The following is a 72,089-nucleotide window of genomic DNA, read 5'->3' on the forward strand; positions in this document are numbered from 1 at the left end:
TACTTTTGTTTTTAATTAGGCAACTGATTTCAACTTTTAAAACAACCTGTGTCTTATTGTTTTATGTACTTTCTTGTCTGTCACCATGTAGGTCTAATTTTAATTACTCTGGTGTTTTTTTTTAAACTGGTTTTGGCACTTTACTTTTGGCAAGGACATAGCTCGACTGGCCATCGGGCATACCGAGCATTTGCCCGGTGGGCCGCTGGCGATTTTTTGTTTTTATGGGCCGATGATTTTAAGCAATCACGTGATTTTCGCGCATTGCATGCCGGGAACTAGTGGCAAAACAATCCAAGTACCGCATCAAATGCAAGCGTTTGCAGCACCGCAAAACGTTCATTCTCCGGTTCCAATACCTTCTTGTTTTTCTTTGCCGCACAAAAAAGGAATGTACAAAACAAAAGGAGAACAATGCCGGTCCGTACAAAGACAGACTCGACGAAAAGACAAAGAAAAGATACGAGGAAAAATCAAAGGAGTGAAAGGGTCAGACCCTTACGAGCACACAGAGTGGACAAAAGACGTTAGCGTGCTGCCCAACTTTCACCACGCTCAGATTTATAATTATATGGTTCTTGGAGTGAGTGCACACACTCATGAAGTTTAGTAACTTCAGGTCACTGCAACAAGCCCAGGTACAGTTTACCGACGGATGGGTACAGGACCTTGAAATGCACCGTGTAGAAAGTAAAGACCATCGTACGAACAAAGGTAAGTTTACCAGTCTAGTTCACCAGTCTACCAATTAGTGATACAAAACAACTGTTTTATCCTGTGAATAAAAGTATATGGTTTCTTTTTATCGCTGTGTAACTGAATTCAATTGAAAGCCTGCGTGCGCTAGCTAGTACCTCTTGCCACAAGTTCCCAGAATCCTTTGCGGTTTTACCCCTGAATGACGTCACATTTTCAATCTTTATCCCGGTGGGCCGGGCTCTAGTCAAAATGCCCGGGCCGATTTTTTTGTCCCAGTCCAGCCTTGGGCAAGGAGTAAGTAGACATCCAAGACAGTTTGCGCTGAAGCCACCGTGAAAAAAGCCTTATTTTGCTTATTGTTAGATGAGGACAGAAAAGCATGAAAAATCCAAGATTCATGAAGCTTTTTGTCAGTCTGTCAAAACAACTGAAAAAATAACAGTTTGAAATAAACTAAAATGAAAATTAATGGTCGGCTTTAAGAAGACAGTCCTAATACAGGACAAGAATGCTCTTTTGAAATAGGACAGCACACAGTTATTGTTTGTATGTTTACTGCTAGGAAGTCATGGATAAAAATATCACTGCACTAAAACCATCCTGAATGACCACCAGGAAAAAACCCTCAAATAATCACAGAGGACACCAACAGGAAATAGCATTAAATGTCAATGGGTCATTCTAAAATCACACTTAAAACAATGTAAGTAACTTTGCAAAAGATCCCACCCTTGCTAATTACACAACCAATTGTACACATAAGTTTCTTATCAGACAAATCTATGTAACAAAAGCTAGACTTTCAGTTTGACTCACTGATAAATCTCTACACAGCCATTTGGCTATTGACATTTTGATAGGCATGGCAGATAAAGAAACATACTCTAACAAAGCTTTGCTTTAAAGTACCAGCAGTAACTATTTAGAATTCCATCCTCAGTGTCATAAACATGTCATACTAAAACCAAGTGAAAGCTGCAATGCCCTAATTGCTCACTCTGTTGATTGCTTGAGAAAATACTTTTTTTTGGCACAGTCCAGTGACAATATTCCAGAGAACCCATGACAAACACTTTGACTCATTCTTGAACTGAGTCACTCCACTCATCACAGAAGGGAGAAGACTGAATTAATATGTCAAAGAGATTTTTTTTTTGTTACAACGCCCATGCTTTCACTTTACAGTCTAACAGTCTGATTGATTAAACGTGTGTCTGCTACATATAACGATGCGACGTCTGCATAGCATATGACATAGTCGAGAGCAGGAGGTAGGCTTAAGTAATAAAACCGCATAGAAAAAAACGTATTAAAGCTTTCCAATAATAATTACTATTGCCATTATATTATCAACACTGAACAGGCCAAGCACGGCTTCAAGCGTAAAAATAATTGCCATTTAGTACTCAAGAAACGCACTATTAGGAAAACACCTTACAGAAGCGCCGAGACTGTTTTCATAGCAGATATGTTTAAAGTGGCAGTAGTGGTTTGGAGAGCACCTCTTCACACTGTAACTCGTCAGAGGGCGGCTCTTGGACTGTTTTTTTTACGTATCATTATAAAGGCTTAACTCCCTCCCTCTGCGCGTTGTCCCGCTCCTGTGCTGCAAGCGCTCAGTGTCTGGATCTATGTTGTAGATAGCTGGGCTATATGCCACACATTATTAGCCTAGAGGCTGCACATTTTAAAAGTTAAATATCACGGTTTTTTGCCGATCTTCTCCTTTTGGGCTTTTCCTTTTCTCCTCCACTTGGATACTGCTGACTTGGGCATTGGATATGTGCACACAGGATGATGACAACCCCTTTCCTCCCCGTAGAAGTAAAATAAAATAGGCTTTCGGACACACTGGATTTGCTCCTGTCATTCCATATGAAGAAGTCAAAAGTAAGTAGATGTTTTTGTTTGTCTGTTCGTTGGTTTTGCGGAATAAATAGTTTAATCTGCGGCTTACGCAGCGGGACTTGTTTCTCCTGCTCTCGAGTAACCGGAAAACCGTATAGATCGGGCACGATTTTTATTTTTAACAAGTTTGCGTTGTATTTGAATAAACCGACGGGACATGTTTCCGACTAATTACAGGATATAAATGACAGCGGGATCAAGTCGTCTGGGTCCCGCTTCCTTCCTTCCTTTGACGCTGTGATGTGGCTTGATTTGGTTGCCAAATGGCAAACCTGATTTCCTCCTTAAAGTTATGTTTGCTAAAAATGTTCCACCTGTGCACACTGTATGATGACTGTGGCACATTTGCGTCTTCCTTATTTCCCTGGAGGAGCAGCGTCCTCACTGCACCCCGATTAGTAAGTTTAACCACGCCGCCCTGTCACTTCAGCCTTCACTTCTGAGAACGGTTTGCGCCGTGCGTAACTATTCAGCGCTAATTGTTAAAATGATTGCACTTATGCGTGAAGCGCATGGTGGTTAAGTAATTTTCAACCTGTAGGTTAGAGTTTATGATTGCTGCATGCACACCTTCGTAAATGGACGGTGTTTCCGTTTGAGTTGTAGTTTAAAGAGTAAAACTACTTTACTCAGTGAGAATGGTGATGCTTGCAGAATTACACGGCTTGATGTTGAGGCCATATTTTATCCACCTCGCCAGGCTGACACAAATCACTAGTAGGTAAATTAAGCCCAGGTTATTAAGGTGCAGTGTAGGACAGCGTGTCACTGTATTTCTTTATGTGTGCATATGTCAGTGGCTCTTTGTTTGTTTTCTGGTAATTGATATGCTCTTTTATCTGCCGTTTTTCCATGTACTGCAGGTTATTCATCAGCCTGCTTTATGTGCGCTGCAGGTCCACTTCGAGCTCCGTCTGTGAGCCTTGACACTGTAATCTCTGACCTATGACCTGGCTGATTGAAAACTGTAGGCTACAAGCAGAAGACTAAATGCACAGTTTAACATCACCATTACTTTTGGCAAATCAGTGAATTTCTATTTAATTTTGGCATTTTACCAATCTGTCATTTTTATTCCCGCCATGAAAGATTTGAGCCTCCAAATCTATACCGGCAGGTCCTCATCTGAGCACAAGCAACTGCTTTATACAAAATTTTAACATTTCATCTAAATTGAAGCCCGTTTACATTGTTAGAAACCATGACTATATCTTGATGTTAGGAAGTCTGCTGCATGAAATGGAAAGCATTTAGTTTGGGTATCTGCGTGCTGCGCCTGTTGGCTAAACTAAACATAGGAAGGTTTAAACTAAATCTCATCTCCAGGCTGTGTAACTGAACCCTGTGCATTTCAGGTTTTTGACTAATCTCAGCCTCACTCTGCTTGGCAGTTTAAGCCCATATTAATGACTAAATCAGATTAAAAAATAAATAAATCAAAGGACATGAAACATGTCAATATGGATATACCAGGGTGTGTACGTGTATGTCCATGCATAAGGGACGTCTTTGAAGTTTCGCAGACTAAGGCTGGGCATGTCTGCCACAGTTAATCTCATTCTGAGCAGTTTCCTTTATTCTTTTTTTTTAATGAAGTTATACAGTAAGTTGTGCTGTGTGGTTGGACACCTTCCATCTTTTCTTCATGCACTGATATTGCAGCAGTGTGCTCCTCTGTTATCAGAAGTAGAAAATAAAATAAACATTTTATTTATTTTATTTATATGTATCAAATCTGTTGAAAAAACTGAAATATTTCTGGTATTCCTTGGCGATGGAGAGCTCCTTGTTTATTCCTCTCATAATTTTTACGAATGTTAGGGCATGTAGCAGTAGATTAGTATATGTTTCAAATGCACTTTAATAAAGGTGTCATTTGTCAGAGAGTTTTGAATAAACTCGAGCATTCATAAAAACAAGCTATGGCACACAAATGTGGGGAAACAAGCATGAGTACTGGCTTGTTGCATCACACCACAGAACATTTGGCACCAGTAGGGAGCGCTAGTTTTCTGATGCTAGCCACGCGGGGCTTTGAGCTGTGTGAGGTTTAGAGAGACATTGTGTATCTGGTCTCCTGTGCCCTTCCTGACACACTAAGGAATTTAGCTTTTTATTGTTAATTCAGCAGAAAGATTGAAAGATTCAAGCCAAATATTCAGACAGCTAACATTTCGACAAGTCATCTTGTCAGCTCCAGATAAGATAAGATAAGATAAGATAAGATAGAACTTTATTAATCCCTCGGGTGGGTTCCTCTGGGAAATTCGATTTCCAAAAAAGCACAGCACCGACAGAAGTTACAGAGTTATACACACACACATATATATAAATACAGAGACAATATAAATAAAATATACGAAGGGGATAAATAGAATAAATAGGAATAAAAATAAAAATACAAGTGAATTGCACATTTCAAGTATTGAGTCTATTGCACCGTTGACTATTTACAAAAGTATTGCACAAAAGGTATTGCACAGTAGCTCCCTGCTCCTCCAAAGATCCCTGCGATGTTTTACAGTCTCCTCCTGTATACTGACTGTGTTGTTTGCCCAGATTAAACATTTCAATCCAAATAAAGTGACACAAGGCAGGTGAAGAGGCACTGGAGTATTTCAGCACCAGGATAATTTAGACGCACACATGGTTTGGCTTTTGGAGCCAAGTCCAGCACAGGCTGTAAATCCAAAGGCCCACAGCTCACATAATCCAGGCTCAGTTTCCTTCTACTTTATTGTTGTGGCCTCTGGCCTGCTGAGGACCAGCATGCAATCGAATCCCTCAAGTAAACTAAATTTCTCTATCTTTGTTTTTTTTGTTTTTTTTGATGTGCAGGAAATATAAACTTGAAGGTTCTGACTTGAAGACAAATCACAAAATCGAATGACAGGCCTCTGAATAATTAGATTTACTGTGTCATGTTCCAGAAGGCATGCTGCAGGTAGGCGTTGTAGCAAAGTGGGTGTTAATGTGTCAGAATTACACTCTCCAGTAATCACAGCTGAATGAATTAGTTAACAATGAGATTATATTAGCAGCAGGAAAGGAAACACAAAGCATTAAATTAGAGCCCGCATGCTGGGCTGTGTGAAATCCATTCAATGCATAACGAGGTGTTGCTGCTGTTGCATGACATATTTAGTGCTTTGAGATGCTTATGGCTTTTTAGAAACCGCACCAGACTATATTAAAGTCAACACTAGTTTCCACTGGCTCTTTCACATTCATTAACATCAGCAGCCCAAGGGAATTTATGCCACCTATGAAGATAAAGCATTAAATCACTGAAATTCCCAGGTAGGCTGCCAGTTATGTTAGCTAATGTCTTGTTTAACACATGAGCAGCTCACGCTACTGATGAGTGTCTGTTTGTCAGTGCTGCATATCAAGTCGACCCTATGACTCACATTTTAATCACAGCCCATGCATCACTGCATATCTATCCACATATTATTTGCTTTGTTGTGAATGACACTCATCACTGCTGAACTTTTGTTTGGCATTTTAACTGAACGTATCTAAATGCTTGCATAGTTTTTCAGATAGTCGTCCTGTCAGGTTTATTTTTTAACTGTTGCGCCATTACATTGATTAGATTTATCGTCAATCATTTCCCACCTGCTCTTCTGTAACACAATCTGAATGCCTTTAAGTTTAGAATAAAGTTCTGTGTGCTGTGGTTTATTTGACAGCAAGAATTAACTAGTTTATGAGCACGCTGGTCTCTGCAGTAACTTGTGATGATTGAGCCACCTAACTCGAGGTTGCATGGGATTGGAGAGGTTTATTTATCTTAAGGATCACATGTTATTGGTGAAAATGAAAATGAATCCGCTTTGGTTGTTATTTTGTTTTTAGGCCCTGTGGGAAATGCTTGAATAATTGACTCTGAGTATAACTGAAATTGCTTCATATCAGAGTATTAGTGGTTAAAGACTGATATTGCAAACATGTTTAATCTCATCATAGCCCAATGAAGTGAAACCTCAATCAGGGGACATTCATAGAACTGAAGGACCAATTTGAAGGTCTTTTGTGAAGAAGATGAAATAGCCAAAAGCAATGTTTTAGCAGACAAAGCTTGCACAGTTCAGCAACTGTGAAAATTAAAGAAGACAGAGCTGATGTTCAGTTGCAAAATGCTCACCCCATATGCACCATCCAGGTCCAAACAGGAGGAATTCAGTACTTCCTAGAATTTAAGCCTTTTTTCAAGAACCAAAAACTGCTGGAGCCAAAAAAGAAATGCTTGTTCTCTCAAAATGATTTTTTCCACCTATAAAAACCATTCAGAACATCAGCAATATTGAAGGGAATGTACAGGAGCTAAACCTACAGCTATTAGATGACTACCAAACCTATGTTTTATTAGCGTGTGAGTGTGTGTGATTTTTCTTTGTTTGCAAAGTGCTATATTTTGCTCTACAGCTCTGTGTAATTATGGTCTTAAATGGTGACTTTGCCCTTGTTGAAAAAGATTTGTAAAGCAACACCATAAAAGCAACGCTGCAAACCTGGATTGATTTACAGGATTTTCTTCTGTCACAGAGCCCAGGCCTCGTGTCTGAGCGTTTGATGTCTTATTTCTGCAGGAACAAGACATTCAGTGTCCTGTCCCAGATTCACCAAAGGCCTTGTTTTTATCCCCTGTCTAACCTAACGCTCCCATGAAGGGCACATGTCTTTGAGTGCAATATTTTGCTAGAAAGGTGCCTGTGTCTATACCTGCTTGAAAATCATTCTTGACTTCAGTGAGGTTTGGGATACAGAACCGCTGAGCTCCTCTCTTCCAGTCATCTTTTATGTGTCAGATGACCTTAAGTATGTTTGTCTTTATGCAAGAGTGTAGAAGACCTTTCACAAGGTGCTCATACAGCCAGCAAGGAGAAAGAAAACATGATTGAAGCAATTCCTGAGAGTTTAAAATCAATGTTTATAGAACTCTGATCCATTAACCACTTCATGCTGAGGTCTGTCAGTTAGGAATTCCTGCAGGCTTTTTCTAACTGATGTGCAAGCCTGAAATGACTGGTTGGATCAGTTCAACGATTTATCAAACCTGGGTTTGGTCTCTATACAAAAGGCGCCGTGACTTGATGTCATGTGAATGCAAACATTATTGGGGAAATTACCGTCACAAGGAAGAGGGTACATGACCAGAGCCAAGCAGATGGGTCTGTTCTGTAGATTGGCAAAATATTTTGAGCAGAAACCATAGGGATCTATTTGTCAGAAGCAATTAGTAGCAGCAATTAGTAGCAGCCCTTTTTCATTTTCCCTTTTTAAAAGTCCAAAAATCTGTCTCAAATGATCCCTTATTTGCTGTTTAGTATAATGTACTGGACTGGTAAGTGTAGACTTGATGCACTGTGTGTGGCCTTGCAGGATTTATTAGTCTTAGAACTTTATTTCTCAACGAGAAGTTGAGTTTAAACAACTGCTTGGAGAGACATTTCTGCATCTCATTTTCTTATTTTAATGACTGCATGACTAATTTATAAAGAGCAAGACAAAAGGTAAACAGTTGCAGCTTCCCAAAGTGGATTTTATGGTTTTTGCTGTGCTTTATGTCATTAAATATGTCAAAGATTTGGTTTTGGAGTGTTTGGAGCAGAGAAATTGCAATTGAAATTTGAAAGTATTCCACAAAGTTTTAAAACAGCAATCGATTTCTTTTGAAATATTAATAAATGATGGAAGCTTCTGCTCTCACCACCACAGACTCTGTAATTCTGTTGAAATGTATGCCTGTTCCCACAGGGCAAAGTGTTTCAGAGTGGTTTCTTCTTTAGCCAAGAGACATATGTGCACAGTGTGAATCAGCTATGGACCCACAGTGCTTCTTAATAAAGGAACCTCTCCTTTCTTCACCTTCTTTAATCTGCTTGTTACAGTCTACAGTCAGGCAAAGTCAAAATCTGGTTGAGCTGGCGCTTTAAAGGTTTACATTTAGGGATTAAGGTTTCTCAAAGAGTATCTATAACATCATTTTAAGTACCTCCATGAGCTTTGGATTTAACTCTTGTGCAATTTCTTTTGAAAGTAGTGAACTCCTGCTGTCAGGTCACAACACCTCACAATTGTGAAGCTTATAATCTGTTGCCTTTAAACTAGAGTTTGTGTGTGGATTTAGTTGTTGCTGCGTCAAAGCAGGATTTTTAGTTAATATGGTTTCTGGGTTGTTTTTTTCTGTTTTGTTTGTTTTTTGTTGTTGTTTTTTTGGAAAAAGCTTTCGCAGAATAAGTGAAAACACATCATCTGTTTTGTGGATTAGTTCATCTTTTCTCTGAAGAAATATCTCATATAATTAACACACTATTCATACTGTGGTTGCACATGTGTGTCCATTCTCTTTTAAGGACCTTCTTTCTTCATTTGAGAATGGCATCTTGCCTTGAACTCTTATAATTCAGTGTCCCTTATCAATACAGGCCCTTCAGATATTTTTACGAGCGCAAATTATCCCATCACTGAGCATCTGTGGTATACATCTGATTTAGAACAGTTGCTAGAGGGTATTAAGATGATGCTGCTTTTTTCCTCCCTCGTGTTTCCAATCCATTAGCTTGCAAGTTGAAGTTTCCACATGATCAGTTAGGACAACTGTCATAGAATTTAAAGTCAGTGTTAGTCATCTGGGCTGTTTAAGAAACATGAATGAAATGTGTGTGGGTTTTGTCATATCCATTTTACTTTAAGGCTGACATGTTCTGTGGTGAACTTAAATTGTGGTTCAGGGAATGTCACTTTCAATTGCTGTCAGCTTTAATGTGACTAGTTTTATGAATTTAATATTACATCCAGAACCCTTTTAAACCCCAAACTATTTGTAAAATTCCCACTTACCAAAGCTCAGTTTCTTTATTCTAAGGACTAAAATTAACAACCTTGAAAATATACAGTGACACCTAACATTTATACTTCTCCCATAAAATACTGTAAGTTGGAGAATAAAGAAATCTTTTGAAGTCAAAAACCAACTGTTACTGATCCTGCCCTAAAGATCTGCAACTTCAACTCTGTTGAATGTAATCTAACATAAATAAAGTATAAAAATGCTGATATCCATTAAGTGGTAGCTTAAATCTTTAATGAATTAATTTGTCCTATCCTTCCTATCCTATCCTTATCCTTCTCTCCTCATCCCATGGGAGATGGATTCTCCTCCCTTAGCCTAATTCTGCCTGTTTTTCCTGTTAAAAGGGAGTTTTTCCTTCTCACTGTCACCAAGTGCTTGCTCATAGAGGGCAATCTGATTGTTTGTTCTTTCTCTGTATTATTGTAGGATCTTTTCCTTACAATATAAGGCGCCTTGAGGCAACTGTTGTAGTGATTTTGGTTATATAAAATGAATTTAACCAAACTTAATACACCCTCAACGGGTTGCGATTTACCAATACATTCAGTCTGGACCAGGTTCAGCAGCCCCCAAGGAAAACAGTAGCAACAAGATATCGATATGGCAAATATTCTGTTTTGAAGTCCAATTTTTAACTTTAATCTTAACTTTAAAGTTGCATTTCTGGTCATTAAGCATGTAAATAAAAATATCTGGTTTCACCTCTTGTTTAGCAAAATGAGATACAGTTGTGCAATCTCCAAGAAAGTTTATAATTTTTCAAGTTTTTGCCGAAATTTATTTCTGCAATTTCTCTACTATCGGGAAATTCTATGTTCGTACAACACAGACCCTTGCCTCCAGCTCATTTGCATTTGTGGTATTTGCCACTAGATTGCCAGTGCGTTAACACTGAAAGATGCATGAGCAGCCCAATGCAGACGCCCAGCCACAAGGAGATCATTTTTTGGCACGTTGTGTTCAGTGGTTAGCAACAAAACCAAAAGCTAAACTACACTGGAATTTTTTTTAAAAAACAAAAGGAGGCAACATACTTTCCCACTTTCCCAAACAATAAAGTAAGAGTAAACTACAATTGGAAACCTAAATCTTTTGTTAAAAATCTATTTCTTTTAATTGAAGAATTGTATACTGTCTGTAATTCATACTGTCAGCTGAACATTTCTGTCTGTGCAGTTCAGTATGCAACAGAAAATGATTTTTGATGTCTGAGGAGAGAGCATTTGTTATCTTTTAGTCACTGGAAAATATGTCTGTACCTCTATCTCAGTCAGGGTTGAATTCTCTGCTTCACACTGTAATCAAATTATACTTCCTTGTTCCTGTTAGACTGCTTTTTAACAGCATCAAGTACAGGGTGCCCTTCAACGAAGCTGTTGATCTACTTGTCTGAAAGTATCTGAAAGTATATGAATCTGATAAACTGATCTACTATAAACCGGTTACCATAAAACTGACAACTATGGACCACCAATTCACATATTCGAGAATGAATCACAAGTTCAAAATATTATGATTGTTTTTGTTATGAGGAAAATGTTGTACAAATTTAGTCAAGCTTTTGGTGAGAAGGTGTAAAATATATCACCTACATCTGTAAGATGATCTGAAAAAATGCACAGTTGCACAACTCAAGATTCCTTGTTGGCCAGGAAAAATTCCCCTTCTTCAGTAAGTGCATATTAACCAGATCTGTCTAACCCCTTATTTGTTGATAAGCGGCTATATAAAGGGATTGTAAGAGTATCATAAAACACATTTTTTCCCACTCTTTTCCTTTCCAACAAAAACATTGTAGAGTACACAGCACCATTTTATCCTTTTCCTCCCTTTTTGAATTTTTTTTCACAGTAGCAAGATGCAATTTCCTGCTGTACACAAACGGTGCACTATAATTGCAATTAAAAGTATGCATTGTTTAGTTCAACATCTCCTCTATTAAGGATGTAGCATTCAAGGGATGTCCTATTTGGTCAAATAACAAGCTTGTTTTGACATTTAAAATTATAGCTTTGACTGTAAAATAAATAAACAATAAATAAATTGTGTGCTCAGTAAGTTACCATAATGGGAGCCTTAATTCTTCATGCACATGCTCATATGTTTGGACAAGTCTTAGCGACAGTAGTCTGATTTGACCACTGCTCTGTCGTGTCATACAGCAATAAGTCTGGATTGACTTTTGCCCTAAAGATGACATTAACAGCAGACACTTCACTGTCTCCAAAAGACACCTGCAGATTGGCTTCTTCTCTGTATTACCCTTTAATTTCCTAGCAAGATCATTATTTGTGTTTTCATCATTAAAGCCTTTAATCTGCTCCAGATCAATCATACGTTGATGCTATTTGGTTAAAAGGACTGAAACATTTGGTGCTCTCTCATCTCTGAAACCTATTGTTTTACGCAGCAGGGGTTGTCTAATTTCTACCTAAATGTTGGCAAGGTCTGATCTCATTAGACATTTGAATAGGTTTGTTTGTTTCCTGTTTTTCTCAACAACATATGCTTAATGGCACACACACAACAAAACGAATTGTTTTCATCATTTATTAAATGAGCGATTTCTCTGAAAATCTGTCATTAGCTATCACTACTTGTGGCCATAGTAGTTTAATTGATCTCAGCTGCTGGTAATAAATTGGCCTCTGGAGACCACCTTTCTGTGTGACGTTATTGTACGTTTTTAATTAAAAAGTAAGCCATCAGACCTAGTTAACAGATCAAGTAATTTTTATCTTCTAAGCCATTCAAAGTATTTAACTGTTAGCTGTTAGCTGTTTATTTGTAGGGCTACACCAGTCGGTTCAAGCCAACTGGGTTAATAGCCCCATATAACAAATTAGGTTTGTTATAGATCCACATTAAATCAACCTCAATGAAATTCACTGTTTACTCAAGTTATGTCTCTTCGTGTATAGGATACAGTTTAATTTTGTGACAAAATAGCTATACTTTTTTTAGCGGATTGTGCACTTGCTATAATCTTTGATATATTTTTCTTTTTCTCTTTTTCTTTTTAAATTTAATCTTTAAATCGTTCTGCTTCTCATTTCAACAGTGTAGCTGATATGTAATTATAGGAAAAGAGTTTATCTGAATGGGTACTGAGACAAAATTGTAGAGTACTTTGGGCTGTCAAGTTGAACAGGAAGCAAAATATTCCCCGAAACCCAGATGTCTGACAGTTATCATCTCAAGACAAATGTCGCTTGTAAATGTGTCAGACATAGTTGAGGAAATGGTTTTTACGGTTTATACCTTAAGGTAAATTTATAAAATTATTATTTCCATTTGTACAGCAGTTAGAATTTCTCAATCAGTCTCTAAAGTCTTATCTGTTTTTTGAGGTACAAAAAAAAAAAAACAGAGCTCCAGAATAAAAATTTGACTACACTACTTCCTGATGAGTTGAATCAGGAAGAGAACGAGCTGGTAGTAATTAACATATTCTTTGACAAAAAGAAAAGAAAAAAAACACAAAACACATTTAAAGGTTTTAAAAAAATTCCAGGGTATTCATTGGAAACCCTCGGATAACTTGAACCTGAATTAACTCAAGAACATCTAGACAGAAACAGCAGCCTGGTGTTTTCCCTCCCCATCTTTCATCATCTGGTCTGTTTTAATCCTCATTTCAAAACATGGGAACTAATGACTGATGGCAAAATTCAAAACAGTGATGTAGGCAAAAGATTATGAGAAATGTCCATCTATCTGACACAACAGGCTGCATGTTGCCATGGTAGACTAATGTCATGCAAGGTACTGTGCTCTGCTTTTATGAGATTACGTGGATAACAGGGCCACGAGCCCAGCAGTCTGGAGAGCCTGTTCAGCTAATTAGGCATCGGGTTCAAAGTGGTGATGGAAAATCAGACGGGATAATCATTATCTGCATCATTATAATGAAAACAGAAAACAGGCTTTCAGCAGGCCTCAAGAACTGTGATGCACCTGATGATGGAGAACAGGGCTTTATTTTGGAGGCTTGTGAATTAATATTCAATGATTTTGGTTCTGATAATACTACTATTACTACTACTACTTCTGATACTGTTAAAACAAAAAGTGGTTGTAAAGTGTCCGACAGAAAAATGCAATTTTGTGCATGGGAGATACTTTCATCTCCTGTTAGTGCAGCTGTGTCTTCTGTCTGAAAGTCAATCAGAAAGCATCAGGGAAATGTTCAGATGACCGAGTTCAAGTAAGTCAAAGTGCTGTCGGTACTGAAGCCTTGTTGTTTATTGATATGTTTGGCCTGAGCTGTGTTGGGAATTCCGGAGCCTTTCTGGAACTTTTAGAAACAAGATCTGTTTGTTTTTTCGGTGTGTATTATTTTAACAAGATAGTTCCCATATATTTTTATTGTTGAAATTAGACCGCTCACGATAAGATACAGTTGTGTAAAAATATGGTGTATATGCTATGGACTACGTGACAATATGATACTATTACATTTTACATGGATGTCAGATTACACTGATAGTCTTAGGAATGGTTCCACTATCGTGCACTGTAAAAATAACTTTTGGTCAGAGTGCATAAATTACAGTCACTCTCTTTGCAAATTGTACATTTAGAGGACTTAGATTTCCATGACCGTACCGTCTTCAAGTAAAATAGAACTTATTGCAGCAGTATCGTGCACCAACTGATTTCTACACACAGCTTTACAAATTCCCAGTATCTTTATATTATTTTCTTCAAAGTAGCCACATAGTAGCAATAGTTGTTGCAATGTTGTCCCACACAGTTGCTACTTGGTGAAATAAATTGTTTTACAAAACAAGGTTTTAACAGTGAAAATTGTTGAAAAGTGAAGCTAAATCTCAGTGTTGTTCTTGTTGCACAGCATTTCTTCAACAGTGTTTTTTTTTTAACATTGTGTCCTTGCGTAAGTCTGTACCTCCTTCCTGTGTTGCCAACACACAAAAGTAAGTCAACAGCTGTTTTGATCCAACAGCAGAAATTTAAGCAGGTTTGCGTCCGTTGTTATTTTTTGTTTGAAATGTTTAATGGTAGGTCTGCTCTTAAACCTCTGCTGAATAAAAATCAAAATGATAGAGAGTTGTACTATAAATATGAATGGGAATTGTAAACTACAATTTGGGTTCTTTTTTTCTTCTGTCAGCACAGAAGTAACACATGAATGGTTTTCCTAATCCAGGAAGACAGCTCAGCCTTGGAGCAAAGAAACAATTAATTATACTTTGGTAGTAATCCAGATCTAGGAGTCCTACCATTTGATTTTTTTCTTCTTTTTTTTCTTTTTTCCTTTTAACCAATTACATAATCTGATTTTATTGACTCAGGCAATAAAAGAAAACGTTAAATTATGTTTTGTTTTAATACTTAAATTCTGTATTTTCTGGTCACTCTCAAAAGGCTATCATCATATTCTATTTCAAGTATTCAATTTCCATTTTAAGTAAACCTTTTCATAGAATAATATGATGTAAAACTAAAAACCTCTTGGATAGTGATAGGATCTGCATTAATTATACAGAAATGTCAGGTCTCTACCACCATCATAATTGAAGCAGTTGTCCTAGTCCCCTCATCAGCCCAATCTAACCATAAATCTTATGAAGATTTGTTTCAGAAAGACACTTAACTTACCAGCACCAAGAGGTTAATCGAGTTCTTTAACATGTTACACCCAGTCTAACATTCGTTGATTGGTTGTGCTTAGCTAATTTATTTCATGGGTTATGAATCTGTCTCATAAGGATCCTGGAATGGTGACTACATCCCCACCTGATGTGTTTGCTGATGTTTTGTTTGTTTGTTTTCTTTTTTTTGTTGTTGTATTTATTTATTTATTATTATTTAGTTTTATTTGTTAGTATATTTACATTTGCAAACATTCAGAAATTATAATGTTGATAATAGCAAACCAGTCACAGGAGGTCCACATGTGCACAACAGTTAGCTGTTTACTAGCTTGATAGTGAAATGATAACATGTCTTCTGAATGTCCTTAATGACCAAACATAATTAGCAAATTTTTCTTAATAATCTTTTCACTGACTTAAATTTGATGGGATGCTTTCTAGTCTATGTAAAGTTTTAGGTTTTTTTTTTTTATTACAGCATGAGCAACAACTGCACACTTGACACACTGAATCATCTTTTAAAAAAAATGTTTCTATATAGTGAGCATGTCCATTAAGCTATGTAAGCTTAAGCTATGTAAGAAATGTAAACAGATGGATATTGTGGCTTGAAGAGGAATTTTAAGGATTCTAGCCTGCTGAATTCACTATAAGCCTGTAACTCCATACACTCAGGTACTGTAGCAAGTTTCTGCATGTAATCCATACTAAAGAAATTACGGGCAGCCTGGACACTGGACATTAACCTAAAGGAGACAACAGATACACTTGTTTCTCGTTCATGAGCATCACTGTGCACACATTCTGTACAGACAGTATGTTAAAGACAAAAAACAAGAGTATTGGAGTGGTTTGAGATGTTGTGTGATAAACATCAGGTTTTGCTTTGCTGAAAAATCCCAACATTGTACTTTAGTTGTAGATAGGGAACTCTGTTTTTATTATCCCTCATTTGTTATACAAATATGGTTAGAGGTTAAAGATTGAGGCATAACTCATGAATTTAAGTGTCCAACAAACTTGCTTGTTTTTCAACCCCGACTTCCATTTAAAGACAATAGTTGGATGATACAAGCTACAAGGAATTGAATTACATTCCGTCTTTTCCTTTAGCATTTCCTGATGTAGATGGATCATTGTTCCACTGGCTTCCTGTTGTGGCTTATTGTGACTTACATATAGCAACAGGAGGAACACTGGTGGGTTTGAAGATTTGAAAATTACTGATCTCACCCCCAGGCTGGCAGGGAAATGTAGATGGTCCAGGTCTGTGCCGCAGTTAGTTGTTGCAAAATAGTATGATCATCATTAACAATAGAACAAAATCTTGTTATAAAGGTTGCCAGATTAGATGTGGCATAGTTCCCTTTGTGAAACACTTAAAATTTTATCCACCAAACAGCAAGTTCACATTGAAGGTTACTAATGTGTTTTTGGGCTCTCCTTCTTTTTGGCCCCATCTTTACTGAGAGGAGAATTAGGGATCCATTGCATAAGAAGCAGGTCAGCCAAAAGACTGCAAGCTGTCTCTTCATGAGCCTGAGAGTAACTTTAAGAAGCTATGTTTACATTATTGTTCTTACTGCGAGACATATGTTTTTAAGAACAAATATCTCATTTAAATGGCAGCACTCTGTTTCCAATCACTTTAACACTTGGCAAGTAGCAATATTACAAAAAGGGATATTATCCAAAGGATGTAAATTTTAAAAGGTTAACGTTTGGCATCTGATATCTTCTATTTAAGTACACAAATTTAAAATAATTAATCACAGTCGGACCTGATATAAGTATGCTGATACTTGATGGGGTTTTTTGGGTTGTGTGTGTAAAACTTCAAGACTTTTAAAGTAGCTCTTTCTCTCTTTTCTGGCTACCCATATGATCTACCCCGACCTGACAAGACCATAAAAACATTAAAACATGTAAGACAATGACAACAAAAATCCCTTGTCATTGAAAAATAAAAATAACATCTAGTACTGTGTCATTACCCAACTCTGTTCCAGCATGGCAGAGAATCTATTTCTTTTTTCACTTCGCTAGAAGTTAAAGAAGAGCCAGGAACTAAAATACTCTTACAACTAAAGCAACTGCCAGTTAAAACAGAAGGCAAGTGAAAATTGAAAGCAGTCCTCTGAGTAAGAATTCTGTTAGTCATCTTATCAGACTCTTTATTGCATTCTTTAAGACCTTTGCATAGATTTAAGACATAACTTGAATTGGTTTTCCAGAACAAAGACAGTAATTTATCCAACATTGCAGGTGTGACATTATACGTCCTTGTAAAATGCTTTGATGTGTCTCCACCATAAAGACTAGCCAGTAAGAATAGTACTCAACACAGCATTGGCAATACACATTTATTATATGGCTGTAAAATTGTCATATTTCATTGCCAATTGTATTTCTTGGTGACTTCTATAAGAGAAAACACATCTTTGTGCAAGTAATGGCCAAAGGCTTGGGAGGCCGAGTTGTTAAGCATGGAAACACCAACAACTCTAAATCTTGGAAAGTTGCAGGAACAGCTGCAAAACCCACTCTTTTTGTTCTTAATCTGATTTAGTGTGACTTTTTTTGCTTTTGCTTTTTAGGTACAGTGAAACTCTAATCTAATGTCTCACATGAGATTCTGATCATAAATGGCTTTTTATGTTGAAGATGTAACTAATTGCCAAAACATGTTTGTCCCTTCTGACCTGCAGAGTTGGATACACGTCTGTGTCCATTTCCTGCTGTTCATTACGCTTGGGGTGCATTCAGATAGACTTAACGTCAACCCAGTGACCAATGACATCGCTAAACTCTCCACTTTGGTAAGAGAAACACTCCAATTAAATTGTATTTGAGAAATTCTAAACTAAATGTCTATTCTGGTATGTTATACATGGCAGGCTACCACTGAACAATCTAAAGCTATTATAGCTATTAAAATATAGTCAAATGAACACACAAAGCACAATGCAAAGGCATTAGAACTGTATTCAAACCAGTGGCAGATCTTGAAAGTCTTTGGTCAAACAGCTGCAAACACTGTATTTCTCCAGAGAACCATATTTGATCACTGCCATCACTTAACCGTGTAATGTAAAAACTACCTGTTTATCTTTCTAGAATATATATTTTAAATAACTACTCGTCAACAGAGGAGAAAAAAGAAAGTTAGCACCTGAACAGGAACAGGAACAGGAACAAAAAAGAAAGCTGTGTAGTTGTTTCACCAAGTCTTTGTGTTCATGGTTTCAATAATAGTAAATTCACAAATTTTCAAACTGAATGAAAATTCATGTTTTTATGATGTTGCCTGCAGTTTAATGTTAATGTACTTTCTTTTTTTTACAGAGACAAAATATTCCTAAAGATTACCTAATTCCTCTAGAGTACATTCCTAAAGAAGAGGTAAGATATTGTGACATCTTTCAATGAACAGGCAGTAACCAAATTTATGACAAATCTAGCAAATTGATAAGCACAAAAAAAATACTTTAATTGTCCTTGCATTTGACGTTGTTACTTCAAAGAGGTGAACCAGGTTTATGGCCACTCTGAGTCATTTGGCATATTTGGATTGATTTGGGTGTGTCAGGATGGTAATAAATCAGCAATAAGATGAAACCAGTCTGCTACCAATTTGCAATTGGATTGGTTCAAATTGTTAATAACATAGAATCTGTTGTGATAATACAGCAATTAACTTTTATAGGTGAACAAAAGTGCAAAGTCAAGTCCCCTATTGCCACAGACTGCACTCAACGCCACACATAGACTCAGACTAATTGCAGTGCGTTAACAATCTGTGTTTATAAATTAGGCAGCAATTATTGGCAAACCTTCAACAGTCTGTCTGAGAATGATTCGAGTCAGTTGGACCACAAATGTTTTGACACTGGTTGCTTCTTACCTATGTAATTACCTTGCCTTTGAAAGTGGTTACTCAGAGATTGAACGTGACGCATGCTCAACCTCTGGGTGACCAGCTGGTCACCGCAACTGCCACTTTTCGCTAGTTCCAAGGCTGCCATTTACTCTAGTATGACTGAGCCATAAGACGATGAACTCACTGACAATGATTACCTTTTTTGAGCTACATCCCCATGTCAAACTATCAGTAAACACATCAGCTATGCTGCTATCTTATACCATGTATGTATCACACAGTTCATACATCTCATGTTACATATGTGTTCCTTTTTTTCCAGGCTGGGATGTGTTGGATGAAATTAAATATCTTCTATTTGGAGGAAAGCTTAGTAAGGTTATCAGAAAAGTTTGGAAACGTTTCATCCAATAAAGAGAACATTAGCATATTCATTCAGATTCTCCAAGAACAAAGGGTCCATATGCAGGATCTGGTAAGTTCATTGTTTACTGGTTATCTTTTACCACTTTTATTACAGATCCAGCATCCATGACAAACAGTGTTGAAATGTGCATTATATATAATTGGATAATGTATATGAAAAACACATAATCAAAATATATAGTGGCCTAATTATTTAAATTGAATGATTTTGGATGAAGTTTTTTTGGACTGCAAAAAAAAAAGAAAGAACGAAAGCATGCAAGCTTCAGGTATGCATTTAGTCACATGATTTTCATTTAATATGGGTAGAAATGGGTTTTCAACATTTTGAAAGAGTTACCCATTCTCACAGGTATTACGCAGCATATAGTCTGTTTCAAATACATGGTCGCTACTGGTTTAGGTTCAGAAAGTAGGAGTCATGATGCTTACTCTGTTAATTCACAAGTTATTCTCACACCAGCTTTGCAAGCGAGACATGAAAGGCTGCAGAACACTGAATGTCTGAAATACATGAAGCATTTGCACAGTCATGCACTTTCATGTGATAATATGTAGAAAAGCGCAAGATTGCATGTGTGTAGAAAAATTAGAGATTTTTTTGGAAGGAAAAAAGAAATGAAATAAATGTATTTAATGAAAATTGTGTCTCTGTATTTCCAGAATGACATCATGCTTGATTTTGAGTGCCACTATAGGGAAGAGAGGTTTGACACCAACCAATACTTTGACTTCATCGAAGATTTACTCAGAGCTGCACAGAATAAAGAAGATGCACACGACTGTGATGTTCCTCCCTGTCCCACCTCACCATACCCACCATTAATAGACGAGTATTCAGAAGGTGAGTACTCTATATAACACTTTTATGTTGTTAGACATGTTTGTGTAATTTCATTAGTTTAATAAATGAAGAAAAACTAAATGGTTAATTGAGGTGTGAGATTTGTTGCTTTATTGCTGAATTCGTGTGCAAAGTTTGTATTGATTGCAGCATGTTTGTAGCTACTGTGCACTGGGTTTTGCAGAAAATTTACTATAAGGCCATTTGTGATATATAAATGTTTGCTCATTTGTGTTTGCCTTTAATTCATGTTACAAAAAAAAGGGTAGATCTTTTTTTGAGCCAGTGGTCAAATGCTAAGTCAGCATTTCCTCTTACAGATTCTTATTGATTAAAATAAAACAAAGGATAAAAAAAAAGCACTGGGTCGAACTATTTGAACTAATATATCTCAGGTGTTTCTGCAAAAGTTCAGTTGTAACGCCTCCACAACAAGCTGCATGTTGCACACTCGTGTTCACTCCATCTGGAGTGTGATGCTTTAAGCCAAAGCACACTACAATAAATGACAAGACTGGCAAAATATCTATCAGTCAGTCCAGCTTTTCTTGGACGAAGCTGATGTTTTTAAGGTAGTCTGGATTTCGCAATCTGAATTTGAATTCATCTTTTTTCATTCTGCATGAAAAGAGTCAGCAAGGAAACAAAAAACAAAAAAATGTCAGAAGAGGATAATCATATTTTTCACATTTTAGTTTCACAGTTAAGATCACTTTGTAATGCACCTGATATTCTACATGTGCCCTTAAAGATATGAATTTAAGATTTGCACAACATTTTTCATTTTATGAAGTTACCACTTTCTCTGTATCAACAATTTGCATTCATTAATGTTGAGAAAAATTGAAGAAGGTATAATCACTTGAAAGTAAAGAACACTGTTTAGTACTCATAAGTCAGATAACAATAATAAAGAATAACTGAATAGGATTACTTTTAATGATGATCAGTAACAAGCAGAAAGATTGTTTAATCACATTTTCATATGTGATATATTACAGTATATCATGATATAATTTGAAGTCAGTTTAATACTTAGCAACCAAAGGGCTACACAGCACGAGCGCGTCTAATACCTAATACCAGATTACCCAGAGAAGTTTGCACAAAATTAAAACTAAGCCTTGTCAAAACCACAGTTGGAAAGGAAACTTTAAAACTCAGAGAAATGTATAATCCCCCCCAAAAAAATAATGTTATAACTATACTAACAAGAATATAAATTTGCAAAAGAATCTAAACTAAGGACTGAGAACAATAAAACACACAAACCCGAGGCATAAGTTAAAGGTGTGGGAAAGCAGGCAGCGTTCAGAAACTAACCTTAACTCTTGAAAACGCCCTCCCAAAAAATAAATTTAAACCCTGAACATTTCCGTCACAAGTTCATTCCTGCTTGTAAAACTACAGCCACCCTCTTAGGAATATAGTGAAAAGGCTTTATTTAGGACAGACCTCTTGTGGCTGTTTGGAGAAGCTTTTAATCCACAAACCATTATTTCTTCACAAGAACTTTGCAAGATAAGAGCTGAAAAATGTTCTCAGCGGTCAGATGGCCCATAGAGACACGGCTGAGTCACAGGACCGAGGGAAGATGTCCCAAGGTAGCACATGTGAAAAGGAAGAAAAGAGCCGAAACCTGATTGTCTACACGTTGAATACAGAGCAATCTTCCCAAGCGCTTGGCTTTTCTTTTGCGGAGTGGTTGGATGAGCTCTATTGTGCGTGTTTGAGGGGAGAGTAGAAAAAGTGGTGTTGAGGTGCCTTTTTAACACCTGACAATAAAATGTTGACACTCCTCTCTTCCCTTAATTTCCATCCCTTTATGTCACTTTTTCATTTGTCTTGTTGTGTTTTCTGGTAACTCTGAATCCATCTCTTTTGTGTTTTTCTGTTTATCCTTCAGAGTCCCCCACTACCAGCCCACCGTGTCCAAATGACTGCAACACAAGTAAGTCTGTGGATATTTGCAAGAAAAAAAAAAAGAGCTGCAAAACCAGTCCAGCTGGTGTACCAAATGGGCAGCAGTGTTTTTCCACTTTTGATATCAAGTAAGCCAGTGCCCTCAGAATGCTGTCACTGATGAGCAGTGCTCTTCGGGGCAAATTCCTCATCATGTGCCTCGCCTTGTCCTTTTAAGTGTTTACCTGCCTACTCAGTTAAAACCCCTGCAGGGCTTTGCATCTTCACAAGTTGTCAGTGTTTTGATTAACCACAACAGAAACACTGAAGGGGGAGATCAAGAACATGGTGATATAATAAGTTTCTTTTTGTTTACTGTTGCTTTCCTGATAACCACATTAACCTCCAGAGAGATTAAATTTCAGTATTTTATTTGAATGGATGCCAAGAAAATCTTTGCACATTATCAGTAGTTTGTGCCGCAAAATGCTCTTTATGTTAAAGAGAGTAAGAACTAAGAAATAAGGTACGGTATAATATTTATTTGGTGATGCTCTTTACTTTTCACGGTAAAAACAAAGAAAATTTAATTATTAAAAAAACAGAAATCACTGAAGAAAAAGTTTATTTATTAATATTTAATCATAGTTTAAGTAATTTTTAAGAGAATTTGTCCTTTTAATCCTAGGTGAGCAACAAAGACTCCTGCCTGAGGTGGTGGAGAGAAGCCTTCTCTCCTTACTCTTCATTCCACTTTTAGCCATCGTGTTCTTGCTTGTATGGAAGGTGAGCCAACCTTTGACCTCAAACACTAAGCTGAAGTACCTAAGAGATATGAAAATGTCGAGAGATACAGTCGTGCTTTGTTCCATTGAATTTATGAGAGCTGGCGGCAGCCTTTCAACTTTGTGCCATTGTTCTACACACCTCGTTGATCCTTGTGGTGAACTTTGGAATTAAGAGGAATTTTCTAACCTGGCACAGGTCAGATCACGGAGGAACCAGGACGATGTTCAACAGAATCCTGCAGAAGAAGGACTCACAGGAACAGAAGGGACTGCACCTCCACTAGATACTGAAATATCAGAAAAGTGAGCTTTTTTTGTTTGTTTGTTTTTAATTTACAGGCAATGCAAATTTGCAGCAGTAAAATAATGCTCTGACTTCTTACTGCAGCTGGATTAGTTGCTTAAAACTGATTGAGCAAGCAGTCTGTTAATTATGTACTATTTATTCACAAAAAATATAAACAGAGATCAAAGGTATTACTTCAGGCATGAAAACTCTAAAATAGCAAATTTGCAGTGAAATATTGGAGGTGTGGGTTTTGTTAAAATTGTGAATTTAGTAGTAGAAAATGTTTTGTGTGTTTATTATTACACTATTTTTAGGCCTAGGCTTTGGACTCGTATCAAATTCTGCTGCTACTTTACTTTTTACATTTCCTTCATATTCACTCTTTTGTAAGTCCCCTGATTTCATAGAAATATTTCATAGAATATCATCACTGTGTAGTCAAGACTCTTTAAAGAAGGTCAATAGCCTAACTGTTGCACAATGGCAAGAAACAAAAAATAATAAGTCATTATTTTAAATTAAAAAGTATATGCACAAAATAAATAAAAAAATAAATAAAAAGGTAATTTTTCACCTAACTGTAGGGTGTCGCTCATATATATAACCCTCATATTGCCACCCATATTAAAAAGTTTAGGAGACACCTCTGTGCTAGTCCATCACAACAATGTACTAAACATTCCACAGAGATTTTGGCTGAAGATCGTACTGACATGACTGACACAGCACTGTTACTGCAAATATCCTGATTGCATTCCCATGATGAAAATCTCCACATCTCAAAGGTGCTCTATTGGATTGAGATCTGGTGGATATTGAGGCCATTTGAGTGCACTGAACTCAGTTTCATGTTCATGCAACCAGCTTGAGACAATCTGAGCTTTGTGACATGGCGCATTATCCTGTTGGAAGCAAGCATCACAAGATGGGCACACTGTGGTTATAAAGGGTTGAACATGGTCGCCAACAACACTCATTTAGGCCGTTGTGTTTGAACAATGCTTAGTTGATACTAAGGGGCTCAAAGTGTGACAAGGAAATATGCTCCACACCAGCAGTCCCCAACCTTTTTTGCGCGACGAACCGGTTTATGTCAATATTTTGGCGGCCTTTAAGGTATCAGGGATAAATACAACAAAATAAAACCAGTACTGGTACCAAAATAAAGATTTATTCATAATACACAGGAAAAGACCCAGGGAAACCGAGTTAACGATAAAAATGATTTTTAAAAAATCAATAAAAATTAATAAGACCCCCAAAAACCATAAATTTCACACCCAAGCCTCAACTCTTGCGACCCGGTTCAAACGACTCCGGTACGGGTCCGTGACCTGGGGTTTGGGGACCGCTCGCTGCTCCGCACCATTGCACCGACACTCTGAAATGCTCATACAAAGTCGGATGGATGCACACTTTTATGGTGATGAACCCAACTTCTGACTCTACCATCTGATTGTCTTATTGCCAAACCATCAGACAAGGAAACAATTTTCCTTGCGCTTTCCGGTTTCTGCCAGTGTGAATTGCAACAGTTTGTTGTTCTTATCTGACAGAAGATACGATCTTTGCGGGCCTCTACTGCTGTAGCCATCTTCTTCAAATATGATGCTTCCTTGTTGTAACCTACCAAGCAACTGAATGCAATCAGACCAATCTCCTCTGACTTCAACAAAACATTTTAACCAAGAGGACTGCCACTCACTGCATATTTTCTTTTCTCTTATTTTTGGACCATTTTCTGTAAACCCTAGAAGTTGTGGTTGTGTGGGGAAAATCCCAGCCAGCATGGCACCAACAAACATTCCACTTTCAAACTCATTTAAATCACCTTTTATTCTTATGCTTGGTTTAAATTTCAGCAGGTCACCGTGACTGTGTCTAAATGCTTAAATGCATTAATTTGCTTCCATGTGATTGATTAATTTCCATTAGTTAATTTTGCCTGATAAAGTAGCTAGGAGGGGTATATATTCACATCATAGAAAAAGGTTTGAAGATATATATTTACTGCCAGGACTAGTAAAAAAAAATGACAAAAGTAGTTTTCCTACACTTTTCAAGCGTCTTGACTGCATTGCTCACGTTGTCCTACTGTACCAACCTTGACTCCTGTCATGTGAAAGCCATCTCTGTTGTTCTTGATGTCTTTTCTTGTTTGTTCTTCTGCTTCTTCTTTTTCTTTCACTGAAAGATAATGTCTGTCTGTTCAACTGCAGGAACATGCTGAACGTCATTGAAATAGTGTAAGGCTTCTGCATTTGGTGTTCTTCGGTGTATTTGGTAAGATTTTTGACATTGCTGTAAATAAGAGCAAATACATTTCAAAAAGCTCTAAAACCTCATCTCACTCTCCTTTCTCACAGGGTTCTACCCTTTTCTTCTGTTGGTGTCTAAGGGTGAAAAGAAAACACGAAGCTGAATTCCATTGTGAGACCGTAGAGGCGAAAGGCCTGTTCATGACTGCTCTCCAGATTCACGATGGCATATTACATCACCGAGACTGTTCTGGTTTAATCACACACTTATATCATGCGGATAAGCTTGCCTTTCTTCTAAGACTGCATGCTTTTGAGAAAAAAAAGTGAGATATTTGCTGTTATAAACTCCTGTTCCACACTCATCCTGGGACTCTATGACTCCGACTAATCATTCATCAGAATCTGCTGGATCGACAGATCTTTGGGGGAAAGCTATGTCTTTTTACCAGCGTGTCATTCAGTCTGGCTGTGTTTTTGGGCCTGCCGCTTCATTTTCAAGGAACATACCACAAGGTGACCAGTGTTATGCTGGTTATGTCTTGTATGAACTTAAGCCTGAATTACTACCTCCAGTGACCCTCATGTTAACCACACCTTCAGCAGCTCCACAGTTTCCTCTGCCTCCAAGGTTTCCTTAAGATTAATAATGTTAATCTTTGTTGTTCCAAGATGTAGTCACATTATCTGCTTTAAGTACAGTATGTACCCATGGGGATATATGATGTATTTATTTATTGGTGGCAGCACTCAGTGGCTGCTGTTCATGCAACTATAATGTCTGAAGTTAAGTCATTTAACAGCACCATTACTAAAGGGCCACACATTTAAAAAAAAAAAAAAAGAAGAAGAAAAAAAGGTTCTGTATACTAACACATCGCAAACCCCAAAACATATTCCTCCTAAACAAGTGTCATTTTCTTATTGGTGTTGTTGTTGTTGTGCGTATATGTAATTCGGGTGATTTAGAATGTGTGAGAACACATGTATACAGAATATGCTGCTTTGACTAACTTAGATCTAGACTGTTAAAATCTGCAATGACATTCTGCTAACAAGTATCAGGGATGACGTCTGTGGATTCATATCTTTTTTATTTTATTTTATTTTATTTAAAGGTGAGTTTTTCAGAACATAGAAGACAGGCACATATAAGACAGCAACCAGCTTCCCTTAGCAAATGTTTTAGTTCGACAATGCCTTTATTTTTTACTTTACACACATCTATGTTTGCAAGGCAAAAACTGTTACATAAGAGATTTCTTGATGGCCATTCCTCAAAGGAAAAAACACTAAATTGTTTGAGACAGAAACAGAAATATTCAACAAAGACCTTAGCATTTAGATTTTTATGATAAACTATCTTTCTTTTAAACTGTTTGTTCAAAAACCAAATGTAATCGTAAATCAGGCTCATCAAGTGTAGACTGTTCACTCATAAGGTTTCGTCTGTTCTTGCTTACTTTGCCTTTCAATACTGCCAGAATTAGTGTTGCACAGGAAAAGCACTCGTAGAAAATCTGATGAAATAGTAAGTGCATTTATCAAAATTAAAATGCTAATAAAGGTCAACAGATGATATGAGTTTTTAAAAATTGACAAAAATGCCCCTTACCTTTATAATCCACAAAGTTCTCCACATATTGAATTTTTTGCCTTAAAGTTGCGCCAACTTATCACAGTATTGAGGAAACGGGCAGCAGGGTTAAACTATTTAAAAAGGAAACTAATCTTCACAGCCTTGCCCAAAGACAAAGTAGGGAATCCAATAAATTATGATGGGTTGTAGTCAAGTAATTATGAATATTTTTAATGACAATCAATAAAGAGGTAGCAGTGTGATTAGGACACACTGACTGTGACCTTTCCCATCAGACACATACCTGACAATGACATAACTGGCAGGACACAAACATCAGTATCTATATCTAGTTTGAGTGTTTCTCTTACATATGTGGTCTTACATTGTACCATGTCCATTCATGTTTTTGTGCCTTGTTTGGTTGGTGTGAGTGACTCGTGTGGAAATGTAAAAGCCCTTCCATGTTTCCGTGTTTTAGCAGAGTGGCGAGATCATTACAGGGCAGACAAAAATAACAGACAGGAGTTCCAGTCTCTCTTCTTCTTTTATTTTTAACTGAGAGTTAAGTTCGTTTGACTTGTGCCCAGTAAAGATTTGGATCTAGTAAAGCAGTGTTTCAGAATGTGAAAACTAAAATGGCTGAACAAACTGCAGTGGTTTTAACTTTTCTGTCCACGTTACATTTTCTCCTTTATATCCTATAGGAAACTTTTAATCTGGTAACTGCTTGTTTCCTGTGTATTTGGGACTATATGTTGGGAATTTTTTTCATATAGGAGTAAAGAGTATATTGTGCAAAATTAAATATATGTTTTGTTTTGCTTTTTTTGTTTTTGTTTTTTTATGTATACCACATTGGTGTTCATATAGTTCAGATCAACTTTACCTTTCAGCATCAATAGCTGGAATTTTTTCGTGTGGTATTGTTTTTAGTGTTGAACTGCAAGAAAATGTTCAAAAATGCATTTTTGAGGAACGCTTTTGATCATGACAAATTTCCTGTGACATGTTCTTTATGGCGAGCCGAGTCTGTGTTAGGAAAAAGTATAACACTTTGGTGTCCGTGTAGTCTACACCAACAGTACTTTTAGAGGAAATATCTAAACGTGTGGTATGACAAAGTATTGCAATTTCAAAGTTTTCAGTCAGTTGCTTCCTTTCAAGGATGCATTTTTGAACCGTATTGAAGTATAATATCTATGGCAGTTAAGACCTGAGACTTTCTCTACAGTTACCTTTAGGTTGTGCTTCTCCACATGAAGACTATTACACGCAGTTTCCAATATTCTGACAGAGATACGGGCTTCTCTAGCCACAAATGAGCAAACAAGGTATACTATGTCAAAAGTTGCTTTTATACATGGTCTTTGAATATAATGAGCTGCAACAGGTCTAAGCTGTGAACAAAAAAATAGAAAAAAAAAACATGGTCTCCCATTTTCCTGTCTATGCAAGAGCCATAAGCAGCAGTATGTCTAATGCGGGGAAGCCAGAAAGTAAGCAATTTCTTGCATTAGTCAAGAGAATGACTGCCCTTTTAATACTGTTCCTATGTGAGTCGTAATGTGTTCTGATGCATCCTGAACAGTGCTTTTGAGTGTGCGAGTCATTCAGTCCATCTATCTTCAGTGAGTGAGTCAAATGGCTCTAGGCAGGAAATAAGTCTGGGTGCCAAAAAGCAAATGTTATTAATGCCTGGTTGGTATTCTGGGTGAAAACTCTACTGTATTCTGTATTTTTGTATAATTGTAAACAAACATATATGAAATATGAATAAAGTACATGTACCCAGCTGTTATCTGTTGTTTGTTCAAGAATTTTAATTTAGAATCTGCTTGATTAGGAATCCACATGTCATGTGAATCCACACATCACATTTTGAGTACTTGCGTGAAAGAGCTTTAGGTACTTTGGAAGAAAGTACATTTTTCTAAAATTTCTAAAATATTCTTGAAGAAAAGCTTGGACAATTAGATTTTTATGGCAATTTTCTATACTTCCATACTGTTTGCATTTGTGTTATTATGCTGTAAAATGTTATTGTCTGATTTAAACTGTGTTCCAATGATAACTTGAGAAAAAGCCTACAATAATGTGTTATGAATCCAGCTGATAAGATAAAACAAACTATGTCCTCACTTGCAAGACATTTCTCCCAGAAGACTACAAGCATAAAATAGTTAAACACATTTTTTTCCTGCTCCTTTTCTCCATATTTTATTTCATTAACGCAATTACACAAGAGGGAGTACTTGGCCTTCAGCCTTCTGTCTATATATATGCTTCAGTGTTCCAATATCTCGTGGTTTAACATGGTCTTGAGAACATTCACTGTAGCACACTCCACAGAGACAAACATGACAGCTTTCCTTTGATAGTCTGTTTTCGCTATTAAAGAGAGATTATTTGTGTTGCACCCTCAGAGAGACATGACTCCATTCTCCTTTTTCTTGCAACTTTATTCTCCTCAGTTCAGGTTTGGAGTTTACAGGCAGAATAGCGTATCATCAGCAAAACATCGCTCCCTCACGTCTCAGACACTGTTTTTTTTCTGCCCTTACTGATGACATCACACATCTGAACTCTGACCTCCTGGAGCCAGTAAACTACAAAAATTAACTAGAAATGTGTCCAAAAACAAAACACAATTAAATAAGAATAGTCTTTAGAGATTTTCCCCACAATTCAGAAAAATTTAAGTTTTATAACTACTTTTAGAGCGCAACATTTGCACATTCATAAAAGTACAAATGTCAAAATGCTTTTCTAAGTCTAATCTACTTAAACCATGTGATTTGCAAAATTACTTCTCAATTAATTAATTAATTATAAAAAAAAGAGTGCATATCAGGAAAAGAACTTCAGAAAGAATGATTCTACTTTCTGATATAAAGTGGTATTATTCAGTGTATCACACAGTGAAACATGATGATGGAAATATTTAAGTCTTAGAGTGTTTTACCAACTTCAGAGGTAGATGCCGTCATCAAATCAACATTTTCCTGGTGTTATGCAGGTTTTCTCCATCGTACCATGTGAGTTTAAGGTCTACCACTATAGCAAATGACTTGTTCACATAATACTTCGATTTCTGTGACTGCATTTTGTTTGCAAACTTCAAGTTTTTCCCATGTCTGATTGCTGATTCTGATTAGGATTTGAACTACTTTCAAGTACAGACAAGCAATGTTCCCTCTAATTTTTCATGTGTCTGAGCAAACACACAAACTCTCTGAGCGATCCCTTGGACCTCTGTGAGCGACAGCAGACGTGTGTACTGTGGTCACGGCAGCATCGAATCCATCCAAGTTACATGGTTTATTAAAATAATCAAATTACAGCATTTACATTTATGTCAGACTACTTTTAATTAACCGCTTTAGCCCACTTACAGTGAAAATTTAAAAAATCTTGTTCATGACCTGTGTAGTACGTTAACACTATTGGAAGTAAAAATAACTTGAACTCCAATTTTGGAAACACAACTTTCTTTTTTCTTTTTCTTCTTTTTTTTATAAGGCTCTGACTGGTATTATGAGTCTGTGGTCTGGGAGAGAGTCCTGTAACTCTCTGTCTGCAAAATACAGTATATAATGACCAATGTTGGGTAATTAATTATATAGTCACTTCTTCAAAAAAGTAACTAAGTTATGCAAACAACAAAGTTTTTTGCAGCTGTTTACCTAAAAATGCAGTCAAGGCAGTTTTTTAAATAAACATTTCAAATCAATCAGCTGTTCTGCATCAAATTTGATGCCACACAAATTATTTGTGCCACTCAAAAAATAAATTTCTATCCACTATGAGATAAAGGAGAACAACAGCCTGATACCTGCAGGCCTGACAACAGGAGATGTATCACTCCTGTAACACCTGTAACATTCAGCAGTTGCCTCATTGTTCTGACACACACGACTACACTACACACTAACTACACAAGATTTGTGCTAAACGTCGCAAATCTCTCACATCTCAAAACATCGCACTCACTCCTAAAACTTCCCCATTCCTAAACAACTAAATACCATGTTGCCATATCATTTTTTGATTGGTCGACATGGTACATTTTTCGGGGGGACAAGAATTTTTGATGACATTTGTGATTAAATGAATGTCGGTGTCCAGAATATGCTTGTGCAATATTTTAATACTTGGTACTACTGGGTTGACTTACCAGAATGCATGTTTCTTTTTTTCTTTTACTTTGAGGTGCTGTTTAGTCAACTTCCTGCATGTCTGACCAGACATTATCTGACTATGCACTTTGCTCCCTCTGTCCTCTTTCACATCAGATTCAAGATTCAAGAACTTTATTGTCAGTACAACAGTATTGTTAGGATGCCTGGGTCGTTGACCCAGGGTTTTTGAGTTTACGATATTATTTATACTGTCTAGTTTTTGGTTTCTTTGAGTTCTGTCTTATGGCTTATGTCTCTGTCTTCTTTAGTTGCTCTGTCTCCCCTATCACCTGCATCCCCTTGTCTAGTTCGCGTCTATGTGTATCTTAAGTTCCTATATCCCCGTGTTCAGTCAGTGTTTGTGTCTGCCCTGTTCCCACGTCTCTGTTCCCTCTGTAGTGCCTGCATGTGAGTCTGTCTTTGTTCAGTCTGTGTTATGTGTTTCCTGTTTTACTTTGAAGGTCTCTGTCTTTTCTCAGTGTGTTCAGTTTACGCTTCTTTGGTCTCGTCAGTTCTGATTTGTCCCAGCTGTGTTTCCCTCCTGTTACTCATTTCCTGATTGCTCCCTCTGTGTATTTAAGCCCTGTGTTTCTCTGTGTCCGTGTCGCGATCTACCGTTTTCTTAGCTGTGTGTTCTGTCATTCCTCTGGTTTAAGTTTGTTTTGAGTTTTTTCAGTTATGTTATATTTTTGAGTACCTAATTAAAGCCTTTTTGAGTTCACGTCTGTCTCCGGAGTCTGCACCTTGGGTCCTATTCCTGCCTGCACACAGCCACACCCAACAGAAGATCGCGACCAGAACATGGACCCCGCAGACTGTTCCACCTCGGATTTTGAGGCTGAGATGAAGGGGTTGGTTGATTTGCTGGACCGCACCGCTCAGGCCGATAGCTTACAGGCTATGGCTGTGAGACTGAGCGCGGTCGAGGCAATGATTACAACCAACCCCCGGCTTCATCAGTTCTCCGTGGACACATATCTGAGCCACACCATAGCCGCGTGGAGGGAGCATGTCAGAGCCAGTGAGCTGGCTATCTCTCTCTCCGCACCAACGCAGCAGCAGCAGACGGAGCTCGCTGTAAAGCAACTGCGTTTGCCACAGCAGGACAGTGTTTCTGCTGGAGGTTCTGGAGAACTGCTCCTGTGTGGTGAGCCGGAGGATCTGCAGCCCGGTCAGCTGGAGGCTTCGCGTCTCGGTTCGCCTGCTCCCCCTTCCCGGAGTAAACAGCGTTCACGCCACTGCCACTCCAGAACGACTGCGCATACTCCAGTTTTGGGAGAAAGTGACTGCTTAGTGTTCCGGCCAGCCCCTGTGGCTGCTGTTATGTCTAGGACTCCTTTTGTTTCTCTGGCAGATTCTCAGCCTATGACTTTTTCCGTGCCTCAGCTGGCAAAAAGAACTGGAAACAGAGTGCCACCTGCCATAACTAAGTTGGCTAAAGACCTGGGACTTGGCGTTGCAGAGCTTATGGATCAAGCTAAGGTTAGTGTTTTTCGGCCTATTATATTTTCACCTGTTTGCTCATCCGTCCAGCCGTCTGTTCCCGCTGGAGGGTCCGAGGGGCCCGTTCAGCCACCTGTCTCCGCTGGAGGGTCCGAGGGGCCCGTTCAGCCACCTGTCTCCGCTGGAGGGTCCGAGGGGCCCGTTCAGCCGCCTGTCTCCGCTGGAGGGTCCGAGGAACCGCTTCAGCCGCCTGTCTCCGCTGGAGGGTCCGAGGAATCGCTTCAGCCGTCTCTTCCTGCTGGAGGGTCCGAGGGGCCAGTTCAGCCTCCTGTCTCCGCTGGAGGGTCCGAGGAACCGCTTCAGCCGCCTGTCTCCGCTGGAGGGTCCGAGGAACCGCTTCAGCCGCCTGTCTCCGCTGGAGGGTCCGAGGAACCGCTTCAGCCGCCTCTTCCTGCTGGAGGATCCGAGGGGCCCGTTCAGCCTCCTGTTTCCGCTGGAGGGTCCGAGGGGCCCGTTCAGCCACCTGTCTCCGCTGGAGGGTCCGAGGAACCGCTTCAGCCGCCTGTCTCCGCTGGAGGGTCCGAGGAATCGCTTCAGCCGCCTGTCTCCGCTGGAGGGTCTGAGGAATCGCTTCAGCCGTCTCTTCCTGCTGGAGGATCCGAGGGGCCAGTTTAGCCTCCTGTTTCCGCTGGAGGGTCCGAGGAATCGCTTCAGCCGTCTCTTCCTGCTGGAGGATCCGAGGGGCCCGTTCAGCCACCTGTCTCCGCTGGAGGGTCCGAGGGGCCCGTTCAGCCTCTTGCCTCGTCAGCTGGGGGTCCGGGAGGACCCAGCCAGCACGTCCCAGTGTCTGCTGATGGTTCTGGCGAGGCCGTTCAACCACCACCGGCTCCACCGCCTGGTCCGGCCTCCGAGTCTGCAGCTCCATCTGGTCCGGCCTCAGCCTCTGCAGCTTCGCCTGGTCCAGTCTCCGAGTGTTCAGCTTCGTCTGCTCCTGAGGTCTCCATGCTATCTGTTCCTGCACGGCCTGCTCGTCCTGTCCGGCCTGCTCGTCCTGTCCGGCCTGCTCGTCCTGCACGTCCTGTCCGGTCGATGACTGGACGTCGTTGCCGTCATGGACAGCCCTCTGAACTACGCCGCCGTCATGGACGGCCCCCTGAACCACGCCGCTGCCTCCCGCCCGGCCGGCCTCCTGACCTGCTCGGTCGCAGTCGGTGCCTCCCGCCCGGCCGGCCTCCTGATCTGCTCCGTCGCCACCGGTGCCTTCCGCCTGGCCGGCCTCCTGAACTGTTTTCTGGGCTCTTGGACCATCAGCCCCCGGGCCGCCCCCCTGAACTGCCTGGGTTTGGACTATCGTGCTGTCAGCCTCCGGGCCGGCCCCCCTGAACTTTTTTGAGACTATTGCCTGGGCCTCTGCGCTTTTCGTGAGCTCTTTTGTTTGTTTGCTTTTGGACTTTGCCTGGGCCTTGGTGCTGTTGTTTTGGACTTTGTTCCTGTTTTTTGTTCTGTTGCTTTCCGGGCTCCAGTGTTTGAATTTTTTTTTTTTTTTTTGTTTTGTTGTTTCTGGCTCCTTGTTTGGTTTGTTTCGGGCCCTCCATCCTGTTTCCCCCGCCGCCCACCCTGGTTGGGTTGTTTTTATTTTTTTTTTATTTTGATGTTTTGGTTTGGGCTGTCTGGAAGCCAGCCCTTAAGGGGGGGGTACTGTTAGGATGCCTGGGTCGTTGACCCAGGGTTTTTGAGTTTACGATATTATTTATACTGTCTAGTTTTTGGTTTCTTTGAGTTCTGTCTTATGGCTTATGTCTCTGTCTTCTTTAGTTGCTCTGTCTCCCCTATCACCTGCATCCCCTTGTCTAGTTCGCGTCTATGTGTATCTTAAGTTCCTATATCCCCGTGTTCAGTCAGTGTTTGTGTCTGCCCTGTTCCCACGTCTCTGTTCCCTCTGTAGTGCCTGCATGTGAGTCTGTCTTTGTTCAGTCTGTGTTATGTGTTTCCTGTTTTACTTTGAAGGTCTGTCTTTTCTCAGTGTGTTCAGTTTACGCTTCTTTGGTCTCGTCAGTTCTGATTTGTCCCAGCTGTGTTTCCCTCCTGTTACTCATTTCCTGATTGCTCCCTCTGTGTATTTAAGCCCTGTGTTTCTCTGTGTCCGTGTCGCGATCTACCGTTTTCTTAGCTGTGTGTTCTGTCATTCCTCTGGTTTAAGTTTGTTTTGAGTTTTTTCAGTTATGTTATATTTTTGAGTACCTAATTAAAGCCTTTTTGAGTTCACGTCTGTCTCCGGAGTCTGCACCTTGGGTCCTATTCCTGCCTGCACACAGCCACACCCAACAAGTATACACAGTATACAGAGTACCAAAATGCTGTTTCACCCCAGACCCCCATGGTGCATTTATAAGAATATAAAAGATATATCTCCAAGAGATATAAAACTAGGAGTTACAAATAAATAACTTTGGGTAAAATTAAGGGATAAAAAGGCACTAATTACTAACTATACAATACTATAATAATAACTATACAATACCAGCTGTACAATAAAAGACAGGACAGAGACAATATGAAGTGGATTGTGTTGTAGGTATTGAATACCAGGTTAAAGTTATGATCAGGATTTTGTGGACAAGACAGAACGAAGACATGTGCAAGATGCAAAATGTGCAAATATAGTATAAATACAGTATAATTTTGATGTGTGTTCAATAACTATGTGACTGAGTGTGCAAATAAGCATATTGTTCCCAGGTCCGGTTTGTAGTGGGTTTGTGGACGTTTTTGTTGTTTTTGAGTCTTTTGGTGAGTATTGTAAGGTGCTAGTAAAAGTGTTTGTGCATATCAGCCTTTTATGTTGCACCCCAAAAACATGTGTTTTAGAGGTGGCATATTTCTGTGGTGTATTGCAAGTGATTTCAAGCCCATTTTACACATCTTTGTCATCATACCCCATTCTGGTGGCTCTTAGTTGAATCTGTCAGAGCAGACATATAAACATACTTTGTCTTATGAAGTTTTCACTTTATAGTAGATATAAGAATGTCTACCTGCTAAATGTGTTGAAAAGATATAAGGAGAGGAGCTCAAGTATGTAGAAATTAAAAGCAAGACTTTTTACTTGATTCATTGCTCAGTTCTGGTAAAAGAATTGCTCTAAGCAAATTAAATGTCCATGTAGATCTCGGAAGTCTTTGAGATCTTGACAGCCTCAAAAATTCATTTCATTTTTTATTAGACTAAGTTAGCTTCTCTAAAAAAAAGTAACCACAGTTTAATACTCTGAGTCTTGTCCTGACATAGAGCATAGAAACTGAACATTTAACAGTATTTCCTCTTTTGTCAGACTTTTTTTATTACATTTAATTGTACGGTAGTTGATTACAGATCACTGATTACTGTAGGTCCTCTGAAACAGGAGGCAGCAAATTAGAGGCATAACGCTATGACATTTACTTCAAAGCAGATAGCATGTAATGAAAATAAAATGGCGGTGCAGCCATTAAGCAGATCTGCATTTGGTCTGGAAAGAGAGTTTGTTACTCTGTACAAAAAGCTCTTTTGAAATCTATGGCATCTTTCTACTGCATTCAGCACACACAAAGGAAAACAGGAACAACCCCAGATTTCTTTTCAGTACTGTAACCAGGCTTACAAAGAGTCAGAGCTCAGTTGAGACGTATTTCTTTAACCATAACTAATAATGACTTTGTGAATTTTTCACAAGTAAATTTCTAACTATTAGAGAAAAGAATAGCTACCCCAGTTAATCCCAAACATTGTCCAAGCTTTTCTTCTCAGCCCTCCCACAGATGTGCTATAGAGCACTGCAGCATCTCTGATCTTCAGTATTTTCTTCCTCCAAACCATTAATGTGCCTTTTAAACCCCATTCTAAGAATCCTTCACTTTTAAATGAGATTAAGCAATCTTTGCTGGTGGGCTATGTGAATTTTAAAAGTGGCACTATGTGACCTTAGGCAATGCATACATTTTTATTACTCTGCAGATGATGCCCAGTTTTATTCATCCAATTGACAGAAATCTGCAGGCATTTTGAAAAGATGTTAAGGCCTAAATAAACTCTAATTTTCTAGTTCTAAGTAAAAAAAGAGGTTCCTAAAGTTGTAGAAACATGTCTAACTAGATAGTTACTCTATATTACATTACTCTGGCCTCACAGTAACACTGTGAGGAATATTTAAGTCATTTTTGATCAGGGTATGTCATTCAGTTAGTACATTAAACAAATGTGTGGGATTACCTTTAGTCATTTGCGCAGTATCACTAAAATGAGAAACATCCTGTCTCAGAGTGCTGCTGAGTTCATGCATTTATTACTTCTAGGAGGTTTTTTACTGTGAAAAGCAAAATGTTCCTTCCCAGAGTCATCAAATGCTAGCTCATAGGGGGTTATGTTATTTGTTTCTTTCTAAAATGTAGCTTCTTTTCATTACAATTGAAAGCATCTTGTGACAACTGTTGTTGTAAATCAGTGCTATATAAATTGAATTGAACTGGACCACAGGCTTCTGTTACAGAATATACTTCCTCTTCACAATCATCCAATTTACTGACTCCTCTGCAACACTCACTAGTGAAGCTGCTTTGGCCTGCACAAGTCTGACTGGTTACAGGATGTTTGTTTTGAGAGTGTTGATAAAGAAGTACAGAGAAGGGCAAAAGGAGTTGCATTGTGTCTTTGTAGATTGAGAGAAAGCATACGATAGAGTGCCAAGAGAAGAACTGTGATGCTGCATGACGAAGCAAAGAGTGGCAGAGAAGTATGTGAGGCTTGTGCAGGACATGTACAAGAGCACCGAGACAGTGGTAGGTGTACAGTAGGAGTCACCCCTCCCTCAGCCAGGTGGGAGGGTGTCCATCTGCCAGGACTGGTTAGGGTTAGGGGAGGAAGACAGGACAAAAGACACACCGTGGAACAGATAGTGGTGAAGAGGTAATGACTAATAAGCAAGATGGAAGAGTAAAAGGGAAAGTTTGCTAGATAGTTGTGAGACCGGCTACTGTGATGTATGGTATGGAATGGTGAGTCTGACAAAAAGGCAGACTGAGCTGTACAGAGGGCATATTGAATACAGAGCTGCCAGGCAGGAGGAAAATAGGAAGACAGCAGAGAATATTCCTGGATATAGTGACAGTGGACATGCAGATGGTTGGTGTGAGATTCCTAGGAATAGGCTGAGACGCAGGCAGATGATCTGTGGCAGCCACTTAAAGGGAGCAGCTGAAAGAAGAAGTGTCTACCTCCTGCAGAGTGTTCGGCACTTGGTTAGATATTGTGAAAGGATTTTCTCTAACATGGGAAGGGTTCTGCGAACATACACTATTTTGCCATCAATGGACTTGGCTGGGTCTTTCATTTTCACTTTTTCCCTTCCGAAGTCCATTGTGGTGGCTCACAGAGCCCAGTATATGAAAATTGTGTCACTGTTGGAATTTCTGGGTCGACTTGTAAAGACTGAGGCCAATGCTTCCATGAAGAAAATAAACTTATTCCACAGACGACTCCTGTGAAAATAGTTTTCCCATTTCTCAACACTAGCTTTCATAACCTCACTGATTTCTGCCTCACTGCCAGGAGCTTCCGCTTTCCCATCCTTCCACTTAGATGACTCCCAGATGCACGAATGGAAGAAGGAAGTGCATTTAGCAATGAGAACTTTTCTTTTTTTTTTTTCTTTTGTGACTGTAAGCCAGCTGAACTTGGACCACAGTGTGCTGGCTCTTTGTGTGAGCACACTTGATGGATCAGTCCCTTATGCACCCTTCAATGGGACTTGGATACATGTTCAATTTTTTTTTTTTTTTTTTTTTTTGTCTTCGGTTGTGTTTGGTCTCAGGAAAAGATAGATGTGAGTCAGTGTTTCTCCACAAGTTCTGGTTTAATAACAGTTCTGAAAAACAACTGAGCGCAAATGACTATGACGAACAGCGTTTAAGTGGATGCACTTTGGAGAGGGCTATAGCTGTGGGACTTATCCAAAAATAACAGTGCTTGCAACTGTACTGTGGTAGCAACAGCTTGAAACCCTTCACAGCCAACACTCTGAGCCAGTGCAGAGTAAACACAATAAAAACATCATGCTGTTCAGCTTCGGCTCAAATACACAGTAGATGTGTTCCTGGAATACTCACATGATATCAAAGTGATTACTGAGTAAAAGGATTTATATGACAAAATGACAAAATCTGGGATAATATGTTACAGTCTGTCAGTATTTGTCTGTGTGATTTTTATATTGAGTGGCTATGAAAGTCACATGAGTCTTTTTCAGACTTGAAAACTTGTCACTTAAATCCAGAGTCTAGCACAATTGGATGGGTAATCATTCAAAACTGAACAAAACAAACCCACATGGGTTTAGCAAAGAATTCATTCAGTGTAAATAAATTTTTTGTTTAAGAGCAATTATTCCCATTTAGCCATGAAATAGCCATGATGTGAGGACAAAGTTATATATTTCAAGTATTTTTTTCCCAGGACTTTAAGATTTGTGCCACAATGCAGTAACAGTACAATCCTACAAATTATTATGCTTCTTTTGAACAGTATAAAAGTTCATTAAATTCTACCAAAGAAAACAAATCTAACTTACACTTAGTAAGTTAGATTTTTTTTCTTTGCACTAAATAGTTCTTGCTTGGTATAAATCTTTCTGGATATCTGCCACCTAAAGTAAATTCATTTGACAAGGTAAGGTTAAAAATATTTAAACAAGCTTGACAGGCTACGACATGCCACTAAAAGGAACTTGTGATGCGGTTACAGGTTTAACATGTTCACTTTTGGGAACGCTTTTTCAAAAGTCACACAAAAGATATAGCTTTCTTTTTGATTAGGAACAAACATGATTATCATCAATCTTTCTGTGTAAGGTCACCAAACAGACAAATCTGATATGAGTAAATATCAGGCATACCGACCGCCGAGCCTCACCAAAATCTCCCTGACAGGATTATTCAAAGTTATTTGATGTAAGACAGTGTGATTTGTCATATGTGTTCTTCAGTCGAGAAAAAATGCAAAGTAAATATGTGAAGAGCTAGGAAGGTTTTCTTTTATTCTGATTGCATGTTGGCTTCCTGGCATTTTCTTTCTATTTTCCAACATGTACATTTTTGTCCCCATGAAGCATTCTGGTGAGGGTGGTATGTGTGTTTGTGTGTGAGTCCAGGTATGTGGAGGCACAGGAAAGAGCATGGGTGGGAGGACACAACTGAATCCCTGTAGTCATTAAGGTAATTTTGTGAATGCTTTGCCCATAGCTCTCCATATATTTGTGAAAATAAAGCATATTTTTTCAAAATAAAGCATGTTTTCTGTGCATGTCCTCTCCCTGTGAGTGTGTGTGTGGGAATCAGCACAGGCCTCTAGTCACAAGTCAGACGCTCTAATGTTACTAATAACCCACACCAATAGACTTGTGATTCACATCTTGCCCTTTATGGCGCTCTTCCCTGTGGCCAGAGCAGAATGCCTTCCCCCCAGGTGGGAAGCACAGGCCTGGCAAGCCCCGTCCCGAGAGGACGTAACACGAGGCTTATCAGAGTGCTGGGCTGTGCTGTAATACTCCTGTGAAAGGTCTTTCAGACCGCCTCCCAATATTGATTTTTTCTGGGCAGGAGGGAAACTGAGAAGGCCCCCCTCAGTCGCGCTGGACCTGGGGAGGAGGAAGAGGAGACAGGTAGAGATAGAAGGTTAGGAATGGCAGGGTCAGCACACCCATGCATCACCTATGCTAATGTGTCATTCACATCCGTTTACATAAAGGAAGTACTTACATAACCTTTTCACCACAGACTGTGTTGAACTAGTTGCAGGTGGCAGATTAAAAAACAGTCTCATCAGTTTCATGATTTACAAACACTGAGTAGTTACTGCTCGTGTGGTCTGAATTTTTTTATGTCTATTTTTTTGTCCAGGCAACACCCGCTGTGTTTTAAACTTCAGTGTCCTGAAACTGGATCTTATTGTTCCCATAAATGAACCAGACTGAAATGTTTCCTCACTACCTCAGACAGAGTTCTTTATAGCTGGAATGTTATTTGGAAAAAACATATGAAAATAGAAAAATATATACAACGAATAGATAGAAAATATATAAATTGCATATGAATGAAAAAAGGGAAAACGTGATTTTTTTCACCAAAGACTTTTTGAAAAGGGCTGCAAGCCACTCTTTCAAAAAGTTTTGTGTGTTTTGCAACCAGTCAGGAAAAAAGTATATTTTTATGTAGCACTAACCCACCCAAATCAGTGAGCTGTGACATTGACGATTCAGGTTAACTACCCTATGGCCTACACACCACACACCAACATTAGTGACTTGTTTCGAGTAAGTGTAATGAATTCAAAAGCAGGAAACGACATATTTGCCAGTCGGTCAGGTCACGCACACTTTGTCTTATTTATCTGTCATCTTCTTCTTTTTGGCTAGTTCCTTTAGAGGCAGACACAGCGGCCACACCAAGCCTCTGCATCTCCTCCTTCAGTGCAACCATGAATCTAATCCTAGTTTCCTCTCCTCCCCCTTTCCTCGTGTCAGACAGCTCCATATTCGGCATCTCTTGCCCAGTATATCCTCTTCGCATGTCCAAACCCTCTAAACTGTGCCTCTCTGACTTCTCCAAAAATGACTGTCCCTTTGATATTTTTATTTTTATTCTTGTCCATCCAGGTCAATTACAATGAAAATCTTAACATCTTGACCTCTACCACCTCCAGCTTTGCCTCCTGTCACAGGGGCACCACAGGGGACTGTCCTCTCCCCCTTCCTCTTCACCCTCTACACCACAGACTTCAGCCACTGCACAGAGACCTGCCATCTTCAGAAGTTTTCTGATGACTCTGCGGTGGTTGGATGCATCAGCAGGGATGATGAGACAGAGTACCGGGCTGTGGTCGACTCCTTTGTCACGTGGTGTGAGCAGAATCATCTGCAGCTCAACGTGGCAAAGACCAAGGAACTGATCGTGGACTTCAGGAAGACCAGGAAACACTTGACCCCTGTTTCAATCCAGGGGGTCAGTGTTGACATTGTGGAGGACTATAAATACCTTGGAGTACACATTGACAATAAACTGGACTGGGCTAAAAACACCACAGCACTTTACAGGAAGGGCCAGAGTCGTCTCTATTTTTTGAGGCGACTGAGGTCCTTCAACATCTGCCAGAAAATGCTGAGGATTTTCTATGAGTCTGTTGTGGCCAGTGCGATCCTCTATGCTGTTGCATGCTGGGGGAGCAGGCTGAGGGTCGCAGATGCCAACAGACTTAATAAACTGATCCGTAAGGCCAGCAATGTTGTGGGGATGGAGCTGGACTCCCTCAAGGTGGTGTCGGAGAGGCGGATGCTGTCCAAGATAAAGACAATGTTGGATAACACCTCCCACCCACTCCATGACATGTTGGTCAGTCACAGGAGCTCGTTCAGTGAGAGACTGAGATTACCGAAAAGCACCACTGAACGACACAGGAAATCATTCCTGCCTGTGGCCATCTCCCTGTACAACGCATCCACTTAACACACTGTTTGCTGCTACAACTACACATGTTTCTTTTCCAACTATTTATTTATAAGTGACTTATGTATGTATGTATGTATATATATGTATATATTGTACTATTCTTAGTTAGCGTATTGTCTGTCTTGTCTTAATGTTGGTTTAAAATGGAGCACTGTAACAAAAAATAATTTCCCCCAGGGATCAATAAAGTATTCTGATTCTGATTCTGATTCTGTCTTTTTGTTAGTCACACCATCTTGTGAACATTCCCTTTCATTCCTGCTACATTCAGACTAGCATACAAACAGATCACAATGTCCTCTGCGGACATCACATAGTATACTGGTGTGTGATCCCCTTGTGTTAGATTTATATTTGACAAGCTAAAATATAGTTTCGTCAAAACTGGTTATACCGGACCAAGTAAGCTTCTGTTGGAAAACCCCTTTGACCTAACTGAACTGGGGGAAGGTAATTTTAATTAAATGTGACTTTAATGTTTTTGTTTGTGTCTGTGTTATTCATTAAGGTATAAAGGAAGTTATAAAGTTTCTTATATAAGTATATAAGCAGCTCCCGTGTCTTGTTGAAGTATTAAAGCCATGCAAAAGTGACACTGCCAATGTACTTTCTATTTGGCATCAGCCAACAGAATGTCTTTGTCTTAGTTTCTATTGTAAATAGGGGTAGCTGCCATTCAATCCTAAGATTTGATTCAGAAAGAGATGCTGGTAAACAAAGGGCGGGCCACAATTTCACATGGAAATTTAAAACTTAAATTTAGAAGAAAAAAAACAGCTTTATGTTGAAATTTAATGGAATAAGTGTGCCGTTTTAGTCTTAAAGCCGTAGGTAAGGGTACAAAAAAGGGGTTTTTTTTGTTTTTAATATTGACCACATGATAACAAGGGATAAGAAGTCAAAAAATTAGCCTGCAGTGTCTGATCATGATGTTCATTCTATCTGTGGCTGTCTATTGATTTTGTGTCAGAAACATTTGACCCCATCCTCTTTGTGTTGTTCCAGTGCTCCCCAACAGTTGATGTTTTTGTGGTGTTATTGTTTATTCATAGTCTAGGTCTTCTGTAGTTTGGATTGTCCCAACTCTTTATGACCTAATGATTTATTTAAGCTGGATGTGTCTGAAAACTGACAGAATTATTTGTTCAGTTATTTGTTATTGTTGTATGAAGACTGCATAACAGTGGAGAGCGATTTGCAACACATTGTATGTCTAAGAGTACAGTGATGCCAGAAAAATGTCAGTTAAATGTAAGCTGAATGAATCTAATGACAGGACAGAGAGAGCAAGAGCAAAAGGTGAGCCCGACAGTGATGAAGGGAGCTGGATCACCTCTGTGGGACGAAGCATCAGAGGAGAGACAAGGGCATGCATGCAGATGAATCGGAGACCTTGAGAGCACTTGTTCAGTGTCACCTTAGTGCAGAGTGAGGGTGTGCAACAACTCAAACCCTTGTCATCTGATCTAAGATTACCTCTCCGCACACTGTGACTCAGTGGCTCCTGAATGCTTCTTTCAGGCCTGCTTTCAGGGCCAGCTCTCACTTGATGATGAATCACTTAACTTCAGCCTTTTATTTCTGGAGAGGATCCCGTTACTAGGCACCCATGTTTCCACTCCACAGAGAACATTGGTCAGCATCTCACCCCCACACGAGAGCTGCTGTAGGTTTCATCAGACCATCTGGAGAGCAGTTATTTTAATCAGAGTCAGATAAATGAACCATGCTGTGCTACAATATGCTGTGAGCTGGCTTTTTCCTGTTTACCCTTATAAAAGCATCTTTGGTATGTTATGTCAGTCTATTTAAAAAAAAACACACACACACAACTCTATTTTCTAAGTAATTAATTAATACTGGCAAGTCTCCCTTGAGGCTGTTTATTTGCAAATGCATCAACAAAAGAAGTTGAATGGGTGTTGCCTTATTGTCTACACCTGAATAACGCACCGCTTCCCTATTGAGTCTTCCTTTTGACTGATTTCAAAGGGGAAACATGATAATTTTGAAAGCTAGCTGACATTAAATGCAAACAAAAGCCGTCTCCCACTTTTAGTATTATGACATGAAATACACCTGTTCTTTCTCTGATGTGGCACAGAAAATATGTAATGAATAGTCCAGATAGGTACGTTTCCTGGCAGATGGACGTAGACATGTTAACATCAATACAGAACGTTCAGCCTCTATAGGATCCAAGGCAATACAACATTTGTTATCAACCAATTCAACTTAACCCTTTCTAACCCACATAAAGAGTGGGTCCTCGTCTGTTTCTCATGTCCCAAGCTGCATACTTTTAATTCCATATTGGAGCATCATTTTAAAGCAATGTCAGTTGAATGACCTACAGCACACCTAAAACAAGTGGATCAACACATGAATGCAAAGAATGTTATCTCAAGAGTTCTCCACTTGCCACGATTCATATATTCCAGCTGTGTCACATTCTCTTTTATAAACTTAAGGTAAAAACATTTCTGCAAAGGAGCACTTGATTACAACTCCTTCAGGTCTCTTCTCATGTCTGTCCTCCATGCATTTTCGGAACTGAGACATCCTTTCTTCATAGTATGCTGAGCACATTTCTAGGTCACAGGCAGGAGTACATGGTCCTCACAGCCTGGGTTTGTTTTTCTTCCTCTCTCTTTTCTGTCCCTCGCTCTATCCTCTGAGGTGGAGCAGTGAATTGTTCTTGAGGCATGCTTGCCTGCAGTTTCCTGAACCCTGTACTACAAAGCAGGTTCAACATACTTGGGGTATCTTTTCATTATCTGCATTCGCTTACCCCAATACTGACAATCAGGATAAGCCACTGCATATGAAACTGGCAACATCTGAGTGTACCAGCAGCTGAGCAACAAATTTTAGCAAATTTTAGCAACAGAATACAGAATGGAAGTAAATTAGTAATATAACAGGAAATGCTCTGTATAGTAGTTTAATGTTAAAAAGTGCCATATGAACATGTGTACGCTGTAAATATTTTGGTCAGTAAGACATGAAAAGAGCTATATACAGTACATCAAGTGTAGCCTATTTAAGAGCAGGAAGAAAAGCTGCAAAAAAAATGCTGATTGTGTAAATGTGACTTAGCACTGTCATTAAGACACTGGACAATATAATGGATCGAGCTTCCATGGTGTTTAGTAGCCTGAGAGATTTTCCAGAGAACTGATTGGTCAATAAGTGGTGATTATAGACTTGCAGAACTCTAATGTAATCTGCTCCAACACAGGTTCGGTTACCAGTTACATTAACAATTTTACAAGGGTAAGAGGTCAATCGCCTTTTTAGTACAAGAAAACCCGGGTTAACCCTAAAGCTACCTAGAATGAAATCCTGCTTGACAGTTCAAGTCTGTGGGCTCTAGTCATCATACCTGTTTTTTATCAACTCATCAAACCTCCATCCATCTATAGCCTTCCGCTTACCCGGGACCGGGTCGCGGGGCAGCAGCCCAAGCAGAGGCCCAGACCTCCCTTTCCCCAGCCACCTCCTCCAGCTTGTCCGGGGTAACACCCAGGTGTTCCCAGGCCAGCCGGGAGATATAATCTCTCCAGCGTGTCTTGGGTCAGTCCCAGGGCCTCCTCCCGGTGGGACATGCCCGAACCACCTCAACTGGCTCCTTTCAATGTGGAGGAGCAGCAGCTCTACTCTGAGCCCCTCCCGAATGGCAGTACTTCTCACCCATCTCTAAGGGAGAGGCCAGCCACCCTTACTTAAATTCCTCCACTCCTCCAGAGACTTAAACTCCTCCACTTGGGGCAGGAACTCGTCCCTGACCCGGAGTGGGCACTCCACCCTTTTCCGGCTAAGGACCATGGCCTCAGATTTGGAGGTGATGATTCTCATTCCCACCGCTTAATACTCGGCTGTAAACTGTTCCAAAGTTAGCTGGAGGCCATCACCCGATGAAGCCAACAGAACCACATCATCCACAAAAAGCAGACATGAGATCCCGAGACCCCAAGTGAAAGCCTTCCACCACTTGGCTAGACCTAGAAATTCTGTCCATAAAAATTATGAACAAAATCGTTGACAAAGGGCAGCCCTGTTCCCATCACCCACCGGGAAGTAGTCCAACTTATTGTCGGCTATCCGGATCAAGCTCTTGCAACGGTGGTATAGGGACTGAATGACCAGTAGCAATGGGCCAGACACCCCATGATCCCAGAGCACCCCGACAGGACCCCCTGAGGGACACGGTCGAATGCCTTTTCCAAGTCCACAAAACACATGTAGACTGGTTGGGCAAACTCCCATGCACCCTTGAGTATCCTTGAGAGGATGAAGAGCTGATCCAGTGTTCCACGACCAGGACGAAAACCAAATTGTTCCTCCTGTATTCGAATTTCGACTAACGGACGGACTCTCCTCTCCAGCACCATGGACTTTCATTGACTTTCCCAGGGAGGCTGAGGAGTGTGATTCCCCTGTAGCTGGAACACACCCTCCGGTCCCCTTTCTTAAAGATGGGAACCACCCCCCTGGTCTGCCAATCCAGGGGTACTGCCCCTGATCTCCACGCAACATTGTAGAGGCGTGTCAACCAAGGCAGCTCTACAACATTCAGAGCCTTCAGGAACTCAGGGCGGACCTCATCCACCCCAGGGGCTCTGCCACCAAGGAGCCGTTTATTGCCTCGGTGACCGTGGCCCCTCCGAACACCTCCCACACCCGAGTTTTTTCTTCAGCTACCGGCCACGCTGCCTGTCGGTAGCTATCAGCTGCCTCTGGAGTCCCATAGGATAACCAAGCCCGGTAGGACTCCTTCTTCAGCCTGGTGGCTCCTCTCACCTCTGGTGTCCACCATTTGGTTCGGGGATCACCACCACGACAGGCACCAACTACCTTGCGGCCACAGCTCAGTGCAGCGGCTTCGGCAATGGAGATGCTGAACATGGTCCATTTAGACTCAGTGTCCCCAGTCTCCCTCGGGAAAGCTCTGCCGGAGGAGTGAGTTGAAGATCTCACGGACCGGGGGCCTGGCTAGACGTCCCCAGCATACCCTCACTGTATGTTTAGGTAAGTCAGGTCTGTCCAGCGTCCTCCCAGGTGGTGATCAATTGACAGCTCAGCCCCTTTCTTTACCCGAGTGGCCAAAACATATGGTCTGGTGATATGATTACAAAATCAATCATCGACCTGTGGCCTAGAGTGTCCTGGTGGACACTCTTATGTTCGAATGTGGTGTTCATTATGGCCAAACTGTGGTTTGCACATTTAACACTTCCAGCTCTTCATAAATCACAGACGCTAAGAAAGGTTGGCTTTTCACGGTTTATTATGAAGATGGCGCCGGTGAGGTCGGCTGCCGTCACAACTGCTCCGACCACTTTTTCTTTGTTTTTTTTTTTTATTAAGTTAGTTTTCAGCGTTTCTAAATCGGCAAAATCATCACCATTGGGTACATTAGGTATGACAGTGACACTCTTGTTTCTATTGGTATACAATGTACTCACAATTCGAAGTTTTTAACTCCGGATCCGAGCTGGCCGAGTGAGATCTTGAGGGAGAACAAAGGGAAGCGGCGGCGGCCTAGAGGGAAGCGAGCCGGCATCAGGAACAGGCTGAGAGCTCGTGCACACCGCACACCTCTGCCTAGCATCCTGCTCGCCAACGTCCAGTCACTGGAGAACAAGCTTGATGACCTCAGGGCCAGGATAAAGTTCCAGAGAGACATTCGGACCACGCCATCCAGCCGGCCGAGTTCTTCTCGGTTCACCGCATGGACAGGACACGAGACTCGGGGAAGTCAAGGGGAGGCGGCGTGTGTTTAATGGTGAACAACAACTGGTGCAACAGTGCGAACTTTGTTCCTCTCACACGCTCCTGCACACCAAATCTGGAACTACTGTCCATCATGTGTCGTCCTTTTTATCTACCTCGGGAATTTACATCGGTCATTATAAGTGCCGTTTATATTCCACCACAAGCGGACACGGTCACCGCCTTACGCGAGCTGCATGAGGCACTCACACAGCACCAGACACGACACCAGGACGCTGCGCTTATCGCGACGGGGGACTTTAATAGTGCCAACCTCAAACGCGCAGCGCCGAACTTTTATCAACACATCACCTGCCCCACCAGAGGTGAAAGGACACTGGACCACTGCTACACTACGGTCAAGGACGGCTACAAGGCACAATCTCGCCCTCCGTTTGCCAAATCTGATCACGCCGCCATCTTCCTCATGCCAAAATACAAACAAAGGCTGAAACAGGAAGTTCTGGTTCAGAGAAAGGTCGCGCGCTGGACGGATCAATCGGTGGCCGCGTTACAGGACGCACTCGATGACGCAGACTGGGACATGTTCAGAAACAGCTCCGATGATGATGTCAACGTGTTTACGGATGCGGTTGTGGGATTCATCGGGAAACTAGCGGATGATACCGTGGAGACAAAGACTATCACAACGTTTCCCAACCAGAAGCCGTGGGTGGATAAAACCATCCGCGACGCTCTGAGGTCCCGCACCGCTGCCTACAACACGGGACTCACGACGGGGGACATGGACCCGTACAAAGCCGCGTCATATAACATGCGGAGGACGGTGAAAGAGGCGAAGCAGCGCTACGGGAGGAAACTAGAGTCACAACTCCAACAGAGTGACTCTAGGAGCCTGTGGTGGGGACTAAGGACAATAACGGACTATAAAGCACCAACAACCGGTATGACGAACGTGGCTGTGACTCTGGCAGACAAGCTAAACACTTTCTATGCTCGCTTCAAGGCTGCAGCTAAGGACTCCAACAATGCTAGTGCTAGCGGCGCTAACGGCTGCAGACAGGAAGATACTGCCAGCACCGGAAACGTTCTCGTCATCTCCGAGCATGAAGTAAGGAGAGCATTCAAGAGAGTGAACACCAGGAAAGCAGCAGGACCAGACGGCATCCCAGGTCGTATCCTCAGAGACTGTGCATACCAGCTAGCTCCTGTGTTCACTGAGATATTCAACATCTCTTTATCTCAGTCGGTGATCCCCACATGCTTCAAAGAGTCCATCATTGTTCCTGTCCCGAAGAAACCCCACCCTGCTTCTCTCAATGACTACCGCCCTGTAGCCCTCACCTCAGTAGTGATGAAGTGCTTTGAACGCCTGGTCAGAGACTTCATCATTTCTTCACTACCAGACACACTGGACCCACTACAGTTCACTTGCCGTCCAAATCGTTCCACAGACGATGCCATCTCTCATCTCCTCCACACATCACTCACTCACTTGGACACTAGAAGGGGGAATTATGTTAAAATGCTCTTCATAGACTACAGCTCTGCATTTAATACCATAATTCCCTCCACACTCACCACCAAGCTGGAGCATCTGGGACTCAGCTCATCTATGTGTCAGTGGATCTCCAACTTCCTAACTGGCAGACCACAGGCAGTAAGAATGGGCGGACATGTCTCAGCCTCCACCACTCTCAGCACTGGAGCCCCCCAGGGGTGTGTTCTGAGCCCCCTGCTGTACTCTTTGTACACATATGACTGTGTGGCCACTACCAGCTCCACCACCATCATCAAGTTTGCTGACGACACCGTCGTGATGGGCCTGATCTCTGATAACAACGAGACGGCCTACCTGAAGGAGATTAGGAATCTGGAGAACTGGTGCCAGAGGAACAACCTCCTTCTAAACGTCAGTAAGACAAAGGAGCTGATAGTGGACTTCAGCACTAAGCAGGAGAGGAACTACCAGACCCCTGTCATCAACGAGTGCCCAGTGGAGAGAGTGGACAGCTTCAAATACCTCGGAGTTCACATCACGCAGGAACTGTCATGGTCCTGTCACATCAACACCGTGGTGAAAAAGGCCCGTCAGCGTCTCTACCACCTCAGACGCTTGAGAGACTTCCAACTGCCCTCCAAGGTGGTCAGGAACTTTTACTCGTGCACCATAGAGAGCATCCTGGCGGGAAACATCTTAACCTGGTTCGGGAACAGCACCATGCAGGACAGACGAGCTCTACAGAGAGTTGTGCGATCAGCTGAGCGCACCATCTGCTCCGAGCTCCCTGACCTGCACTCAATCTACAGCAGGCGGTGCTGGACCAAGGCCAGGAAGATCGTGAAGGACCTCAGCCATCCCAACAACAGACTGTTCTCTCTGTTGAGGTCAGGAAAGCGATTCCGCTCCCTGAAGACCAACACAGAGAGACTGAGGAGGAGCTTCTTCCCGCAGGCGATACGGTCTCTCAATCACACCACCACACAGTACTGACCCACACATATAGTTCTTACACACACACTGGACATTCTGGACATTGTTTTCACGTCATCACTTAAATCACTTTAAGCATATTTGCACTGCACAAGACATAATGTGGATTGCACAACACTGGTCACTATATTCTTCATTTCCAGTTAATATTTGTACAGCTGCTGTTATTGTGTATATATTTATTTATTTATATTTCTTCATACATTCTTATTAGTTCTATACTGTGTATTTTGTTGTACAGTTATTTTATTTTCAACTTTAATTTATATCCATCCATCCATCCATTCGCTTCCGCTTATCCTTTTCAGGGTCGCGGGGGGCGCTGGAGCCTATCCCAGCTGTCATATATATTTTATCTTATTCTTTCCCAGTTACATTTACCCTTCATTCTAAATTGTGTTGTACAGTTATTTCATTTTTAACCTTAATTTATATTTTATTCCTTCCTAGTTAAATTTACCCTTTTTAATTTTTCATATTTATTTCCTATCTTATTCATAGCCTTTTTTTTTTTAGGTCACGAGCAGTTGTCTAAGCATTTCACTGCATATCGTACTGTGTATGACTGTGTACGTGACAAATAAAATTTGAATTTGAATTTGAATTTATTCCGCAGAAGACATAAAACACACTCAACAGGTGTATTCTGGTGGTACCTGCAATTGTAATTCTCTCAAATTGCAAGCGCGCCTTGTCTTGACAGACTTACAATCTACTTCTTAACAAAGAAATTGTCACGGCGGGGTGCGCCGATGTGTGTGGAAACAGGACCCAAAAGCAGATGACGATGAGGAGAAGTAAGGTTTAACAGAAAGGTGAGGTTTTATTTAAATGACGGCAGGGTTTAAACCAGGAAACCAAAACAAACTGGCAAAACACTAAGAAACAAAACACTAAACTGGCAAAACACTAAGAAACAAAACACTAAAGGTACTAAGACCAAAAACTATAACTATAACTGAGGTGGAAAATAACAGGCAAAGACTAAGACTATAACTGTAACTCTGGTGAGATAAACAGACTAAGACTAACGTGGAATTAACAGACGAAAACTAGAACTATGGCTGAGGTAAACAGACGAACCGACAATGGCATGAAGAAAACAAAAGGCTTAAATACAGACATGAGGTGATCAGGGGAAGTGGGGACACATGGGGGAACAGCTGACAGACATAAACCTAATGACAGGACCAGGAGAGGAAAGCTAAATACAATGAACAAAGAACACATGACATTGTCAAAATAAAACAGGAAATACTAAAACTAAACATGACAACACAACTTAACAGACCTAATACGTGATGAATAAATACAAAACCCCAAAACATAGAAAACCCAGGAACAATAACTGCCTAAACTAAAGGCAGATAGGAAATAACACAAACTAAATCACATAACAAAATGAGACAAATACAAACATGAACTCAGAGCGCTGGGTCAGAGACCCAGCCTGTGACAGAGCCCCCCCCCCCCTCAAGGGCGGATTCCAGACGCCCAAAAACAACCAGAAAACAAAACCACAACAACCCACCCAGGGCGGGCGGAGGGGGACCAGGACGGAGGGCCAGAAACAAAACCACAAAAAACAAAGAAGCGAAAACACCCAGAGCAAACACAACAAAGGCACAAAAAGTCCGAGACCCATCTTCAGGAGGGCGACCATGAACCCGGAAGAACAGGAGTGAACGGCGAAGCGGTTCAGGTGGCCGCCCCGGAGGTCGACAGCAAAATAAAAGAAAGTTCAAAAGTTCAGGAGGCCGACCAGGAGGCCAACGGTCCAGCAGTCCAAAATCCATGAGCTCAGGGGGCCGACCTGGAGGCCGACAGCATAGCAGGACATAGTTTGAAGGTTCAGGGGGCCGACCTGGAGGTCGAGAGCACAGCAGATCAAAGTTCATCAGTTCAGGCGGCCGACCCTGATGGCAACGAAGTCCAGCTGACGGCCCGGAAAGCTGCCGGCGATACCGAGGGGCAAAACGTGGCTTGGACGGCAGCAACACAGCCGCAGGACCAGGTGAGGCCGACACAGAAGCAGAGGCCGAGGCCGGACCAGGCGAAGCAGAAACTGAGGTCGAAGCCGGACCAGGTGGAGGCGAAGCAAGAACAGAGGCCGATGCTAGACCTGACGATGCAGTAGCAGAGGCCGGACCAGGCGAGGCAGAAACAAAGGCTAAAGCCGGACCAGGCGAAGCAGAAGCCGAGGCTGAAACCGGACCAGGCGAAGCAGAAGCCGAGGCTGAAGCCGGACCAGGCGAAGCAGAAGCAGAGGCCGGAACAGGCGAGGCAGCAGCAGAGGCTGGACCAGGCGAAGCAGAAGCTGAGGCTGAAGCCGGACCAGGCGAAGCAGAAGCAGAGGCCGGAACAGGCAAGGCAGCAGCAGAGGCTGGACCAGGCGAAGCAGAAGCTGAGGCTGAAGCTGGTCCAGGCAAAGCAGAAGCTGAGGCTGAAGCTGGACCAGGCGAAGCACAAACTGGAGCTGGTCCAGGCGAAGCACAAACTGGAGCTGGTCCAGGCGAAGCAGAAGCAGAGGCTGGACCAGGCAAAGCAGAAGCCGGACCAGGCAAAGATGAAGACTCTGACGCAGCCGGACCAGGCGAAGATGAAGACACGGAGGCTGCAGCAGACGAAGCACAGGCTGGAGCTGCAGCAGACGAAGCACAGGCTGGAGCTGCAGCAGGCGAAGCACAGGCTGGAGCTGGACCAGGCGAAGCACAGGCTGGAGCTGGACCAGGCGAAGCACAGGCTGAAGCTGGACCAGGCGAAACAGAAGCAGAATCTGAAGGTGGCTGGACGGGCGACTCGGGCCCCCCAGCTGACGTGGCTTGAGGCTGGACGGGCTCCTCGGGCCCTCCAGCTGACGTGGCTTGAGGCTGGACGGGCTCCTCGGGCCCTCCAGCTGACGTGGCTTGAGGCTGGACGGGCTCCTCGGGCCCCCCAGCTGACGTGGCTTGAGGCTGAACGGGCTCCTCGGGCCCTCCAGCTGACGTGGCTTGAGGCTGGACGGGCTCCTCGGGCCCTCCAGCAGACGAAACTTGGAGCCGGCTGGGTTCACCCGAACCCCCAGCAGACGAAACTTGAAGCTGGCTGGGTTCTCCTGAACCCCCAGCAGACAAAATATGAAACTGGCTGGGTTCTCCTGAACCTCCAGCAGACGAAGCATGAAGCTGGCTGGATTCTCCTGAACCTCCAGCAGATGAAGCATGAAGCTGGCTGGGTTCTCCTGAACCCCCAGCAGACAAAATATGAAACTGGCTGGGTTCTCCTGAACCTCCAGCAGACGAAGCATGAAGCTGGCTGGATTCTCCTGAACCTCCAGCAGACGAAGCATGAAGCTGGCTGGGTTCTCCTGAACCTCCAGCAAAGGAAGCATGAAACTGGCTGGGTTCTCCTGAACCTCCAGCAGACGAAGCATGAAGCTGGCTGGATTCTCCTGAACCTCCAGCAGACGAAGCATGAAGCTGGCTGGGTTCTCCTGAACCTCCAGCAAACGAAGCATGAGGCTGGCTGGGTTCTCTCGAACCTCCAGCAGACGAAACATGAAGCTGGCTGGGTTCTTCCGAACCTCCAGCAGACGAAACGGGCCCTCCAGCCAACACTGAAAAAGCCTGCACAAGCTGCACCTCCGTCCCCGGCTCCAAAACGGCCTGGATAGCAGTCCCACAACAGCTTAGCTGAGCCTGTTGGCTAGCATTTCCTGTGCAAACAGTCTCTTCACAGCCGGGCTCATGAACTGGAAAAACAGTGTCAGTTTCCATAACCTCCGGAGAAAAAACATGAGGAGCCAAAATATAATCACTCACTTGCGTTCGTGGTGCGGAGCGTTGGTGACGCGCACGCCGCTTTTTCTTGTGAGTGGAAGACGTCGGAGCGATGGGTGGAAGTCCCTGGTAACTCCGAGGTCCCCCGAGAGCCAGTCGAGTTCCCCGGAAAGAGGGCTCGTGCTCCGGAATGAGCCATGGCTTCCACCGGAGCTCCTCCTCCAACAGAGCGCAGAATATCAACTGGCGCTCGTCGTGGTCTAACTCTATGGTGTCCAGTGCTTCCCCGCACTGGACCGTGGCAAGAGCATGGCGAGACTGTGTCGAGGGCGTGGAAACTGGTGAGCTGTGAGGTGGGGACGCTGCAGCGAGTCTCAGCGAGCCGACACGAACTGTCTCAGGCATACAAGGCAGCGGCAGCGATTCCTGTTCGCAGTCCTGATGTTGTTGTAGTGAAAAAACAGTGCGAACGAAATCCTGCACATCCTCCGACAATTCTGCAGTGTAGACAGGGTAAGCAGACAAGATCTGGCGAAGCCGAACTTTAACTGACTCCGCCTCATTCTCCTGTCTGCATACAGAATAGATGTTCCATTGTCCCTGGAGGATGGTCACACGTGCGCTGAACTCAAAAAAATCCTCGCAGACATCCGCTGGGTCCATACTGGTCGGTTCGTTCTGTCACGGCGGGGTGCGCCGATGTGTGTGGAAACAGGACCCAAAAGCAGATGACGATGAGGAGAAGTAAGGTTTAACAGAAAGGTGAGGTTTTATTTAAATGACGGCAGGGTTTAAACCAGGAAACCAAAACAAACTGGCAAAACACTAAGAAACAAAACACTAAACTGGAAAAACACTAAGAAACAAAACACTAAAGGTACTAAGACCAAAAACTATAACTATAACTGAGGTGGAAAATAACAGGCAAAGACTAAGACTATAACTGTAACTCTGGTGAGATAAACAGACTAAGACTAACGTGGAATTAACAGACGAAAACTAGAACTATGGCTGAGGTAAACAGACGAACCGACAATGGCATGAAGAAAACAAAAGGCTTAAATACAGACATGAGGTGATCAGGGGAAGTGGGGACACATGGGGGAACAGCTGACAGACATAAACCTAATGACAGGACCAGGAGAGGAAAGCTAAATACAATGAACAAAGAACACATGACATTGTCAAAATAAAACAGGAAATACTAAAACTAAACATGACAACACAACTTAACAGACCTAATACGTGATGAATAAATACAAAACCCCAAAACATAGAAAACCCAGGAACAATAACTGCCTAAACTAAAGGCAGATAGGAAATAACACAAACTAAATCACATAACAAAATGAGACAAATACAAACATGAACTCAGAGCGCTGGGTCAGAGACCCAGCCTGTGACAGAAATGATGGAAAATAATCATTAGTTCAATTTTACAGTCTGTCACACTGAACTTGTATACAAAGAGAAATCTTATGACTTATAAAAATACATTTCACAACTGTATAAAACAAAATAACAGGGTACAGAAGTCTCAGTAAACAGTATCACCGGCTAAACATTGCCCTCTATTGGACAAATTAACGGAAGCGCACTACATTTTCACTTGCTTGTGCTTTACAGACAAAATGACTGTTAACAAGCTCACGTACCTGCAGAAGACATAAAACACACTCAACAGGTGTCTTCTGGTGGTACCCGCAATTGTAGCTCCTACAATGTAAAACAACGTCACAAAAAGCACAGAAAAACAGTAAGTCCAAACACATTTCCTGCTATGCGCAGCAACCACTAGGGGGCCGACAAAAGCTTACTGTCAAAGAGCATAAGTACGGCAGAAACACTGTTTAACAGCAACCAGCCTTTGTTTCGGTTACACGGTAACATTCTAACATCAATACAAACCTGTATACATCGACATGTGCAACTTATGTAACACCATTCACACCAGAAACCATAAAAATGCCAGAGCCTTTCATTACAGAACTTAGCCCACAGTGCAAGCGTGCCTTGTGAGGAGCGGAAGCCTTAGCAGCTTCTAAACGCTAGAGTGAGATCCGGTTTCTGGATTTTCAAAATAAAATACAACAAAAATGATAAAATTCACACTTAAAATAATAATTAAGACCAGGTGAGTGCATGTTTTTCAGATGTATGTTTAACTCCGTTACACACAGAAGTCCAATAACAAAACACCACTTGGGTTCAGATCCAGGAGGCCGTTCCTTCCAATCACGCCCCTCCAGGTCTCGCTGTCATTGCCCATGTGAGCATTGCAGTCTCCCAGTAGGACAACAAAGTCACCAGGAGGAGCACCCTCCAGTACCCCACCCAGGGAGTCCAAGAAGGCTGGGTACTCTGAACTGCCGCTCGGCACATAAGCACAGACGAAAGTCAGGACCCATTCCCAGAGTCAGAGGTGAAGGGAACAAACCTCTCACCCATTGAGAGAAAGCCCAACATACCAGCAGCAAGCCGAGGGGATACCAAAATATCCACCCGGTCGGAGTGGGTACACTCTGTTTTGCGTAATTATTTTTAAATCTCTGTAGAACTGGAACCACGTAAGGTAGTGCAATAATTTTTTTTGCATATGAAACCAGAGGAGTTGTACTTACATGTTATGCTATTAGCTTGTCCTAGGTCACGGTTTTCTTCCACATAAAGCTTTGCAAAAATTGCATAAAAAGCGCTTACAGCAACAAAAACATTATGTACATTATTGTATGTCCGCCATTACCTGGCGGAACCAGAAGTGATGTCATTTTCACGGAAAATGTCGTTTTTTACCTTCAGGGCCTTATAAGCCTATACTGGTGTTTTTAAAAGTCATATTTGGCTTTATGCTTTTCTGTATAGTTTCTAGGATGCTTAGAACTCAAATTACACTGCTGGAAATAGTTTATTTTGATGCACATGCTGGGTTTTTTGGCAAATTTGCATTATAATATTTATTTTTGTTTTTCGTGCAGTATATAAAAATTGGTGTATCTCAAAAATGAGACTATGAAGACACTCAAAATAAATTTCCTGTGTTTGGAAACTATTTTGTGCAACTTTTTTATATTTACAGTTTTGAGCAATAAAGGTCTTAATTTTCTCTAACTAGAAATATATGTAAAAAAAATAAATAAATAAATAAATTTTCAATTTTTTGTAGTTTATTGCACTTTTTTGCAATTTATGTAGTTTCTATGGACTTAATGCAGACATATTATTAAAATTTGAGCTATAACGGTTGTATTGATGTACAGTGGGGCAAAAAAGTATTTAGTCAGCCACTGATTGTGCAAGTTCCCCCACTTAAAACGATGACAGAGGTCAGTAATTTGCACCAGAGGTGCTTCCTCTTCCCGGAGAAAGCGGCGCACACGCCACCATAATATGGACCATTTTCAGCAACACCCGGTGGTGAGCAGTGTTGGTCAAGTTACTTGAAAAAAGTAATCAGTAACTAATTACTGATTACTTCCCAAAAAAGTAATCCCGTTACTTTACTGATTACTTGTATTCAAAAGTAATTAATTACTTAGTTACTTAGTTACTTTTTAAAAACCCGATTTACAACCTGAATAGGTGATAAAGTGATAGATCTTTCAGCCCAATTCTACTTTTTCTGCATAATCCATCATACAAAATGTAATCAAATGGAAAAGTCTCTTTTTTTAACTTGTTTTATCAGTTTTAATCTTTTAACTTTATGCATCAAGCAAAAATTTAATTATATGCAACATTCTAACTTGAATAAATTAGTTTAACATTGAAACCTATTTTCTGCACATTCCAGCACAGAAAATAAAATATTTTTTGTGTTTACACTCACTCTTTCAAATAGATGCAAGTAAAACACAGCAGAAAATAAATAAAGTCAAAGACTCAGCGGTCCTGTTGCTCTATTTTCACCTGTAAAGCAGGACTAGGGTAGGAGGAGGTTTACCCTAGTGCAGATGTGCCGCGGTCAGTTGAAGAATCCGCGAGTTTCTCTGTGAATTTCCCATTACGTCGTTGTTGCGCACTCGGTGCTTGCTCGGAAGTTTAGGGGGTTTTTTTGCTGTAAAAAGAAGTTTTCTTCCCACGCACAACGGACGCTAATGTTTTTGTCACTTTTTATGGAATTAAACTCAAAGTAAGGTCAGTACTTCCACGCTTTAAACGCTGCACGCTCATACTCTCTCCCACAATCGATATGTGATCCATTGTTGATCTGCACACAGCTGTTGTCACTAACGGCGCACTCGCTTACGTCACTGTCGTGAGACATTCTCGCAAAAAATCACGGTTTTAGTAACGCAGTAACGCAGCGTTCCTACGGGAAAGTAACGGTAATCTAATTACCGTTTTTGCAATACACACTCACCTACCTGCGAGTCCTGCGTTTGGGTTCCTTCTTCCTCGCCTCCACACAACGCCTGACAATAATTAGGTTACTACTCATCTTTCAACTCTTCTAACTCCTCTTTACTTGAACTTCCACTCTTGATTTCTCCAGCCTGTGTGCCTTCCTCCCTACAGCCTGATAAAACAAAGTAAACGGGTAAGGAACCAAACAAAAACTCAAAACGATCTCAAATAGTAAGGTTGGGCGATTGGATGAATATATTGACTATCAATGATAGGCTGAGGCTTACACTGATTGTTTTTACAAGAGTGATTTATTTATGTATTTATTTATTTGCCCATGAAAACATTTACTAATAATATTGGTCGAAGCAGTCAAATGAATAATAATAGTGCTATTTTAATTGCACCCTTTTCCAGCTGTTAACAAATGCAGCCTCCTCAGAGTGCACCTGCGCAAATGTCACCTATTGCTGACAATAGGAGATATATTCATGCAGGCGCAGGATTTTTTATGGGCGGAGCAATGTAATCATGCTTGGGCAGATTTGCGCATTTAGAGTATATATGTTTTGATTGACGATTGTCGGTTGGAAAATTTTTACATATCGCCCACCTTATCAAATAGTCCCACTTATCCTGCCACCCTGCCTGTTTCAGTTTTCTTTTCAGTGTAGAAGATAAGATAAGATAAGATAGCTCTTTATTGTCACTGTTAGAACAATGAAACGCAGTTTGTCATCTCTTCATTTGCAACTGTAGGTTTTTACATTCAACATTCTTTGGGCAAGATGCTAATGCACTTGTTATATACAGAAACAAAATATATAAATATATCTACAGGTACAGTGTAAGGAGTAGGATGCAGTGCAGTATAAGGTGCAATGTGATTGGTACTGCACATTAAGTAAGGGGTAGGAATGCTGGTTGCTACTGTACAGTTATATAAATAGAGGTAGGAATGTTGGTTGTATTATACTGTAATGAGTACTGTTTACAAATAAATACTGTAATGAATACCGTTTATAGATAAGTACAGTGCAAGTGTCCATGAGTGTTAGCAGCACAGTTAACCTTCAATCAGCTACATTGATAGATAATATATTCACAAATAAAATTGACCATAAAATAGTAGGTGGACTTCTTATAACTGATATAAGCGATCATCTTCCTGTTTTTGCAATTTTTCAAAATTATTTTGGGATTAAAACTAAACAAAAGAATCAAATATTTGATATGATACAACATAGAACAACAAGAGCCATTGCTGCCCTCCAGGTGGACTTAAAGGAACACAATTGGAATGAGGTTTTTGCAAATGAAGATTCAAATAGTGCATATGATGCATTCTTATCAACTGTAATTTCACTATATGAAAAACATTGTCCTTTAATGAAGATCACTAGAAAGCATCACAGATCAAATAAGCCATGGATCACAAAGGGGATAGAAGATGCATGTAAAAAGAAAAATAATCTATATAAGAGATTCATAAAACAGAGGACAAAAGATGCTGAAATAAAGTACAAGTTATATAAAAATAGATTAGTAAATATTATAAGAACAAGTAAGAAAGAATATTACCACAAATTATTGGAGCAAAGTAGAAGTAACACACAAGAAACATGGAGGATATTAAACAGTATAATCAAAAAGGGCTCAAAAAATAAGAATTATCCAGATTATTTAAAAAAAAGATAAAGATATTGTGCTTGATAAAACTAAAGACATTGCAAATGAATTTAATGATTTCTTTGTAAATGTTGGCTTTAATTTAGCAAAAGAAATTCCAGAGTCAAGAAATAATAACGACCTAAATAAACATATTACTCAGAATGTGTCCTCCATGTTTATTGGTGCTGTAACTCATAGAGAAATAATTAACATTGTGAAGACATTTAAAAATAAAAAGTCCACTGACTGTTTTGGTATTGACATGATATTAGTTAAAAGTATTATAGAATATATAGTGCAACCTTTTGCATACATTTGTAATCTGTCCTTTCAAACTGGTGTGTTTCCCTCACAAATGAAAATAGCAAAAGTTATTCCAATCCATAAAAACGGAGAGAGATGTCAGTTTACCAATTATAGGCCAATATCACTACTCCCACAGTTCTCAAAAATTTTAGAAAAGTTATTTGTTAATAGACTTGATAAATATATTGAGAAGCATAATCTCCTAAGTGATAACCAATATGGCTTTAGAGTGAAAAGGTCCACTTCGATGGCAGTGATGGAACTTGTTGAAGGGATATCTAATGCTATAGATAATAAGGAATATACTGTTGGTGTTTTTATAGACTTAAAAAAGGCGTTTGATACAATTGATCATTCTATATTAATGAATAAACTAGAGAGATATGGCATAAGAGGGATAGCATACAAGTGGATGAAAAGTTACCTGGATGAAAGATATCAATATGTCGAATTCAATAATGTAAAATCTAAGCAGTTGGAGGTAACTTGTGGTGTTTCTCAGGGCTCTGTGCTGGGCCCTAAATTATTTATATTATATATAAATGACATATGTAGCATTTCCAAACTGTTAAAATGTGTATTGTTTGCTGATGATACCACTCTGTACTGCTCAGGTAAAAACCTAGAACAGCTTCTGACTACAGCGGAAAAGGAGTTAAATATATTAAAAAACTGGTTTGATGTAAATAAGTTATCATTAAATATAAAGAAAACAAAATTGATTATTTTTGGCGCTAGACAAATGAAAAATGTATCTAAAATAAGGGTTAATGGAATTGAAATTGAAAGAGTGTACGAAAATAAATTTCTTGGAGTGATAATTGATGATAAGCTGAGTTGGAAGTGTCATATAAACCATGTGAAGACAAAAATGTCAAAAACCATTGCTATTCTCTATAAAACAAAGCATGTCCTGAACAAAAAATCATTATACACACTTTATTGTACTCTGTTGCTTCCTATTTTCAAGTTACAAAAAAGAGCTATAAGAATTATAAACCAATCAAACTATATAGAACCAACTAACATTTTGTTTATTAATCTGAATACCCTGAAATTTTATGATTTAGTTGAATATAAAATGGCACAGATAATGTATAAAGCACAAAATAACTTGCTTTGCCCCAGTACTCAGAAGCTGTTCAAAGTCAGAGAGAGTCAATATGGCTTAAGGGGAACAGATTTCTTTAAAAAAAAACAAGATGAGGACAAATATAAAGCAGAGATGTGTTTCTATTAGAGGAGTTAACCTGTGGAATAGTTATGACAGTGATTTAAAAAGGTGTAGTTCATTTTCCTTGTTTAAAAATATGTTTAAAAATAGAGTATTAGAAAAATATATAAATCAAGAATGAAAAGAGCAAAGAAACAAAAACAAAAAAAACACCTCTTGATTCTTTTGCTTTGATGTAGTTACTTATCTAAGGTGGAAAGTTTTTTTTCTTGTTTGTTTGTTTGTTTGTTTGTTTGTTTGGTTGGTTGGTTGGTTGGTTGGTTGGTTGGTTGGTTGGTTGGCTGGTTGGTTGGTTGGTTTTTGCTTTGTTTTATTATTTGCTTCGAGCCCTGTGTACAGGAGCTGCATGCAAAAAGATATTTTGTGAAAAGGGTTGGCGTAATAAGCAAATGCTTCAGCCAATACCTTTTGATTAGCCTTGTCTCATGCTTTCTTGCTTTGTGGTAGATCTTTGTTCTGTTTTCACTGAGATACTTGAATGCTAATCAATAAAAATGAAACTCAAAATCAATCAGGGTGGAGGTAGGGCATGTTTGACAGCCTGTGGGTAAAAGCTTCTATTGAGTCTGTTTGTCTTTGACCTGATGGACCTGTTACCAGAGAATCAGACTGTAAATAAACTGTTAAACTGCTCTCTGAGTCCTACATTTATTCTCTAACAATATAACAAAAACAGAGAAGACAAGCAGATAAAAATTTAGAGAAATGAGAAAAAATTCTATCTGCTTTTCTATCCCAGCGTTCTCACTCTAAGAAATTATTCTAAAGTCAGTTAAATATAAGCCCCTGTTCACAGACCTCATGTCTTGTTTGTTCCCTTTATCAGTTTAGCTCATGTCACAGCCTCTTGGTAAATATGCTGTGAATTGTGCTTTAATTTGTTTTGAAGTTGTAAATTAGCAATAGATTTTTTTTTCCAGGCATTTCCTGAACTAAAGGTTCATTTTTTTCCCCCACGCAAAATGTGTTTTGTGGTACAGATGGAAACAAAACTCCAACACCAATGGTACAAGTTTGTGTACAATAAGGCTATTGAATGGCAACTGTTGAGTTATGACAAGAAAAGTTACACAAGTTGTGTTAACACACCAAAAATACTTTTATTACATATGTTGCCACAGACTTCACAAGATTATCAATTAATGAGTTTGACAAAGCCTTTTTTCAGTTCTGTGACAACTATTTCTTGAGATCTTCAAAACTGAATTGTTTGCTTTGCACATGTAGAGATGCTTTCTAAAGTCGCACCGTAAGGATTTGTTAGTTAATCTTGATACTGCAGGACGCAGTTAAAGTTCAAAGCTCTTATACTTAATATAAGAAGACATAAAATGCTGCTTTTTGATGTCTTACCTACTCCATTATTTATTTTTTCCAATAATTATTTTTTATTGAAGTGCTTGAAATCTTGTCCCAGAGCACAGATGGCATTGGGGAAAAAATCCCACTCAACAAGAAGTTTCCCTCAGATACAGTTTTCATTTAATAGTATGTATGCTCACGCTTGTTTAAGAATGAATCTCCACTTGTTAAGTTCCAAGGGCACACTAATCAATAAAATTCCTCTGGTGAAATGTTGGTGGAAAAACAACCTATCATCCTATTAAAATACCCCAAAGTAATTTACTTCTTTGCAGGATGCCACAGAAGCTCTTTTACTTCTCTTTTCTTCTTTTATTCTCAGAAGATCAGCCCAAATGTCAGCTATTATTGGAGCTACTAATACTGAGTGAACCTTTACCTAAAAGGGAGGGGTATTCTGCATTGTGAAACAGGCTAATTCAAATCAAATCACTTTTATTGTCACATCACATGTGCAGGTACATCACATGCGAGTGAAATTTGTGTGCGAGCTTCACAAGCAACAGAGTTGTGCAAAATACAATAACATAAACAGGCAAAATATACGAATGGCTAAATCTGAAACTAATAAATATATGTACAATATATAATACTATATGCAAAAAAAAAAATTCTGGATGTGTATACTAAATGTTTTTCTATGTGTGTGTGTGTATACACATATTTTACAAATTAAATAGAGTCAACAATAAATAAAATATATAAAAATATACAGAGTTGAGACATGTGCAAAACAGTGGCATTACTGTACAGTATGGAGTGCATAATGTTAAAGTTCCAGTAGTGAAGCTGAGGTGTCTATGACGTGTTCAGCAGTCTGATGGCCTGGTGGAAGAAGCTGTCTCTCAGTCTGCTGGTACGGGACCGGATGCTGCAGAACCTCCTTCCTGATGGAAGCAGTCTGAACAGTTTATGGCTGGGGTGACTGGAGTCCTTGATGATCCTCCCCGCTTTCCTCAGCCAGCGCTTCCTGTAGATGTCTTGGAGGGAGGGAAGCTCACCTCCAATTATCCATTCAGAGCAGCGCACTATTCGCTGGAGAGCTTTGCGGTTGTAGGCGGTGCTGTTGCCATACCAGGTGGTGATGCATCCAGTGAGGATGCTCTCAATGGCACAGTGATAGAAGGTCCTGAGGATGCGAGGGCTCATGCCGAATCTTTTCAGTCTCCTGAGAAAGAAGAGGCGCTGCTGCACCTTCTTCACTGTTTTGTTTATGTGTACTGACCACGTAAGATCCTCAGCCAGATGTACACCAAGGAACCGGAAGCTGCTCACTCTCTCCACAGCAGCGCCGTTGATGGGGGTGTGTACCTCTCTGCAGATACGACATCAGCAAGGTAGAAAAATCTGTTTTGGTTTGTGGTTACAAGAGGAAATCTCCAGCAAACCCAGAAGCTGCAGGACTGTTAATCCTCTTGGTCTCATGTTGTGGTTAGCTCAGCACTAAAGGCAAACAAGAACACCGAAACTGGGGAGAGGGGAGGGGGTTGTTTTTTGTTTTCTTTTTTAATCCAATGGCAGTAATTCTAAAATATGCAATTTTGGCAAGGTCATGGTAAGTGAAACCATGAAATCTTTTAAAGTATCATTAGGCAGCAATTGCATCAGGAAAAAGAAACACTGCAACCCTGTGATGGGAACCAAACTTACCACATAAAAGAAGGCATGGTACATGTCCAACACCAACACATGGTCTGCATTCTCATCTTCTGTTTATTGCATAAAGGCACCAAATTCCCGAGGTGCAGAGTCACTTAGTATTAATAAATATGACATTTCAAAGTTTCTGCATCATTCTGTGGAAATATTTTTGCCCCTGTTTTTCTGGAATATTGTTTGCAAATCTCTACCTTTAATCTCTACCTTTAAAAATTAATAGAAATTGATTTATATGTTGGCCAGAATCCCCAGTCATGGTCTTTGTTTATATATATTTCTGTTATTTTTGGTACAAGGACTCCTGTGATCTCTCCCTGTGTGTAACACAGACAGAGAAAGACATGCAGGCACAGAAATCTACATAAAGCATTATCCTGTGATTTGCAGGCTTTCAAGTGTTTAAGTGCTAATGATTTTCTACAATCAGAAAGGGGCTTCTGGGAAAACTGGTATTTATGTCAGAGTATCAAGGCTGGAATTTCTGCTCCCAAATAAAAATATGTCAGTGCTTATCTAATGTTGGCCAAAAAGCACATGATGATTCTCTGGAGCTTTGGAACAATGCTCTATGGAAAGATTAATCAAAAACGGGAAACTGGAGCGAATCCATCACTGCATTCCGCATAAAAGAGTTCAAACAAGCTGGTGGGATCCTGGCGAAACATGAGTACCGGCTCTATGTCGCCAGGTCACTAATGAACTGATGTATTTCAGTTATAGGGCATAATATAAACATTTAATTGTATTCCATCACTCTGATCGGTGCTCTTCTGTTTGTCCAGTATATGTTTTAGTATTTGCATCTGCAGCTTTTGCAAGTTTTTGCACAACCCTTAGCAAAAATGCTCAACAAGGTGTGGAGTTAATGAGAATTTGTGAAGGGAAAAGTCTGGAATTCAAAAAGAAATTGCAGGTGTCTTTAAAGATTCATTGTTGACATTGCTGCTTTTACATAATATCAAAGCTATGGATTTATTGTAACATATTACAAGTAATGGTCAGCTTCTAGCACTGCCAGTCATCCATGTCCAATCTTAAAACAACACACTTAATACACTTTAACTTAATTGCAGAGAAAAGCTGGATTCATGACAAAAAACAAATGCTGGGAAACTACCCTTTTAATACCAGCAATACTACTTGTATTACTGCTGTGAACATGAAAAATGAAAAAATGAAGTGAAAATAATAAAAAAAATCCACAGTGCAAAAGTGCAACATGTTGATACTGGAAGGAGTGCTGATTGAAATCAGTAATTGATTATAAGCACTTTTTTAAAGGCTTGCCCTCTTGACATGTTTCCTCCTAACAAATTCTTCAGATTTTCTATGTTTACACATTTTCATGCCTGACATATAAAGCACACAGACTGTGGCAAAGAAAGCTTTTTCACAAAATATGAAGTAGAAAACGCCCTAATCAGGGCAGATCCAGGGATGCAGGGATCCAAAATAATAAAGCATTCTGATGGGCCTGCTTGTCTAAGGAAACACAAGACAAACTGCAGAATGATAACTCCATTTATTAAAAAGCAGAGTGGACACTGACAAAGACTAGAAAGCATCTTTCATAAGAACAGATTTAGTCATTTCATAAGGAAGAAGACACGTCCATCTACAGAGTTTTACGAAATCTCAATCACATTGTATCCAAACACTGCAAAGTCTGCCTTTCTGTTTGCCTCTTCATTCAGTGTAGGTATAATATTAAAAATTTGACAGCACTGAACTATTCAATTATTGCATAGATGCAATAATAATTAGTTGTTCAAACCTGTGAGGAAACTGTGCCATGTAGTTCCATATGCTTTACTGCTAAACTGTAGCATTTAATATTTGACATTCACTTTGTCTTCACCTTATTTCCAGGATTTAAAAAAATTAAACATCAACAGTGTAATTTACATTTTTGTAGAGATGCGTGATGAACAGTAACCCATTTTCTGTGACACTGTTCAACCCCGTATTTCATCTGTGTTGAGATGAAAAATATGACTGATGTTCAGAAAGCACCATTAAAGCTTCAATTGTTCCATTAGAGCATTGTCACTCAAGTAACTAAGAGCCTAATGGTCAGTAAAGCTAAAAAAGTTCTAGTAGAGATGGGAGACCCTGCTAGATAGACTGTCGTTTCAGCAGAGCAGAATAGAAACCACTCACACACAGTAAAAGAAACATGGCAGCTCACTTGAACTTTGTCATAAAACATTTAAAGGAGTGCAATTTACTCTATAAAACAGCATTTAGGTGCACCACTAAAAATGTATATGCACACAAAAGCTAATTTGTACACATTTGCAGATAGTGTTCTCTTTGTAATTCCGATAATATGTGGGGGTGGATTGGCCTTAAATCACACTCTCCACGCACTCTTATTCAACTATTAATGTTCATTGCCAAGCACCTGAACTGATGCATAAAGATGTGCTGATGAGTAGGCTTTTATTTTAAATGATTGCATCAGCCTGGAGACATGCGCCATGCCTCAGCGCTTCCAGTGGGGGACAAGGGTACACCTGCACTGTCATCACTGCTGAAAGCCAAACGAATGCACCAGTGTACTCCAACTGTTCAGGACTACACTGGTGTCTTAACATACAGGGCTTTAGCTTTGGGTCTTATACAAGCCGAGGACATCTATTAACCATACACGTAACTTTGGTCATGGTGCAAAGCGTTTTATTTTTGATAACCCACAACCAGAGACGGGCAGTAATTAGTGCTTTACTGTAATCCAATTCAAGTAACGAGTAAAGTAAGGGATTACTATTGCAAAAAAGTCATTAGATTACTGTTGCTTTCCTGTAAGCATGCTGCATTACTGTGTTATTAAACCATTATTTTGTTTGTGAGAGTGTCTCGTGACAATGACGTACGAGTGTGCAATGTCCATGGCAGCAACATATGCAGAAGAGAGAACAACCATGCAGCAATTAAAGCTGGGAAGTACTGACATTACTTTAAATTTAATTCTGTAAAAAGTGGCAAAAATATTAGTGTCCGCTGTACACTGTGCATGGGAACAAAACTTCTTTCTACAGCAAAAAATTTAACTTTGAATCTGAGCAAGCACCTAGCACGCTGCCACGGGAATGTGAAATTCACAGAGAAACCCTCAGATCCCCCCACTGACATGACCCCCGCGGCACCGACACCGCCGAACTCCTGCTAAACAGGTGACAATAGATTTAAGAGACAGAACTTAATGTATTGTCCCTTTAAAGTGCCAGTGCAAACTTTGCACCCGCTCTTTCAGCACTCTCTCTCACTCTCCATTGTGCAGTGTAAAGTTCAGAGTACAAACAGTCAAAACAAGGAATTTCTTGTTGCATTCAGGTGCACCTTTTAAACGCAAGAGGTCTGTATTCCACAGTAAGGTTAAAGCCTAAAATCAAGCACTTAAAGGTTTGCACAGGAGACTAATAAGATCTTTATTTTTAGTATTTTATTTTGTCTTGGTATTTTAAACTCATACATGGAAGCATAAGAGCCAGTCTGTCTTTTCTGAACATTTAACGCAGTAAAGCCAGGGACTGCTTTGTCTGTTTAAATTTCTTAAAATTCAATTATAAAAAGGTTTTAATGGAATTGTCAGGGAAAAAAAATGTTAAAAATGGGTGCTGCAAATCCTAAAAACTATTGAAATGTATAGCACCATGCACAGGTAAGACAGATTTATGTAATGGGAATGTTGTAAGGTTTAATAACATCAGATTTTCAATTCAACTCACTTTGAGATCTTTGGATTCTCATTTTTTATTTTTATTTTTAGGAACGCATGTTCCATTGCAACACATCCATGCAATATCTAAAGCGTCCCAGAGTAATTTACATCATATGCAGGAGATTTTATTTGAATGTAGTATTTGCTCATCTCTCTTAGCCTTGCCTTTCATCCCGTTAGGGTTAACAGAAAGGCAAGGCTAACACTCATTTCCCTTTTGTTTGCTGTAGAGTTGTAGTGCGACAGAGCACATGTTGAACCAGGAAGTCTCTTTCACTTTCACTACCTGAGGCTAAAAAAACATATTTTTAAAATCAGGTTTCTGTGTGAGTCAGTCAATGAGTCAGACTGACTTGACTTTTACCAAGCCGATACACAAACACACAGAAACCAGAAAGTCTTATCCTTTAAATCCATCATCAAGAGATCATATCTTTAATCTGCACAGGATTACACAAGCAAGCCCTGGCAAGAACCCCTTGAAAAAACATTTGGAAGCAGTGGATTACAATCACTCTCCTGTCTAATTACAACTGGCAGTCTTAAATACTCTCAGCTGTTAAGGACTAAACCATTATTTTACTGTCAGATGAGTTTATCAAATTCTCACCTTCCCCCCTACATGCTGTATTGTACATGCTTGTACAATACAGCATTTTAATAAGTCTAGACATACATTTTACCATGTTCATATGATTAAATCTTATACAATCTACCCTTAAACCTTAACAATTATTAGAAAAACTCAAAAAAAAAATGCACAGAGATTCCCCGCACTCCCTTAACCCATGGCCTCTCCCAGAATATTTAAATGGTGTCTGGACCACCCAAACACCATGGAGAGGACACAGAAAAGACAGGTGAGTAATCACATCTCAGCAGCAACGTTTTGCACCAACCTTTACCTCTAGACTTCCCATATGGAAAAGAAATCGTAAAAACTTATATGTGATTACTCATGAAAGTGGCCACTTTCATGAGTAAACCATATAAGGCTTACATGATTTACTCATGAAAGTGGCCACTTTCTCATTACTTTCATACATTGTTTTAGTAAGTATCCAAAACATACAAGTTTCATTATATAATTTTTCAAGGGATCTTATATCTGTTTTCACTCTCGTATGCTTTTCATACAAATTTCACACAAGACAAATACAAACTTTATAAGATTTATATATATCTTTTCCATATGGGTTTGCACACACATTTGCCTAAATTTTCATTAATAGTGGACCTTATTTGCTCCCATTAACAATTCTTTCCTCCTCACAGACAACCACCACACTTCTTGATGAGGCTGTGCAGGACCTGGAACAAAAGGCTACCTGTTAATTATTAAAATACACAATAAATATTTAATAAATAAATCTATTGTGTGCAAATGGTATTGATGTACAAATCTATGCTTAAAGTGCAATGGTAAATAAAGTGCTAGTTAAAGTGCTTTTAATAAAGTGAAAAGGTGCTGTACAAGATCTAATACAAATAATACTATAAGGGAGTCCTCGTCCTCTTCCTTACACTACTGAAGGAATAACCCTGATCAAAAGATTCAAGATTCTTTACAATGTTACCGGAGGGCCAATACTCTCTAAAGAAAATATCGTGTTAGATACCTGTTTCTAAGATTTTTGGGACCAAGTAAAATAACCTGCATTCTAAATGTCAAATTAGAGGTCATCCAGGGCTTTAGGTCTTAAAGACATGCCTGCAGTTTAACTAGTTGATTTGTATTATTTGGCTTCATTGATAAATAAAACTGGTTATCATCTGCATGGCAATGATAACTTCTGGCACACAGATAATTGGTCTCAGCCTTTTGGCTGTGACCAGATTTTATGTATGAAGAACACAAATTGGAATTTATGAGATATAATTTAAACCACTGAAGAAAAATTAATTTAATACAAACATTTTGCTCTGATGTCTGTACTAAACTATTGCTGTTTTAAGTAATTATGAAACTGAGTAGTCTTGTAGTAATGAGGTATAAAAGGCATATTGATGGCTTAGAGGAGGAAAATACTGAAGCTAGATCCATTGTTGAGAATGAGTCTAAGAAAATTTTGGAGGTGTTGGTTAATTTAAACTAAATGTGAGGTAATATGTTGGTGAATTATTACATCATTTACTAACAGGGACTAACAGAGAGAGACCCAATGTTTAACAGTCCACACGTAATTGATTTACTAATCAGTGCAGTTGAGGATGTCATATTGTCCCTTCCTTGGGAATTTTTAGAGTTAAATTGTTTTATTTCGTTTTGTTTTTTTTCTGGTTTTGAATTTATTTTTGGTCATCTGGGAGCAGATACAGTCAGGGATGAGAGGAAGAGAGAAATTACAGAAGTGTGCAATACTGCACCTTTTGTTGTTATTCTCAAATTTGGATTAATGCTTTTTGGGGTGTTTTACATGCGAGCTGCTGAAGTGGGACGAACCCCAACTATCCTAACAATGATTATCCGTGAAGCCCACATTGTTTTCTGGACAATATTCAGTCACCGCTTTAAGGAGAAGGTCCAGTTAAACAGGTCACTACTGATCTTACTGGGGAGGGGAGCACAGGAAAATTATTTTTAGCAAAATAACACACTGTATCATTACATTTGATATGAATTTAAATCTAAATTTGCTTCTGTTTCAGTTGCTCTGGCAACAGGAATACAATCAACTATGGTCTCTAGTTTCATGTTTCCAAGAATAAAGCCACCAATAACCATTTTTTTCTTTAGCAGGTGTGCTGCCAAGTGGGGAACCGATGGGGTGCAACAAACCAGGGTGATACCTTGGCCCATACCTACTACCAGGGTCTGACTAGTTGAAAGATTATTTTCAAAGATGTGGCTCTCCAGTTCACTGAGCCTGGCATCCAGAGTTATGAACAAGTTATATTTATTACAAGTACCATAAGTGTTAATAGACCCAGAGGAATGTCTGAACAATTGAAACAATACAGAGGAGCAGTGCAGGTGAGACAGCTGGAGTCCTGTAGGCCATACCTACTGCTAACACAGCAAGTGAACACTTTGGAGCAGTGAATGGTAAACGGGCAGGGTTCCAGGTTGCCAAGAAGAACAGCAGCGGACAACGGGCAGGTAGATGAGGTATTATGGTTCTCATTGCAGGTTTCAGAGGTGAGTGACTGGCACTGGCACATGTTCAAGAAGGAAAAGTTGTGAGAGAACTCAAACATAACTAAGAAGCAGGCAGCGATTTAAGGCTATTCAGGCACAAAAAACACAAACACTAACAGATAGCCAAGAGGGCCTCAATACCACCTTGGCAGAAATAAACCATCTGGCAAAGAACTGGTGTTAAACAGAAAAGCTATGAGAAAGACAACCCAAGCAGTAAAATTCTGCTCATCAGTGTATCTAAGGAGCACCTGTCCACTAATCCACCTGAGAACTAGATTCTTAAGAAGAGAGGAAGTCAGCGATTAATCTAATTTATATATAGGGTATATAACTTAGCACTTGCACAAATTCTAATCATTGCCGTCATGTATTTCTGCTGTGCTATGTCTTACAATTTGGTTAATATACTGTCCACACTGGTGTGGCAGTAAGCACAACTTTAACAATTT

General features: G+C 40.2%; 1 protein-coding gene across 1 annotated transcript; it reads left to right on the forward strand.

Annotated features, from left to right (window-relative positions):
* Positions 1 to 2,272: 2,272 nt before the first annotated feature.
* Positions 2,273 to 28,843, forward strand: kitlga (kit ligand a). The gene is made up of 10 exons (XM_080869162.1): positions 2,273 to 2,589; positions 17,796 to 17,906; positions 18,433 to 18,489; positions 19,290 to 19,442; positions 20,057 to 20,237; positions 22,144 to 22,188; positions 22,828 to 22,925; positions 23,124 to 23,230; positions 25,436 to 25,499; positions 25,583 to 28,843. The coding sequence occupies exons 1-9, from the start codon at positions 2,575 to 2,577 to the stop codon at positions 25,464 to 25,466; spliced, it is 798 nt and encodes a 265-aa protein (XP_080725288.1). The 5' UTR covers positions 2,273 to 2,574; the 3' UTR covers positions 25,467 to 25,499; positions 25,583 to 28,843.
* The last annotated feature ends 43,246 nt before the right edge of the window (positions 28,844 to 72,089 follow it).

Source organism: Rhamphochromis sp. 'chilingali', assembly GCF_963969265.1.
Source record: "Rhamphochromis sp. 'chilingali' genome assembly, chromosome: 2".
NCBI lineage: Eukaryota > Metazoa > Chordata > Actinopteri > Cichliformes > Cichlidae > Rhamphochromis > Rhamphochromis sp. 'chilingali'.

Bases quoted from the DNA above. Each gene is read 5' to 3' on its own strand.
- kitlga (XM_080869162.1), top strand. The intron at 18,490-19,289 runs GTAAGATATTGT...CTTTTTTTCCAG, and splicing joins AGTACATTCCTAAAGAAGAG to GCTGGGATGTGTTGGATGAA. The intron at 22,926-23,123 runs GTGAGCCAACCT...AACCTGGCACAG, and splicing joins TGTTCTTGCTTGTATGGAAG to GTCAGATCACGGAGGAACCA.